The sequence below is a fragment of the Oncorhynchus masou genome, chromosome 27 (genome assembly GCF_036934945.1).
Source record: "Oncorhynchus masou masou isolate Uvic2021 chromosome 27, UVic_Omas_1.1, whole genome shotgun sequence".
In the NCBI taxonomy this organism is placed as follows: domain Eukaryota; kingdom Metazoa; phylum Chordata; class Actinopteri; order Salmoniformes; family Salmonidae; genus Oncorhynchus; species Oncorhynchus masou.
The window spans coordinates 37694430-37766518 of NC_088238.1; the positions used below are offsets into that span (position 1 = coordinate 37694430).

The 72089-nt window shown below is 42.3% G+C and overlaps 1 protein-coding gene across 1 annotated transcript; it reads left to right on the forward strand.

The window, feature by feature from the left end:
• Positions 1-483: 483 nt before the first annotated feature.
• zgc:109889 (uncharacterized protein LOC553542 homolog) lies at positions 484-60355 on the forward strand. The gene is given in 11 exon segments (XM_064940112.1): positions 484-675; positions 28592-28731; positions 29778-29912; positions 44457-44610; positions 45245-45362; positions 49060-49137; positions 49668-49846; positions 57223-57370; positions 57373-57527; positions 57791-58176; positions 59902-60355. Coding segments are annotated over 10 exon segments (1647 nt in total). The 5' UTR covers positions 484-675; positions 28592-28598; the 3' UTR covers positions 60063-60355.
• Positions 60356-72089: the final 11734 nt, after the last annotated feature.

A 72089-nucleotide genomic window follows, 5' to 3' on the forward strand; every position in this document is an offset into this window, starting at 1 on the left:
GTGCAGGGGTTGGCAACCCTGGTCGTGGAGTGCTGCAAGCACTTCGTGTTTTTTCATTTAATCGACCTGGAAGACCAGGTGTGTTAAATTTAGGCAATCGTTGAACTGGTCAATTAGCTCAGTTGGTCAGGTGTGGTGCCTAGTTTGAACAAAATCCTGAAGTACTCCAGGAACAGGGTTGCCTTCCCCTGCTATAGTTTGAGCATTCGGCTTGCTTTACATCCTCGTAAATAGGCCTAAAGAGGAAGGGAGTAGCACAAATATATTTATTGCACCTCGCGGTACAGTAAAACGTAACCGCGAGAGAAGCAGGGAGCGCTTGCTCATCTCTGTTAACTCGCTGGAGGCTATTAACAAGGGGTCGGTCGGTCAGTCAAGTCTCCGCTCATCTTGGTTTTCAGTGGCACGCATGCGCACTAACAGGTCTCTGGAATCTGATGCAGCTCGCAGTACAGGCTGAGTCGCTGCCTTGGTAACGCCACATGCGGAGCACGAACTGGGGACCCAGATTTCAGAGGCTTCTTCCTTCCTCCACTCTTCTCCTCCATCCATTCCTCCCATCAGCAGTCAACTGGGCGGCTGTGCCACCACTGATATGGACCCGCGGAAATGCAGACAAGGCTGAAAAAGACGGAGTGAAAAAGAAGACAATAACTTGAAGCGGCGCACAGGCAGGTAGGCTAAAACCTGGTGATTTAAAATCCGCTTTGCTTGTCGTAGCATCCGCTTTGCTTGTCGTAGCAGACGGTGTAGCAGTGGTCTAACGGTAAATTAGCAACAATAGGGAAATAGCACGTTTGTCTACATGCATTCGTAACATGGGTGTGTCATTCAGATTGCCTGCCTTGCAACAGTATTGCGCTGCAAGTATTTATCCGTGAGAAAATGTTAACATTTGTGGCTGATTCATCATGCAATGAATTCAAAAAAGCAGATCGGAATCCGAAACCGACTATCATTTGATTGGCAGACATGTTCTGTTTCCCTATTGAATTGATTGTTATTTTACCGTTATAGTTCATGACACGGAACTGTTCAGATTCTTTCTTTCTGAATTGATGTATTATTGTGAGTGGTAACAAATATTGACCTTATACAGGCCGATATCCTAAAATATAGACTTTAGTTTAGGCTACTACAGTAGTACAGTGGATTTGACAGCCTGCCGTCCTGCCCAAAACAACTGGCCATCGTTGACGTCTAGAACCGACTAGACTTGTATGCCCTGAATAAGTATTCATGCACAGGTACTGGTTCGGGGAGAAGGTGCCAGTAGGGGCATAGGCTACACTAGTAGTGTATCACCAGCTTGGTTCAAGGGTTTAGTGTAACAGATTATTCTCGGTAGAGCCTGACTCACTGTCAACAACCTTTACCAGACCAGCCACTGCTGTTGTTATCTCATGCTGTCCAAATAAAGTTTCACAATGTGTCAAACATTCTGTTGTAGAATGTTGTTTTTGTGGGTACCTTGTTGTTTTATTAATGTTTTTATTGTGTAGACTAACTAGTGCTTTGTAACATTTAACCACTGTTTTGCTTGCGGCTTCTCCTGTGAGCACACCTTGAATAACCTTTTCAAGAGATTAGGGAGTTAAAGCTTATTTAGTGTAAACGGACGCCTGATTTGTGTAATTATAGGTTCATGATAATGACATTGGTGTGAGTGAAAGGGCTTCAAAACGGCTTGATATTATCTCATTGAATTGGTAGAAATGTTGTAAACCTGCAGAGAGAATGCTTGAACTTGAACTGGAACTCAAATATCTGAATTGTTAGAGGATATCCTTCACTATGAGCACAAGGTGTTGAAAATACGCCTTTTTGTTTCAAAATATTTTGAAAAGGCTTATTTTCAATGTCTTGTGCTCACTAGGTTATATTTGGTTACAGTGTTAGCCTTGTAACAGTTGAAGACAGTTATTAAACAATTGACCCTTTGCTAAGCCCTACCCCAGAATTTTGGGAAACCAATCACAGCTCTCAAAGGGATAGCAACTATCGTCTAGTCCAACACCTCAGCAGAGGTGGAACAACGGGTTCAAAAATGGTGTGGCAAAGTTCATGTCTTTTAAGGAAAAACTCCAGGCCCCAGATCTCATGACCTGGTCAGGTAAAACTCTTGGTCCTATTCGTAGGCTAGATAGCTTCCCTATTCAGCTGTGCAATGACTAGGGTTTTTGTTGTTGGATTGTGAATTGGAAACACTCTACCTTTCACTCCCTCCTCTACTTTATCTTCCTCTGTATTCCCTGCTAAAGCCACTTTCTATCACTCTAAATTTCAAGCTTCTGCCTCTAACCCTAGGAATCTCTCTTCCACCTTCTTAATCCTCCAACCCCTCGTTGCCAGCGACTTTGTCAAACAAGTTGACGACATCCACTCCTCATTCACACAGCCTATTGAGTCCACTGGTCCTACTCACTCAGAACTACCCTACGCCTTGACATATATCTCCCCTCTCTCTCCAGATGAAATTCTGCAACTAGTGAGGTCCAGCAGCCCGACAACTTTCCCGGTTGACCCCATCCCCTCCTCCCTTCTCCAGACCATCTCTGGAGACCTCACTTCCCTCATCAACTCATCCCCTCTGACTTTAGAATTGCCAGAGTCGTTCCCCTCCTCAAGAAACCAACGCACCCCTCTGATATAAAAAATGACAGACCGGTATCTCTTCTTTGTTTTCCCAAAATGTGATGTCTCTGAACAACTCTCGCTATCTCCCTCAGAACAATCTTCTTGACCCTAACCAGTCAGGCTTCAAGACGGGTCACTCAACCGAGACTGCTCTCCTCTGTGTCACGGAGGCTCTCCACACTGCCTAAGCTGACTCTCTCTCCTCTGTTCTTATCCTCCTAGCTCTATCAACTGCCTTCGACACCATGAACCATCAGATCCTCCTCTGCACCTTCTCAGGGCTGGGATTCTCAGGTTCTGCACACTTTTTGATTGCATCCTACCTGGCAAACGAGTCCGACAAGGTGTTGTGGAGAGGATCTGTGTCTGTACCACAACTTTCACTACTGGTGTCCCCCAGATCTCGGTTCTAGTGAGGTCCTCTTCTCTGTATAAACCAAGTCACTCGACTCTGTCATATCCTCACATGGTCTCTCCTATCATTGCTATGCGGATGACACTCAACTACATTTCTCCTTCCCCCCCTTCTGACACCCAGGTGGCGACACACATCTCTGCGTGCCTGGCAGATATCTCAGCTTGGATGTCGGCCCACCACCTCAAGCTTGACCTCAACAAGACGGCGCTGTTCTTCCTCCCGAGGAAGGCCTGCCCTCTCCAAGACCTCTCCATCACGGTTGACAACTCCAGTGTCCCCTTCCCTGAGTGCAAGGAACCATAGCATGACACTGCAAAAATCAAAGCAGTGTCTCGTTCACATAGGAAGTGGCGCAGTTCCTAACCCAGGCACTTGCCATCTCCCGTCTGGACTACTGCAACTCACTGTTGGCTGGGCTCCCCGCTTGTGCCATCAAACCCCTGCAACTTATCCAGAACACTGTAGCCTGGTGTTCAACCTTCCCAAGTTCTGCAATGTCACTGTGCTCCTCTGCACATTCTACTGGTTTCCAGTCGAAGCTCACAACCACTACAAGACCATGTGGTACTCGCCTACGGAGCAGCAAGAGGATCTGCCCCTGTTTTTGCTGACTTTACTGTAGTATTCACTATGTTTTTGTGGACAACATATACTGTAGTATTTACAGTTTACTATAGTACAAATACTGTAGTAAAAAAGACTGGTGTATATATTATTTAAATTACTGTAGCGATTTTTCAGAATGTCGTATTCTGTTGTTTTTTTTGTGTGTGTTGTATTTGACAATAAAATTGGGGGGCTTTTACCTTGAGGAAACCTAATAGAGAGAGGTTATGGACTGTAGATGTTTTTTGCATGACTGGAGAGTTTAGAGCAATTGCTTTTTTCTATAACCTGTATAGAACACAATATATGGTCTATACTTGGCATGTAGGTTTCTTACTTATGAGTGCCACAAATTGGTATATGGGGGAGGGGAATGGGCAGGGCATATGCAAATTAGAATATGGTAGTATTTACTATAAGTAAAATTGTTTTTGTGAACTGTAGAGTTCTTTTTCTGACATTTCTGTAGTATTTCGTTCAGTGTTCTACAGGATACTATAACATTCTATACTAAGTACTACATACGATCGAGGGATACTACAGTGTATAGTATACTTTAATTTACTACAGAATTCTATAGTAAGTACTGTAGTATTCTATAGTAAAATGTAGTATTATGTGGATCAGCTCAGGTATTGTACTCTGAAGTTCATAGTCAATGCATTTACAATGGGGGGGGGAGTCGATGCATTTTCAGTAGGGGGTACATGTTAGCACAGGGTGCACATATGGTCAAGAGGCCCATTTTCTGGGGACTGTGTTGCCCAGCTACAGTAAGTTGAAAACAACTTAGTAGTGTTGGGTATAGGGTTTCACATTTTGGGGAATATTCAGAGGTGGAAACTTTCCATGGGAATACATTGTAATTAATGGAAACATATGCAAATTAATAATAATGCCATGTAGATGTTTTTTGCATTGAATATATTTACCATATCATATGGAGACAAACCTTCTACATTATAAGTAAACATTGAATCATTTGCAATCCTTCCAATAGACGTAAAAAATACATAATTTTGTAATGAATTGAACTTTAATTAAATGAGGTGACTCTTCACATGGGATGATTTCACTGAACAACAAAAGAAAGGGAACATGGAATGATCCCCAGTGATCTATTGAATCTCCCAAAAATGTGTTCAACATACATCTGTAAAATAATAGTCTAGAAACTAAAGCTTTGGTTGTCTTCCTCTCAGGCTTCCTCAGGGTCCACCTCTTGAACATCAGACTCTGAGGCCTCATCCCCACTCACTTTCTAACCTTGTTGAAAAAGCCTCAAATTTGTCCGGATGGTCACCAATTTTTCAACCCTTGTATTGGTCAGCCTGTTGCTTGCTTTGGTGTGCGTGTTCCCAAACAAGGACCAGTAGCGCACTGAGGCGGCTGATGTTGGTTGGATTTGGAGGATGATGGAGGCAACAGGGGAAAGAGCCTCAGATCCACAAAGTCTCTTTTACCAGGTGGCTGATGAGATATGTTGACTGCCATATTGCATCTCCATCCCAAAGCCCTTGCATGGAAGCATACTTCGCCAGACTGCCAAGAACCTTGCCTTCATCCAGGCCAAGGTGGTGAGACACTGTAGTGATGACACCATAGGCCTTGTTGATCTCTGCAGCAGACCGGATGCTCCTGCCAGCATATTTGGAGTCCAGCATGTACGCTGCGGTTTGTATGGGCTTCAGGCAGAGATCTTCATGCTTTTTGATGTATTTCAGAACTGCAGTTTCCTCTGCTTTGGAGCAACAGTGAAGTGAGCAGGGCAGTACAGATTTCTTCTCTTACAGCTGCAAGCAGAGTCTGAACATCAGACAGGATGGCATTGTCTCCCTCAATCCGTGCAATGGCCACTGCTATAGGTTTCAGGCGACTTACCACTTTCTCCCAAAATACATCATATAGGAGGATCCTCTTGATGGAGCTGTCCATATCGGCAGACTGTCATATGGCCATTTCTTGGAGAGACTCCTTCCCCTTCAGAGGACTGTCAAACATGATGACAACACCACCCCGACGGGTGCTGCTGGGCAGCTTCAATGTGGTGCTATTATTCTTCTCACTTTGCTTGGTGAGGTAGATTGCTGCTATAACTTGATGACCCTTCACATACCTAACCATTTCCTTGGCTCTCTTGTAGGGTGTATCCATTGTTTTCAGTGTCATGATGTATTTGATGAGCAGATTCAATGCATGAGCAGCGCAGCCAATGGGTGTGATGTGAGGGTAGGACTCCACTTTAGACCAAGCAGCCTTCATGTTCGCAGCATTCTCTGTCACCAGTGCAAATACCTTCTGTGGTCTAAGGTCATTGATGACTGCCTTCAGCTCAACTGCAATGTAGAGACCAATGTGTCTGTTGTCCCTTGTGTCTGTGCTCTTGTAGAACACTGTTTGAGGGGTGGAGATGATGTAGTTAATTATTCCTTGCCCACGGACATTCAACCACCCATCAGAGATGATTGTAACACAGTCTGCTTTCTCTATAATTTGCTTGACCTTCACTTGAACTATGTTGAACTCTGCATCCAGCAAATGAGTAGATAAAGCATGTCTGGTTGGAGGAGTGTATGCTGGGGGAAGAACATTCAGAAATGTCTTCCTATAAACTGCCTGTGAGCATCAGAGGTGAACCAGTTGCATACACAGCTCGAGCAATACATTCATCAGCATTTATCTGACTATGTTCCTCCATTGTGTCAAAAAACCATGAGCTGTTGCTACTGATAAGGTGTCTGATTCATACTTTTCACCTCGAATAGAAGTAGAGGGACTTTTGTCAGAGGCTCACAACAAGCAACCTGAGGGAAATATATGCACTTGGCCAGAGGATTCTACATCTTTGTTGCATTCTTCACATATGATTTGGCACACTATTTAGAAATGTACACAGCTTTTCCTTCTGCATTAGCTGCAGTGAAATGTCTCCACACAACAGATAGTGCCCGTGGCTTTTCCTGTAAAGATTAGGAAAACACTGAGTAAAAACAAATACAATTCCATGTACAGATAAATAGTTAAGCAGTAAGATTAAACAACTCCTTTGTAAGATACATGTTTTAAAATTAAACATATTTGGGAACAGGTGAATTAACACTCCTCAGTTAGCAGGCTCAAGCCAGCTAAAACCCACGTGTTAGTTTTTGCTAACTTGCAGAAATTGTTAACAAGTTAGAAATGATTTAAACACACTTTGCTGTAGGCTACTATTTATTACTTAACAAAAAATATGTACAGTGGGGCAAAAAAGTATTTAGTCAGCCACCAATTGTGCAAGTTCTCCCACTTAAAAAGATGAGGCCTGTAATTTTCATCATAAGTACACTTCAACTATGACAGACAAAATGAGAGAAAAAAAATCCAGAAAATCACATTGCAGGATTTTTTATGAATTTATTTGCAAATTATGGTGGAAAATAAGTATTTGGTCAATAACAAAAGTTTATCTCAATAGTTTGTTATATACCCTTTGTTGGCAATGACAGAGGTCAAATGTTTTCTGTAAGTCTTCACAAGGTTTTCACACACTGTTGCTGGTATTTTGGCCCATTCCTCCATGCAGATATCCTCTAGAGCAGTGATGTTTTGGGGCTGTTGCTGGGCAACACAGACTTTCAACTCCCTCCAAAGATTTTCTATGGGGTTGAGATCTGGAGACTGGCTAGGCCTCTCCAGGACCTTGAAATGCTTCTTACGAAGCCACTACTTTGTTGCCCGGGCGGTGTGTTTGGGATCATTGTCATGCTGAAAGACCCAGCCATGTTTCATCTTCAATGCCCTTGCTGATGGAAGGAGGTTTTCACTCAAAATCTCACGATACATGGCCCCATTCATTCTTTCCTTTACACGGATCAGTTGTCCTGGTCCCTTTGCAGAAAAACAGCCCCAAAGCATGATGTTTCCACCCCCATGCTTCACAGTAGGTATGGTGTTCTTTGGATGCAACTCAGCATTCTTTGTCCTCCAAACACGACGAGTTGAGTTTTTACCAAAAAGTTATATTTTGGTTTCATCTGACCATATGACGTTCTCCCAATCTTCTTCTGGATCATCCAAATGGTCTCTTGCAAACTACCGATGGGCCTGGACATGTACTGGCTTAAGCAGGGGGACACGTCTGGCACTGCAGGATTTGAGTCCCTGGCGGCGTAGTGTGTTACTGATTGTAGGCTTTGTTACTTTGGTCCCAGCTCTCTGCAGGTCATTCAATATGTCCCCCTGTGTGGTTCTGGGATTTTTGCTCACCGTTCTTGTGATCATTTTGACCGCACGGGGGGAGATCTTGCGTGGAGCCCCAGATTGAGGGAGATTATCAGTGGTTTGGTATGTTTTCCAAATCCTAATAATTGCTCCCACAGTTGATTTCTTCAAACCAAGCTGCTTACCTATTGCAGATTCAGTCTTCCCAGCCTGGTGCAGGTCACAATTTTGTTTCTGGTGTCCTTTAACAGCTCTTTGGCCTTGGCCATAGTGGAGTTTTGAGTGTGACTGTTTGAGGTTGTGGACAGGTGTCTTTTATACTGATAACTAGTTCAAACAGGTGCCATTAATACAGGTAACGAGTGGAGGACAGAGGAGCCTCTTAAAGAAGAAGTTACAGGTCTGTGAGAGCCAGAAATCTTGCTTGTTTGTAGGTGACCAAATACTTATTTTCCACTATAATTTGCAAATAAATTCATTAAAAATCCTACAATGTGATTTTCTGGATTTTTTCTTCTCATTTTGTCTGTCATAGTTGAAGTGTACCTATGATGAAAATTACAGGCCTCATCTTTTTAAGTGGGGGAACTTGCACAATTGGTGGCTGACTAAATACTTTTTTTGCCCCACTGTATGTCATATAAAATCACCCCCACCCAGTATTGTAATCAAAACTTACCAGAAAGCATGTAGTCCTTGGCTCAGACAGTGTAGTAGTGTGGGCTCAATAGAATCACATTAGTGTGCAACATCTTAAAAATCAGCTGTACATGTGATGGAAGAATGCACTGTGCATGCAGAGGTTTGCAATTCCATTGAATTTGGGATGGTTTAACCAAAATATGCCACAATACCTAGAATTGCCTTATGTGTATCCCACAAACAAGGTTCACTGTTATAAGCTAACTTTATTTGATGAGTTTTGAGCAAAAGTCCCAGGCTTAACCTCCCATGGAAAATTTCCAGAAATTTCCCAGAAACTTTCTAACCCTTTGCAACCCTAGTTGGGTGGCAGTCATTCTGTCTTTTTTGTGGTATTTTATGCAAGTTCATTTAGCAGCAGAATAAAATACCAAGCCAGTACTAATGCGAACTCAATGCAGCCTGTGACTTAGGAAATATGTCAGTTCAGATATAGACAGCTAGTGTGTTTTATAGTGTTGTTAGGGCCTACTACAGTTCTAAAGAGGCCAATCAAAACACTGATACGGACAGAAAAAGAGGGAATTAGAATGAGTGTTTGTGTGGTCTTGTTCTTCTATCCTTGTGGGGACATAAAATCCCCCAAAAGTCTCCACAAGGATAGTAAAACATGGAAAATTCTCCCTTGTGGGGACGTTTCCCACGCCCCCATGAGGACAACAGCTATTTTAAAGTTGGAGGTTAGGTTAAGGGTTAGGAGTTAGGTTTGGGCTAGGTTTACTTGTTAGGGTTAGAGGATAGGGAAAATTTGGATATTGAATGGAAATACATTTTAGGTCCCTACAAGGATAGGAAAAAAAACGTTTGTGTGTGTGTGTGATCCAATATTTCTGGGATGGAGATCAGGTGAGGTCAGAGTTGGACAGTCAGTTTTTTGTTCCTTTTCCCTCATCCGTCAGCAATGTTCCTATCAGACTGCCTACTAATGTTCTCTTGCTCTTTATATCTGTAACAATTCTGCATACTCTAGTAATCCTGTATTAGGACACCACATCTTAGCATTTCACACACCCCTAATTTTTCTCAACAGTGAGTCAGGTAAATACACTGCATAATATCATAGGCCACATCATCTACTTGTATCTAACCAAACTTTGTGCATTGTTGAGTATATTGGTTTGTGAACCGACCACTCTGTTGTACCCCTGCAGAACTTAGCAGCAGCAGAGAGAATGTTTAACCTGTGTGTTGTGGTCTTAGGCCCAGTCTGTTAGAATAAGAATGTCTGTGATGAGAATTCCAGAAGTGCTCTCTGTAGTATTGTGTTCCGTAACTGATCTGTTTCTTTAGTTGTACAAATTGTACCCTATTATTCCCTATTTAGTGCTCTACATTTTACCAGGGCTAATCCTGTGTAGTTTAGTACTTTTTGACTAGAACACCCTAGAACTCTCAACTCTGGTCCAGAAAGCTAACGTTTTTTCCAGACACACTGATAGGTGGGCTTCTGTATCCTCACAGGCAATGGGAGTACTTTACCTTTGTTTAACCAGGAAGTATGTTGAGATTTGAAACTATTTTTCAAGAGTCCTGGCAATTGAAAAGAAACATGGCCAGTTCTTTTGAGGAGTATTTTACTCTTCTCCTGTTGAATCCATTAGCTACTGTACAATATGATATGCTTTTGCTAGGCAGTAGTGTATTTGTGCATGTTAGGTAACATTGTGCAAATTGAAATAATAACCTGTTTTATCTCACGACAGACTAGAGGTCGATCGATAATGATTTTTCAACGCCGATGCCGATTATTGGAGGACCAAAAAAAGCCGATGCATCTGCCTATTTTTTATTTATTTTTTAAATGTACTTTTATTTATTTGTAATAATGACAATTACAACAATACTGAATGAGCACTTATTTTAACTTAATATAATACATCAATAAAAATCTATTTAGCCTCAACTAAATAATGAAACATGTTCAATTTGGTTTAAATAATGCAAAAACAAAGTGTTGGAGAAGTAAAAGTGCAATATTTGCCGTGTAAAAAAGCTAACGTTTGAATTCCTTGCTCAGAACATGAGAACATATGAAAGTTGGTGGTTCCTTTTAACATGCGACTTCAATATGCCAAGGTAAGAGGTTTTAGGTTGTAGTTAATATAGTATTTATAGGACTATTTCTCTCTATACCATTTCTATTTCATGTACCTTTGACTATTGGATGTTCTTATAGGCACTATAGTATTTCCAGTGTAACAGTATAGCTTCCGTCCCTCTCCTCACCCCTACCTGGGCTCGAACCAGGAACACATTGACAACAGCCACCCTCGAAGCAGCGTTACCCATCGCTCCACAAAAGCAGAGCAAGGGGAATAACTACTCCAAGTCTCAGAGCGAGTGACGTTTGCAACGCTATTAGCGCGCACCCTGCTAACTAGCTAGCTATTTCACATCGGTTACACCAGCCATTAGGCTGATAGGCTTGAAGTCATAAACAGAGCTGTGCTTGCGTAGAGCTGCTGGCAAAACGCACGAAAGTGCAGTTTTTATGAATGCTTACGAGCCTGCTGCTGCCTACCACCGCTCAGTCAGACTGCTCTATCAAATATCAAATCATAGACTTAATTATAACATAACACGGAGAAATACAAGCCTTTGGTCATTAATATGGTCAAATCCGGAAACTATCATTTCGAAACAAAACAGTTATTATTTCAGTGAAATACGGAACCGTTCGGTATTTTATCTAACGGGTGACGTCCCTAAGTCTAAATATTCTTGTTACATTGCACAACCTTCAATGTTATGTCATCATTACGTAAAATTCTGGCAAATTAGTTCACAATGAGCCAGGCTGCCCAAAATGTTGCATATACCCTGACTCTGCGTGCAATGAACGCAAGGGAAGTGACACAATTTCACCTGGTTAATATTGCCTGCTAACCTGGATTTCTTTTAGCTAAATATGCAGGTTTAAAAATATATACGGTGGGGCAAAAAAGTATTTAGTCAGCCACCAATTGTGCAAGCTCTCCCACTTAAAAAGATGAGAGAGGCCTGTAATTTTCATCATGGGTACATTTCAACTATGACAGACAAAATGAGAAAAAAAATCCAGAAAATCACATTGTAGGATTTTTAATGAATTTATTTGCAAATTATGGTGAAAAATAGGTATTTGGTCAATAACAAAAGTTTGTTATATACCGTTTGTTGGCAATGACAGAGGTCAAACGTTTTCTGTAAGTCTTCAAAAGGTTTTCACACACTGTTGCTGGTATTTTGGCCCATTCCTCCATGCAGATATCCTCTAGGGCAGTGATGTTTTGGGGCTGTTGCTGGGCAACACGGACTTTCAACTCCCTCCAAAGATTTTCTATGGGGTTGAGATCTGGAGACTGGCTAGGCCACTCCAGGACCTTGAAATGCTTCTTACGAAGCCACTCCTTCGTTGCCCGGGCGGTGTATTTGGGATCACTGTCATGCTGAAAGACCCAGCCACGTTTCATGACATTCTCCCAATCTTCTTCTGTATCATCCAAATGCTCTTTAGCAAACTTCAGACGGGCCTGGACATGTACTGGCTTAAGCAGGGGGTCATGTCTGGCACTGCAGGATTTGAGTCCCTGGCGGCGTAGCGTGTTACTGATGGTAGGCTTTGTTACTTTGGTCCCAGCTCTCTGCAGGTCATTCACTAGGTCCCCCCGTGTGGTTCTGGGATTTTTGCTCACCGTTCTTGTGATCATTTTGACCCCACGTGGTGAGATCTTGCGTGGAGCCCCAGATCGAGGGAGATTATCAGTGGTCTTGTATGTCTTCCATTTCCTAATAATTGCTCCCACAGTTGATTTCTTCAAACCAAGCTGCTTACCTATTGCAGATTCAGTCTTCCCAGCCTGGTGGAGGTCTACAATTTTGTTTCTGGTGTCCTTTGACAGCTCTTTGGTCTTGGCCATAGTGGAGTTTGGACTGTGACTGTTTGAGCTTGTGGACAGGTGTCTTTTATACTGATAACAAGTTCAAACAGGTGCCATTAATACAGAGAACAAGTGGAGGACAGAGGAGCCTCTTAAAGAAGAAGTTACAGGTCTGTGAGAGCCAGAAATCTTGCTTGTTTGTAGGTGACCAAATACTTATTTTCCACCATAATTTGCAAATAAATTCATTAAAAATCCTACAGTGTGAATTTCTGGATTTTTTTTCTCATTTTGTCTGTCATAGTTGAAGTGTACCTATGATGAAAATTACAGGCCTCTCTCATCCTTTTAAGTGGGGGAACTTGCACAATTATTGGTGGCTGACTAAATACTTTTTTGCCCCACTGTACTTCTGTGTATTTATTTTAAGAAAGACATTGGTGTTTATGGTTAGGTACACATTGGTATTTATGGTTAGCAACAATACGCACCGCATCGATTATATGCAACGCAGGACACGCTAGATAAACTAGTAATATCATCAACCATGTGTAGTTATAACTAGTGATTATGATTGATTGATTGTTTTTTATAAGATAAGTTTAATGCTAGCTAGCAACTTACCTTGGCTTCTACTGCATTCGTGTAACAGGCAGTCTCCTTGTGGAGCACAACGAGAGGCATGTGGTTATAGCGGTGGACTAGTTTACTGTTAGGTTGCAAGATTGGATCTCCCGAACTGACAATGTGAAAATCTGTCGTTCTGCCCCTGAACAAGGCAGTTCACCCGCCGTTCCTAGACACGCATTGAAGATAAGAATGTGTTCTTAACTGACTTGCCTAGTTAAATTAAAGGTTAAAAAAATAAAAATAATACATCTGCAAAATCGGTGCCCCAAAATACCGATTTCCGATTGTTATGAAAACTTGAAGTCGGCCCTAATTAATCAGCCATTCTGATTAATCGGGCGACCTCTACTACAGACTAGTGATCCATTAACTCATTCATCCCAGATGCCACTTTACTCAGCAACTATACAACGAGACGGGCCAACTTAGTGATTGTATTAGTACCTCACTATGGCTGGTATGTAGCCCGCTGATTGCTGTGTTATTGTATCATGTATCTGCCACTGTACTAAAGCCACTATTCAATAGAGTGGCCTGGCTTGCACTTTGCATCCCCCGACTGACAAAGAATGTCACAACAAAAGAGTCAGAGTTATACAGAGTTCAACACACAAGGTCAGAAAGCCTTATATGGAGGGGAGGGGAAAAGCATTGCTGGATCTGTAGTGAAATAAACAGGTTTTTGTTAACTTTATACACACATGCAGTCTGCTGTCATGCACACATGCACGCTCACACACACAGATGCTTGGGACAGTCACGCTAACTCAGCGATATTCACACTCGCGTCATCGATCAGGCTGTGCATTGCCCGGGTGATCATTGCTAAGGGCTGTGTTAGCATTCAAATGTGGAGTCAATGAAGTGATTATGGAATGAGCAATCAAGTTATTGATCTACTGCAGATCCATGTCATCTATCTCAATCCATATGTGCTTAACATCTGTTAAGCTGATCCACAGGCAATCTTAACTTGTACAGTTATGGGGAAAAACTGGCCTTAGACAATGAGGCGGCAGCTGACAAGGTACAAATCTGTCATTCTGCCCCTGAACAGGCAGTTAACCCACTGTTCATTGAAAATAAGAATTTGTAAGAATTTGTTCTTAACTGACTTACCTAGTTATATAAAGGTAAAAAATAACAATGACTTCATCAGTCAACATTACTAATATGGCTGATCTAGGATCAGTTGACCCTTTTCCCGCCTTAACTTTAATCATTACGGTGAGAAACTCCATGTCCTATGGGTCTATCAGGTGCCAACATGGCAACCATTACAACATCTTAAATTCAGTTTGCCTAACTCTCTCTGATATCGTTTAACTCTTTGCATCGCGTGCGTGTGTGTGTGTGTGGAGAGTTTCTGCCCTGGTCCCAGAGACTGTCTGTTTTTAGGTGGATTGGAAAGAGTGTCACATGGGTATGAATGACTTGTTGCGATTGTGTTGAGGGCAACACATTTAATAGTCTCTGACGGCCGGGGTCAGAAAGGGGGGGAACTACACACACACAACCATAGCACGTTACACACGCACACTCTGTTCATCTCTCTCTCACTAGGCCTATTGACTGTGGTCACTATTCCCTTGTATACTGGTATTGAGAGATTTTGTGTGTGTTCTAAAGTCCCCACAAGGAATGTGGGGACATTTTCCATACAGTTGAAGTCGGAAGTTTACACACTTAGGTTGGGGTCATTAAAACTTGTTTTTCAACCACTCCACAAACTTCTTGTTAACAAACTATAGTTTTGGAAAGTCGGTTAGGACATCTACTTTGTGCATGACACAAGTAATTTTTCCAACAATTGTTTAGAGACAGATTATTTAACTTATAATTCACTATATCACAATTCCAGGGGGTCAGAAGTTTACATACACTAAGTTGACTGTGCCTTTAAACATCTTGGAAAATTCCATGAAATGATGTCATGGCTTTATATGCTTCTGATAGGCTAATTGACATCATTTGAGTCCATTTGAGTTGTACCTGTGTATGTATTTCAAGGCCTATCTTCAAACTCAGTGCTTCTTTGCTTAACATCATGGTAAAATCAAAAGAAATCAGCCAAAACCTATGCCTCCACAAATCTAGTACATCCTTGGGATAAATTTACAAACGCCTGAATGTACCACGTTCATCTGTACCAACAATAGTACGCAAGTATAAACACCATCGAACCACGCAGCCATCATAACGCTTAGGAAGGAGACTCTGAAGATGCTGGGGGAAACAGGTACAGAAGTATCTATAATCCACAGTAAAACGTGTCCTATATAGACATAACATGAAAAGCTGCTCAGCAAGGATGAAGCCACTGCTCCAAAACCGCCATTAACAAAGCCAGACTACGGTTTGCAACTGCACATGGGGACAGAGGTTGTACTTTTTGGAGAAATGTCCTCTGGTCTGATGAAACAAAAATAGAAGTGTTTGGCAATAATGACCATTGTTATGTTTGGAGGAAAAAGGGGGAGGCTTGCAAGCTGAAGAACACCATCCCAACCGTGAAGCACGTGGGTGGCAGTATCATGTTGTGGGGGTGCTTTGCTGCACGAGGAACTGGTGCACTTCACAAAATAGATGGCATCATGAGGAAGGAAAATTAGGTGGATATATTGAAGCAATATCTCAAGTCAGGAAGTTAAAAGCTTGGTCGCAAATGGGTCTTCCAAATGGACAATGACCCTAAGCATACATCCAAAGTTGTTGCAAAATGGCTTAAGGACAGCAAAGTCAAGGTATTGGATTGGCCATCACAAAGCCCTGACCTCAATCCCATTGAAAATTTGCTGGCAGAACTGAAAAAGAGTGTGCGAGCAAGGAGACCTACAAACCTGAATCTGTTACACCAGCTCTGTCAGGAGGAATGGGCCAAAATTCACCCAACTTGTTGTGGGAAGCTTGTGGAAGGCTGCCTGGAATGTTTGACCCAAGTGAAACAATTTAAAGGCAATGCTACCAAATACTAATTGAGTGTATGTAAACTTCTGACCTACTGGGAATGTGATGAAAGAAATAAAAGCTGAAATAAATCATCCTCTGCTATTATTCTGACATTTCACATTCTTAAAATAAAGTGGTGATCCTAACTGACCTAAGACAGGGAATTTTTACTAGGATTAAATGTCAGGAATTATGGAAAAACTGAGTGGTTCTTAACCTGGGTTCGATCGAACACCAGGGGTTCGGTGAGTCAGTCTCAGGTGTTCGGCGGAGGTCAAGACACACATCTGACTCATATAATTCGTGATAACACGCCCCGCTTGGCCATCATTGGCTGCAGGTGATCACGCTACATCGCTTGGCCTATCTGTGCTGCAGGGAATTTGGTGCGCTCAGTAGTCGACTTGTGACTGTCGTGATGGTACGTCTTGTGCTTTCTTTATTAATATTTTAATCCCTTCATACTTACTATGTCGAGCAAAAAAAGAAAGTGGTCGGACGAATATGTACAATATGGATTCACATGTATAATGGAACGTGATGGGAGTCAGCGTCCAACGCTAGACAAGCATTTGTGTAAGTTTAGCATGGCTTAAAGCTATGCTAGGCTGTGCTGGCAGCAGGCAACATTTTCACAAAAATAAGAAAAGCAACCAAATTAAATCATTTACCTTTGAAGAACTTCAGATGCTTTCACTCAGGAGACTCCCAGTTAGATAGCAAATGTTCTTTTTTTCCAAAAAGAATATTTTTGGAGGCGAAAAACGTCACGTTTGTTCATCCTGCTTGGCTGAGAAATCGACCAAAAATACTTCAACTATAACGGCAAACTTTTTTCAAAATTTGATCCATAATATCGACAGAAACACGGCAAACATTGTTTAGGATCCATCCTCAAAGTGTTTTTAACATATGTATTCAATAATATATCCGCTGAGGGAGTTGGTTTCTTATAAGAAACTATTGGAAAAATGGCTACCTCAGTATTTTACGCAACGTTTTCTCTGGGAGACACCATGTGTCCACTCACCCTATATGGTCTCTTACAGCCATTCTCCAATGGAAATGCCTAAAAAGACGTCACAATGCTGCAGACACCTTGGGGAAAACGTGGAAAACGTAAGCTGACTCCTAGCTTCTTCACAGCCATATAAGGAGTCATTGGCATGAGGCTGTTTCAAAAAATGCGGCACTTCCTGATTGGTTCTTTATCTGGGTTTCGCCTGTAACATCAGTTCTGTGGCACTCACAGACAATATCTTTGCAGTTTTGGAAACGTCAGTGTTTTCTTTCCAAAGCTGTCAATTATATGCATAGTCGAGCATCTTTTCGTGGCAAAATATCTTGTTTAAAACGGGAACGTTTTTCATCCAAAAATTAAAATAGCGCCCCCTATATCCAAGAAGTTAAGCTGCATGGAGATGGAAAATACAAGAACACAATGCTCGCTGAATTGAAGGTGAAGAGAGCCCGATTCGATGAAAAGGCTACTCTGCCTGTTCTCGGCTTTGTACCCATCAACAAACCGATCCTCACAGCATCGTACAAAGTTGCTTGATCGCAGAGCAGGGCAAGCCACACACCATTGGTGAAACACTCATAAAACCAGGTGTGTTGAAGATCGCGAATATCATGCTGGGAAAAGAGGCTGAAGTTAAGTTTTCCCAAATTCCTCTTTCAAATGACAGAATAAAGGACATGAGTAAAGACATCTTGGCTCAAGTAGTTGCAGATCTGATTTCAAGCCCGACAAAATTCAGCCTTCAACTCGACGAGACCACAGACGTTTCCAATCCAAGCCAGCTTGCTGTATTCGTGCGCTATGTGAAAGACGACGTGATAAAGGAAGATTTTTTTATTTTGTAAGCCTCTTACAACAACAACTAAGGCAGCCGATGTGAAGAAACTTGTGGATGACTTCTTCAAAGACAACAATCTTTCGTGGGATATGGTTTCTGCAGTTTGTTCGGACGGAGCTCCAGTCATGCTGGGATGAAAGTCTGGTTTTGGTGCGCTAGTGAAAGCCGATGCACCACACATCATTGTTACGCATTGTATTCTGCACAGGCATGCGTTGGCAACAAAAACCTTGCCTCAAAACTGGCAGAAGTATTAAAAATTGTAGTGGAATGCGTGATCTATGTGCCAACTAGTGCTCTGAGGCACCGCATCTTCAGTAAGCTGTGTAAAGAAATGGGCTCTGAATTCGAGGTACTTCTGTACCATTCTAACGTTCGGTGGTTATCCCGGGGACAGGTGCTGAATCGTATTTTTGCCATGCGTGTGGAATTAGCCCTGTTTTTGCAAGAGCGCCAACATTGTCATGCAGATTGCTTCAAAAATTCTGAGTTCATTCTCATTTTAGCGTACATGGCTGATATCTTTGCAGCTCTCAATCATCTCAATCAAAAGATGCAGGGCGGTTGAGTCAACATCATCGAAAGCGGAGGAAAACCTGAATGCTTTTCAAAAAAAAGCTACCGTTATGGAAACGACGAACAGAGAACAATAACTTCACAATCTTTCCCCTGCTGGACGACTGTGTAAAGTAAGATCTAAGATGTATCTGGAATCGGAGACATTTCTGTACCCGCGGAACTGAAGCAAGCAATTGCCACGCACTTAGATGAGCTTGCAAAGTCTCTCAACGGATACTTCCCTACAAGAGAGTCATATCCAGCATGGGTGAGACAGCCGTTCACGTTTAGTGTTGAAACAACAGATGTCAATGATGAATACCTCGATGAAATCATTGAAATTCAGCAAAGCCAGGCTCTTCAGAACAACGACACTTTCAACGTTTTGGTGTCAACAAATGGTAACGTACCCTGTTATTGCTAAGAAAGCTCTGGAGATTTTGATACCGTTTGTTACAACATATCTTTGCGAGCAATCCTTTTCGAGAATGCTGGACATAAAAACAAAGAAAAGGAACAGACTTTGTTGCGAAAATGACATGAGAGTGGCACTTGCCAAGGTGAAGCCGCGCATTTCTGAACTGGTCTCTGAAAGGCAACAGTAGAAGTCACACTGATTTGCAGTAAATATTATTATGTTTTTGTTTTTGTGTGAAAATCATGTTTTGATGATTTTGTTCTTTGAACACAGTGATGTTGATGCACGGCTCATTTTGTGCACCAGTAAAATATATATACCTAGGTTTTGAATTTGAGAAAATCATATTTTATTTTTCCAATTAAGAAGGGTTCGGTGAGTGCGCATATGAAACTGGTGGGGTTCAGTACCTCCAACAAGGTTAAGAACCACTGGTTTAAAACTATTTGTCTAAGGTGTATGTAACCTTCCAACTTCAACTGTATATATGCCCATGAGGACAAAAGCTATTTTGTATGCGTGTGCTTTCCAGGGCAGCCCTCTGCATCTCTTCTCCATGTTATGAACCTACAGTATGACATCAGATGCTGTAGTATGTTCCTATGGCCATGTTTTATTCACAGTACTTTTACAGTGACTGTTTGGTAATTCCTCACCGGACCTGTGTCTCCCTCTGTGTCGTAACACAACGACAGGACACGGCCTTGTTCTCCTTGCCTTGTGCAAGCTCTCTCACGCTCTCTCTTTCTCTACCTACCTCTCTCTCTCGTTCTGTACTTTATCTCATTCTACCCCCTCTTTCTCCCACCCTCCTTTTTCCTTTCTCTTGCTCTCTGCTGCCCCTCACTTTTTATTTGAAGCCAAAGTTGGAGGACTTCAAAGGAAACCATGGCAACGCCTCCACCAAACCCATCTTCCAAAAAAGGGGGAGGGAGGGTGGTAGTGTGCATACGGTAATTTGGGTTTAGGATTAGCGGCTTGAAGTGCAGTCAAAATTTCATTTCTGTGTAATGACTCGTACCATGGAACTTGCACAAGTCAATGGGGGGAGGGATAGTATTTTGCATAATTTTGGTTTAGTATTAGTGGCTTGAAGTGCAGTCGTAATTCCATCTCAGGATAATGACCCATACAATGGAACTCTCCTGTGAGCGTCAACAAACACACGTATCAAAGAGTTTAGACGGGGGGGGAGGGGCAGTTTAAATTCAAAGGCAGTCAACTCTCTCTCTCCTTGTGGTAGCAATTGAAATGATATAAATACATTTTCGATATGAATGTATTGTAGTGACACGATCTTTGGATTTATTTCATTCAATGTTTTAACCCTGCCTATAAGTATTTCTGTTAAGCTGTCTGACTAATCAACCCCTGTGTTAGCCAGACCATGGCTCTCTCAGAAAGTGGGGGGTGGATAGCTAACAGACTCATGCCCTGACTCTCTCTCTCTGTGTGTTCATAGCTATATCTGCAGAGGCTAGCTAATTAACCTGTAATGTTTGCCTAGCAACTAGACTGTAGCAGACTGGTGTATTAGTGGGTGGTTAGCATATATTTAGCAGACTTTTGCCCTGTCTTTCTCTGTATTAGCATCAAGCTGGATACATATAGGGTAGCTAGCTATTTAGCATGAAGCTAAGCTTGTGTTAGCCCAGCAACCTGTAAGACTGTAGCAGACTGCTAGCCAATGTCTCTCACAATCAGAGGTCTGGGTATAACAGACTTACTTCCTATTTTATATAACTGTCTTTCCTAGTTAAAATAAATGTTAAGAACAAATTCTTATTTACGTTGACGGCCTACCCCGGCCAAACCCTATGGGACTCCCAATCACGGCCGGTTGTGATTCAGCCTGGAATTGAACCAGGGTCTGTAGTGATACCTCTAGCACTGAGCTGCAGAGCCTTAGACCACTGCACCACTCGGGAGCCCATGTATATCCATAAGACCTAGCTATAGCAGGCTGGTGTCACAGCTAACTAATTAGCCATAATGTTAGCCTAGCGACCTCTAGACTGTAGCAGACTGGTGTCACAGTGGGTGGTTAAAGGATGATTATGTTGATAGCATTAGCTCTGGGACTTTAACACGCATTCCTACAGGGAGGCCAGGCAGGGACAGAGATACCACTTAGTCAGCCTTCTGTTCATCCCTCCCCCTCCCTGCTTTCCCTCATGGCCTCACCCTTCTCCCTCTTCTTACTCGACTTCATCCCTGTTGACCCTGCTCTCGTCTCACCCTCCCCCTTCCACCTTTTTCCATCTGGAGAGTGGCGGTGTCTGTAGGTCAGGTGAGATAAGGATAATTGTGCTTAGTTAGGCCAGCGAGCCATCCAGGGCAGCCATGGAATTTAGTTAAGGACCGCCTTCCAGGGCAGTTACTGTATTATGACCAGATGACAATCCCACTCACCTGTCTGAAAGTAATCCAGGTTAGAATCATCACACGGCTGACTCCAGGAAGAGTGTTAAGTTTGTTAATTACGCACTGGGTCACACAAAACCTAGCCAAGGCACGGCCTAGGCATTATGTACTGTATTAGTGCGTTAGATGTAGATGTAGCTTAGACAATCTTTCGGTCTTTCCCTTTTCTCTCACTCCATCACTATTGCAATGTCGCAATGTCGCACTGCTGCACACGTCTAGAGCAGGTTTCTCAGCATGTTGCTATAGCAACAGCTCCCTTGGCACTGCTCTCCTCCTCTCCTCCCTTTTACTAGCCTCTACTGACCTGCTGCTCTATCCTACTATGTAGCTTTAAATAAAAACCACTACTGTAGCAACACAAGCTATGCATCCCACTGCTGGCTTGCCTCTGAAGCTAAGCAGGATTGGTCCTTATTGGTCCCTGGATGGGAGACCAGATGCTGCTGGAAGTGGTGTTGGAGGGCCAGTAAGAGGCATTATTTTTCTCTGGTCTAAAATATGCCAATACCCCAGGACAGTGGTTGGGGAAATTGCCCTGTGTAGGGTGCTGTCTTTCAGATGGAACATTAAATGGGTGACCTGACTCTCTGTGGTCACTAAAGGTCACTTATCGTAAGAGTAGGTGTATTAAGCCACAATCTGGCCTCATACCATCATGGCCACTTAATCATCCCCAGCTTCCAATTGGCTACTTCATCCCCTTTTCTCTCCCCTGTAACTATTCCCCAGGTTGTTGCTGTAAATGAGAATGGGTTCTCAGTCAACTTCGAGGCAGCGGCAGCGTAGCCTAGTGGTTAGAGCATTGGACTAGGTTGCAAGTTCAAATCACTGAGCTGACAAATCCCCGAGCTGTCGTTCTGCCCCTGAACAAGGCAGTTAACCTACTGTTCCTAGGCCGTCATTGAAAATAAGAACAAATTCTTATTTATAATGACGGCCTACCGGGACACAGTGATTTTAAAGTGGATTTAACAGGTGACATTGACAAGGGATCATAGCTTTCACCTGGTCAGTCTATATAATAGAAAGCGCAAGAGTCCTTAATGCTTTGTATACTTGGTGTATAATGCTGCATAGAATCGCTAATTTGTTCATATTTACAAAGGCCTACTTGTGATTTCGCTGGATCAGTGTGGAGGAATTAATATATATATAGTACATGTCATTGTGACAGTAAGGGGAAAACACTGGATGAAACCTTCTACTCTTCAGTTAACACACACCCTCTCTGTAAAAATGTGCTTAACATGTTACATAAGTTGCATGGACTCACTCTGTGTGCAATAAGTGTTTAGCCAGATTTCTGAATAACTTCCTCATCGCTGTACCCCAAACACAATTATCTGTGAGGTCCTTCAGCCGAGCAGTGCATTTCAAACACCAATTCAACCACAAAGACCTGGGAGGTTTTCCAATGCCTCACAAAGAAGGACACCTATTGGTATATTGAATATCCTTTTGAGCATGGTAAAGTTATTATTTACACTTTGGATGGTGTATCAATACACCCAGTCACTAGAAGGTGTCCTTCCTAACAGGTGTCCTTCCTAACTCAGTGGCTGGAGAGGAAGAAAACCACTCATGGATTTCACCATGAGGCCAATGGGGACTTTAAAATAGTTAGTATTCTATCACAGCCGTTAAACTGAGGATGGATCAACAACATTGTAGTTACTCCACAATACTAACCCTAATTGACAGAGTGAAAAGAAGGAAGTCTGTACAGAATACAAATGTTCCCAAACATGCATCCTGTTTGCAACAAAGCATCAAATGATTACTGCAAAAAATGTGGAAAAGCAATTTAACTTCTTGTCCTGAATACAAAGTGTTTGGGGCAAATCCAATACAACCCATTACTGAGTATAACTCCATATGTTCAAGCATAGTGGTGGCTGCATCATGTTATTTGTATGCCTGTACTTGTTAGGGATGGGAGTTTTTCAGGATAAAAAATAAATGTAATAGGAGCTAAGAGACGTTGAAAACCTGGTACAGTCTGCTTTCCACCAAACACCAGGAGATGAATTCACCTTGAGACATCTCAAGACAAAAGGGAAGAGACAGCCGTCACTTATGGGGTAAGGGAAGAGGGAGGAATACAGAGAAAGAGGCAGGGGAATAAAGGGAGAGAGAAAGAGAACGCTTATGATCCTTTTCTCAGAATAAGGAGAGAGTTTGTCAGATGGATACAGAGGGGTAGAGAGAGAGAAAGTGAGATAAAGGGTAATGCATGGACTGATGGGTGGATCCTAAAGTGGACGGACAGCCAGACAGGCCTCAAGGTTAAAGGGATGACTAGAGGGTGTGTGTGTGTGTGTGTGTGTGTGTGTGAGATCTACTCTTCTGAGTGACCTCGATACTAGCTCTCTACACATTACTCACACTCCAGGCACACACACCTGCAGCATTACTCATGTCGAGTAAAGATATCCCTCCATCTTATACACACACACAGGCTCCAACCCTCTAGGTGATGGGGATATACCCACTCAAGGGCAATATGGGGTGGGGGTGGTAGTGGGGTGTTAGGTTATTCAGTTGTAATGTTGTTTTTTTAGAGGGAATTTTGTTTACAGGGAAAGCCTAATGCTTACTAACATACGTACGTACATACATACATACATACATACATACATGCATACATGCATGCATGCATACATACATGCATGCATACATGCATACATGCATACATACATACATACATACATACATACATACATACACACATACATACACACACACACACACACACACACACACACACACACACACACACACACACACACACACACACACACACACACACACACACACACACACATACACATACACATACACACACACACACATACATACATACATACATACATACATACATACATACATACATACATACATACATACATACATACATACATACATACATACATGAGGCAGTGTAGCCTAGTGGTTAGAGCATTGGACTAGTAACCAAAAGGTTGCAAGTTCAAATCCCCAAGCTGACAAGGTACAAAATCTGTTGTTCTGCCCCTGAACAGGCAGTTAACCCACTGTTCCTAGGCCGTCATTGAAAATAAGAATTTGTTCTTAACTGACTTGCCTAGTAAAATAAAGGTAAAAAAATAAAAATGCAGTTGAAGTCGGAAGTTTACATACACTTAGGTTGGAGTCATTAAAACTAATTTTTCAACCACTCCACAAATTTCTTGTTAACAAACTATAGTTTTGGCAAGTCGGTTAGGACATCTACATCTACTAAGTAGTTTTCCATCAATTTTGGACAGAACTGAAAATTCTGGACAGAACTGAAAAAGTGTGTGCAAGCAAGGAGGCGGACAAACCTCAAACGGACTCTTACCCCCCCCCCCCCACATTATTCAATTTCTGTTAGTCACATGTCTGTGGAACTTGTTCAGTTTGTCTCTCATTTGTTGAACCTTGTTATGTACATACACATATTTACAGATGTTAAGTTTGCTGAAAATAAATGAAGTTGACAGTGAGAGGAGGTTTTTTTTTTGCTGAGTTTGTTTTTTTAGTTTTTACTTTGTTTGCAAACTGATGTTACACATATTATGTACTGAAATAAGTAGGACACGTGACATCGAGGGAAAAAAATACTTCATATCGGAGTTGTTTATTCATAGTATGAGGCTAGTATAGCGTCTCTCTCCACTGAAACATGCGGTTGACGTCAACAAACCTAATCGAATAGTCAAAAATAGATTACAATAATGAGATGTATCCACCAAGGCAATTTACCATTCTCTCCCAAAATACATCATCCAGGTGGAACCTCTTGATGGGGCTGCCCATATCGGCAGACTGTGATATGGCCATTACTTGGAGAGTCTCCTTCCCCTTCAGGAGACTGTCAAACATGATGACAACACCACCCCAACGGGTGCTGCTGGGCAGCTTCAATGTGGTGCTATTATTCTTCTCACTTTGCTTGGTGAGGTAGATTGCTGCTATAACTTGATGACCCTTCACATACCTAACCATTTCCTTGGCTCTCTTGTAGAGTGTATCCATTGTTTTTGGTGCCATGATGTCCTTGAGGAGCAGATTCAATGCATGAGCAGCGCAGCCAATGGGTGTGATGTGAGGGTAGGACGCCACTTTAGACAATGCTGCGAACATGGCGGCTGCTTGGTCTGTCACCAGTGAAAATACCTTCTGTGGTCCAAGGTCTTTTTGAATACTGTTTGAGGGGTGGAGATGATGTAGTTAATTATTCCTTGCCCACGAAGTCTGCTTTCTCTATGATTTGCTTGACCTTCACTTGAACTATGTTGAACTCTGCATCCAGCAAATTAGTAGATAAAGCATGTCTGGTTGGAGGAGTGTATGCTGGGGGAAGAACATTCAGAAATCTCTTCCTATACACTGCCTGTGACCATCAGAGGTGAACCAGTTGCATACACAGCTCGAGAAAGACATTCACCAGCATTTCTCTGACTACGTTCCTCCATTGAATAAAAAGTCTTCTGATTCAGGTAGGACCATGAGCTGTTGCTATCGATAAAGATGTCTGATTCATCATTTTCACCTTGAATAGAAGTAGAGGGACTTTTGTCAGCGGTTGCTTGTTGTGAACCTGAGGGAACTTTATGCACTTGGCCAGATGATTCTGCATCTTTGTTGCATTCTTCACATCTGATTTGGTACAGTATTTGCAAATGTACACATATTTTCCTTCTACATTAGCTGCAGTGAAATGTCTCCACACAGCAGATAGTGCCATGGAATTTTTCTGTAAATATTAGGGAAACAGAGTTAATAAAGAAAAAATACAATTCCATGTACAGATAAATAGTTAAGCAGTTAAATTAAACAACTCCTTTTTGTAAGATAAATGTTTTAAAATGAAACATGTATGGAAACAGGTGAATTAACACTCCTCGGTTAGCAGGCTCAAGCAAGCTAAAACCTACATGGTAGCAAAAACTAACTAGCAGAAATTGTTAACAAGTTAGAAATTATTTAAACACACTTTGCTGTAGGCTACTATTTACTAGTTAACAAAAAAATCTGTATGTTGTCTAAAATATGTTCACCCTACCCTGTATTGTAATCAAAACTTACCAGAAAGCATGTAGTCCTTGGCTCAGACAGTGTAGTAGTATTGGCTCAATAGTGTGCAAGATCTTGAGAATCAGCTGTACATATGATGGAAGAAGAGGGTTGCAATTCCATTGAATTGGGGACAGTTTAACCAAAATGTGCATGAGACCTAGAATTGCCTAATGTGTATCCCACAAAAAAAGTTTACTGTTTATAGGCTAACTTTTTTTGATAAATGTAAGCAAAATTCCCTGGCTTAACTTCCCATGGAACAATTCCGGAAATTTACCGGAAAGTTTCCGATCCTTTGCAACCCTATCTGTTAGGATGACAGGCAGAGCTGAATTGGGACAAACCAAACATCCAACACACACACACATAAATAGCGCTCATCATCACTTTTCATTTGTGCCCTGGTTCCCTTTTTCCATCTCCGTTGGAAGGCGGTGTGTGTGTCTGTGTGTTTTCCCCGGTCAGTGCTGTGGAAGTCAGCCATTCCACACACACTCCCACACTTCCAAGATAATCACCGTCACAATTACTATCACATAGAGAACTGACATAAATACTTCACACGCATACATGCTCTCTCTCTGTGTGTGTGTGTGTGTGTGTGTGTGTGTGTGTGGGTGTGGGGGGGTGTGTGGGTGTTGGTGGGGGTGCTATGGGTGTGTGTGTGCATGCGTGCGTGCATGGGCACAGGCTTGGGCATATTATTTGGCACTCTAGGCCTAATCAGTTGGGCTATTGAATAGTAACCCTGCTTTTTGTTCATTATCATGTAATCCCAATTATTCTTACCACCCCTGTTGTGTGTGTGACTCCCAGTTCTGCATAAAACATAAATTATGTTGACAATATGATCCTCTGATTTTAAATATATTGGTTTAACATGCTGTAGTTTTTAATTCTGCCCAGACTAATTAGCATATTATGATGTATTTAATTAGCATAAAATAGTGTACAACAATGTTTTCTAAATTCCTTAACTGTTTCACATTTTTACAAACTCTCAGTTTTACATAAAACTTGAAGATGTGTTAATAACATCACATTACCATAAATTCTGGGTTTAAGTTACTATGTATTCATGCCTCATTTGCATATTACACACACTCCCACACTTCCAAGATAATCATCGTCACAATTACTATCACATAGAGAACTGACATAAATACTTCACACATGCATACATGCTCTCTCTCTCTCGTGTGTGTGTGTGTGTGTGTGTGTGTGTGTGTGTGTGTGTGTGTGTGTGTGTGTGTGTGTGTGTGTGTGTGTGTGTGTGTGTGTGTGTGTGTGTGTGGTCTGACACACATCACACAGTTAAAATCCAAGGGCAGAAGAGGCCATGGACCAAATTCAGAAGAGAAAGAGAGAGGAGCTACAGTTCCATCTCACGTGTAGCTTTTTTGGAGAGGGAGAAGAGAGCGTTCTTCTCAGCAGAGTTTTTCCGTCTTTTTCTACAAAGACATTGTGCTCCCCTATCATCATCATAGGGGTGCATCCCATATGGCATATTCTTCCCTTTTATAGGGCACTACCTTTGACCAGGGTCCATATGGATTTGGTCAAAAGTAGTGCACTATATAGGGAACAGGATGCCATTTGTTACGCGTTCAGGGGCTCTCCTTATTCTGTCCTCTCACCAGTGATAAGACAGCCCAGCAGTAGCAGCACAAGCTGTGGCAGTTAACAGTTAACACTGAACCAACCATTCCGCCTCATTGGACCCTGTACAGATCCCAGTCGCACTGACACAAAGCAGCTTGGCAGGCAACTGGTCCCCGGGGGCCTGACACCAGCCCAATATTAACAGAGCCAGTCACCCAGATCAGGTCACTGTCTCTAAGTCAGTGGAGATGGTTATCTCTGTGGCCTACAGGCTGATCAGAAGGCAGTTTGTATTTAGTTAATCGCTGTGGATATCTGACCTGACTGTCTGAGTTGATTAGTGTAATATCATGTCTTCTGTGATGTTCACTTTTGATTTATCCTTTTCCTGTGCTTCTTTTCTCCCTCCCTACTTCTTTCTTCCCTTTGTCTAACTCTCCTTCTACTCTTCCTCTTTTGTCACCCTGTCTTTCCTACTGCCTCTCTCTCTACCAATACTTACAGCTCTCTCTCCATCTCTTCCCCCAGATGAATCACCATGCCATTGGTAAAGTGCAGTATAGAGCCCAGACACCTCTCTCTCTCCCTCCCTCACTTTTTTGTCCATTTCTCACTCTTTCTTCCATCTCTCTCCCCATAGGTAAACCATGCCATTGGTAAAACGCAGTATAGAGCCGAGACACCTGTGTCGAGGTGCAGTACCTGATGGAGTCACCAGTGAACTGGAGTGTGTTACCAATAGCACCCTCGCTGCCATCATCAAACAGCTTGGTAGCCTCAGTAAGTGTGTGTGTGCACGGTGTGTGTGCACCGGGGGCGGGGTTGTTATTTGTGTGAAACAAACACATCAGTGAAGGGCAGGAGAGAGAGATAGGAGCATGGTTTAAACATGTGAGGCCATGATCCGTGCTCCTATTGGAAATCCATCCATCTCCTCACTGGTCTGTGCCTCCTAGGGTTATCCTGATCTCCTATAGAATTATCCTGTATGCTGATCAGGTCTGCTGTAGAGGTTGAGATGGGAATAGATTAGCTTGACTTTCTGACCCAGACACCTGCAGATAATAATAATGGACACTTACCAGTAGGCGGACTGTTGAAGCTAATACAAATTGCCAGTATTTGTGGCTCTACATTCACCCAGCTTTGCCCTATGACTTCTATGGGATAGCATAAATATCTAAGGACTTTGTGTCTAAGGGGGTTTTATTTATTTAATAAATTTGAATAATAGTCTGTTAGTCATGCCAGTAGCCTCTACACCAGTGGTTGCTAATGTGTTCACTTTGGGGTACAATCCCTTGCGTAGTAAAGTAAGTACACCTTGTTATTGTGGTCTAATGGTATTCCTTTGACAGGGAAGCTTCATTAGACTAAAAGGCAACTCCGACTTCCACCTCTCCACCCTAGAGACAATGACTGAAGTGCACTTGAGTGTGCTTTGAAACCACCTTCACTCAGTGTTAGACTACATTATTGATGTGTGGTACAATATGTATCAGTGCTATAACAATGATAAGTCCTTATATCTAGTCAATAACCTGACATAGCACCCAGCGATGTTACAGTAGGTGCTGTTTTAATTTATATTGTTATATATCTATATTGAGATATATATATATATATATATATATGCAGAGTCCCTTGATAAGGTGTGTGTACACACTGTGGAGCAGGCGGACTATAATGCATTGTTCTCTGCTGGATGTCAGACAGCAGCTCTGCAGGGGGGCACAGCACCCTGCAGTGAGACTATAGAGAATTCCTGCCCATTGATTAAGGTGTGTGTGTTATCCTGTGTACTAATGTGTCTCTTCCTCCTGCAGGTCGTCATGCGGAGGACATCTTTGGAGAGCTGTTCAATGAAGCCAACAGCTTCTACATGAGAATGAACAACCTACAGGAGAGAGTAGACATACTGGCTGTCAAAGTCACACAGCTAGACTCCACCGTGGAAGAAGGTGTGTTTTCATCTTAGTTTGTCACCTGACAAAGTGTGTTGGTACATGGGATAAAGCATAGCAGCAGCAACATTTCACCGACAGCCGCTTCACTGAGTGAATGCAGCTCTCTATCTGTTTTGCAGCAGTGAGGTTTTCCCCAGTGCTAGTGTGATTGAATGCAGCCACTCTGTCTTTGGTGGAATTTGGAATGTGCATATCATTGGTAAATGCAAAGTGGGATGCTTGTGACGACTCAACTCTGACGTCACCCGATTGAAGTTAAAATGTTAAAGTAAGGGTTATGGTTAAGGTTAGGGTTTAGGGCAGGGTTGTCCCAAGGATCCCACAGGATCCCACTGAGCATATGATCTATCCACTCTTGATTGAGTGTGTATTGTGCAGTCCCACATAGAAAAGACTACAGTTTAATATAAAATACTAAATTACTTAGTATAAAATTCTCTGTTATTGTGGAGTATACTGTGGAATATTATACTACACACTGTAGTATTCCTCAATCGTGTTGTGCTTACTACATCATTTTGTAGTATACTGTAGAATATTATACTCCACACTGTAGTATCCCTTGATCGTGTAGTGCTTACTATAGTATTCTTTTAGTGTACTGTAGAATACTATACTACACAATGCTCTCTCCCACCTGGATAAGAGGATCACCATAGTGCCCTCCAAGCTCATCACTAAGCTTTCCTCAAAACACTATAGTGAATACTATAGTATATAAATATAGTAATACTACAGGATACTATAGTATTTTATTTCATGTGGCCTGCTACAGTGCTGCAGTGGAGTAGTGAAGTGACCCAGCTTTTCTTAGAGATTCAGGAGGGATGAACACAGACACACACACACTGGATTCAGGAGGGATGAGCTGACCACCTGAGAGAGAAGCACTGTATTACATGACTAATAATAACCTTGCCTCTATCATATCCTCCACTCCTCTTTTCTCCTACACGTGTTCTCCACCTTTCTATTCCCCGTTTTCTCCCCCTTCTCTCTGGCCCCTCCTCTTTTGTCCTTCTTCCCTCTCATATCGTATTTCTTCTCCGCTTCTCTCTTCTAGTTTTTTAATCTGCTTTTCTCTTCTCTCCTGTCTCCTACTCAGCCATTCCATCCATACCTTACACACTGTGTGCTGTTAGAGTAGTATCTCTCTCTTTCAGTCCACATAGGAATGCATTGTCTCTTCAGCCACATAGAGAAGCACTGTATTGGCAACGCACAGGGAGTTGCATTGTCAGTGTGATGGCTAAGCACTCTTTTTGTGTGTGTGTGTGTGTTGTGTGCGTGCGTGCATTATAAACTCTCGACTGTCTGACCTTCAAACGAACCAGCCACGTGCGTTTGTGTGTCTGCTGACCTTTTTCTAGCCTGTAGAGGTGTCAGACTAAACGGATAGGGGTGAGTGCTTTTTAAAGTGTGTGAGTGTGCGCACGTGTGTACGTTCGTTTATGCGTACATGGGTGCATGATTTGGGTTGTGGTTGTTGTTCCTGTGGATATTTGGTTTTTGACTCTGGCTTTGTGGTTTGTCTGCTTGAATATTTTGGTGTGTGTGTCAGTGGCTTTCCTCCTCCAGAATAGCCAGAGTATATCTTTAATAGATGATTACTAATCGATGAGCCTCGTGTGTGTGTGTGTGTGTGTGTGTGTGTGTGTGTGTGTGTGTGTGTGTGTGTGTGTGTGTGTGTGTGTGTGTGTGTGTGTGTGTGTGTGTGTGTGTGTGTGTGTGTGTGTGTGTGTGTGTGTGTGTGTGTGTGTGTGTGTGTGTGTGTGTGTGTGTGTGTGTGTGTGTGTGTGTGTGTGTGTGTGTGTGTGTGTGTGTGTGTGTGTGTGTGTGTGTGTGTGTGGTTTCTTTGTGTATCGTGTGTGTGTCTAAGTCCCGCTGACAGAAGTGAAGGGTAAGATGTCTGCAGTGATACATGGGAGGGAGGTATTTGTATTTATTAGGGATCCACATTAGCTGCTACCAAGGCAGGGGTCCAAACGCATTAAGGCACTTACATTAAACATAAAAAAAAAGATAAAACAGTACATCCATATAGCATTATTACACCGCTACATACACTATACAAAAGTATGTAGACACCACTTAAAATGAGTGGATTCTGCCATTTCAGCCACACCTGTTGCTGACAGGTGTATAGAATCGAGCACACGGCTCTGCAATCTCCATAGACAAACATTGGCAGTAGAATGGCCTTACTGAAGAGCTCAGTGGCTTCCAACGTGGCACCGTCATAGGACGCCACCTTTCCAACAAGTCAGCTCGTCAAATTTCTGCCCTGCTAGAGCTGCCCCGGTCAGCTGTAAGTGCTTTTATTGTGATGTGGAAACATCTAGGAGCAACATCTGCTGAGCCTCAAAGTGGTAGGCCACACAAGCTCACAGAACAGGACTACCAAGTGCTGAAGCACATACCGTGTAAAAATCGTCTGTCCTCGGCTCATTACCGAGTTCCAAACTGCTTCTGGAAGCAACATCCGCACAAGAACTGTTTGTCGGGAGCTTCATGAAATGGATTTCCATGGATAAGCAGTCGCACAAAAGCCTTAAATCACTATGTGCAATGGAGTGGTGTAAAGCTTGCTGCCTTTGGACTCTGGAGCAATGGAAATGCGTTCTCTGGAGTGATGAATCACGCTTCACCATCTGGCAGTCCAAAGGTCGAACCTGGGTTTGGCGGATGGCAAGAGAGCGCTACCTGCCCGAATGCATAGTTCCAACTGTAAAGTTTGGTGGAAGAGGAATAATGTCTTTGGCTGTTTCATGGTTCAGGCTAGTTCCCTTAGTTCCACTGAAGGGAATTCTTACCGCTACTGAAATCAATGACATTATAGACAATTCTGTGCTTCCAACTTTGTGGCAACAGTTTGGGGAAGGCCCTTTCCAGTTTCAGCATGACAATGCCCCCATGCACAAAGCAAGGTCCATGCAGAAATGGGTTGTCAAGATCGGTGTGTACTGACAGTTGTAAATCATGCAGCGCCTTGTGTCACCATCGCAGATTTTAGAGAAACAACAAATGCCGGTATATATAAGTGTCTTATATCGGCTGAAAACTTAACATGAATTGAATATAACTGCATTGTCCAATTTACAGTTATTACTGTGAAATAATGCCATGTTATTGTTTGAGGAGAGCTCCTAACATCAAAACACTTTTTTTCACTGCGATAGGTTTGATAAATTCACCTCTGAAGGTGAAATGTGTACTTAAATCAGAGAAAGATTTCAGAATATATCATAGAAAGGGTACAAGAGATAACATGAAGTGTCGTTTTGTTCGATAAAATAATTTTTCATATCCTAAAAAGGTCCATATAACATGCACGATCGATTTTGGATTTCCACATGTTAAATTTGCAAAGAAAGGAATCTGTGAAAATCTAACCCTAAACGTTGTTTCAACCAAGCAAATCACATTTGTATGTATTCTTCAGAGATCCTAGAACATAACCAGACTTCACTATATCATTAGGGGTGTGGTATAACCTATAGGACACCAAATTTGGTCAGAGAGTGACGCCTTCATGGCTCACCGATGACGCGGCCGGTCTTCATTTGATCAACTGTATCTTTGTCAAATAAGCACCAATCGGGGTCAAATAAAGCTAGCTAGATAGCCAATGAGCTGGGCTGAACGGGAGTATCCGGAAACTCTGTATCTGTCGCTAAATGTAGGTGCTAACATTTTGTGACAGCATGCCTTTTCCTTTTGGACAAAAATTATAAGAATATTCAGAGTTATGAAAACTGGTTGTTTTGTAAATGTTGAACTTATAATATGGCTACTAATACTGGAAAAGCTAAATCAAAGTCCAAGTATACAGATTTGACAATATTCTTGCAGAAAAATGTAATATGAATGCAAATGTCTCCTTCACAATTTGCCCAAATGTACCTGGCTGACTTCACACTAATGTGTCATGTAGTTCACTCATACTTCAAGTTATCCGTCTGAAACGTTGCACATACACTGCTTCCATCTTGTGGACATCTGAATTACAACCAGAGTGATGGCTGGAACTGGGACCTTTCTCTTGCATTTCAAAGATGGTGGTAGAATTTTTTTTTTCTTAGCATTTTCTTCTACCAGATCTATTGTGTTATTCTCCTACATTCACATTTCCACGAACTTCAATGTGTTTCTTTTCAAATGGTACCAAGAATATGCATATCCTTGCATTGGTATAGATTTGGTATGTCATTTTAGGCAAAATTGGGGAAAAAAGGGGGCTATCGTGCACAGCTTGCGCGCTACCCCAGAATTCTACGGCAAGTTATTAAGTGTCAGCCATTGTTGCCATTAATGCTGGAGGAGGTGAGGGCCCTCGGAGTGTGGTGTCAGGAAAATAACCTCACACTCAACGTCAACAAAACTAAGGAGATGATTGTGGACTTCGGGAAACAGCAGAAGGAACACCCCCCTATCCACATCGATGGTACAGTAGTGGAGAGAGTAGCAAGTTTTAAGTTCCTCGGCATACACATCACAGACAAACTGAATTGGTCCACTCACACAGACAGCATCGTGAAGAAGGCGCAGCAGCACCTCTTCAACCTCAGGAGGCTGAAGAAATTCAGCTTGTCACCAAAAGCACTCACAAACTTCTACAGATGCACAATCGAGAGCATCCTGGCGGGCTGTATCACCGCCTGGTACGGCAACTGCTCCGCCCTCAACCGTAAGGCTCTCCAGAGGGTAGTGAGGTCTGCACAACGCATCACCGGGGGCAAACTACCTGCCCTCCAGGACACCTATACCACCCGATGTTACAGGAAGGCCATAAAGATCATCAAGGACATCAACCACCCGAGCCACTGCCTGTTTACCCCGCTATCATCCAGAAGGCGAGGTCAGTACAGGTGCATCAAAGCTGGGACCGAGAGACTGAAAAACAGCTTCTATCTCAAGGCCATCAGACTGTTAAACAGCCACCACTAACATTGAGTGGCTGGTGCCAACACACTGACACTGACTCAACTTCAGCCACTTTAATAATGGGAATTGATGGGAAATGATGTAAATATATCAGTAGCCACTTTAAACAATGCTACCTTATATAATGTTACTTACCCTACATTATTCATCTCATATGCATACGTATATACTGTACTCTATATCATCGACTGCATCCTTATGTAATACATGTATCACTAGCCACTTTAACTAAGCCACTTTGTTTACATACTCATCTCATATGTATATACTGTACTTGATACCATCTACTGTATCTTGCCTATGCTGCTCTGTACCATCACTCATTCATATATCCTTATGTACATATTCTTTATCCCCTTACACTGTGTATAAGACAGTAGTTTAGGAATTGTTAGTTAGATTACTTGTTGGTTATTACTGCATTGTCGGAACTAGAAGCACAAGCATTTCGCTACACTCGCATTAACATCTGCTAACCATGTGTATGTGACAAATAAAATTTCATTTGATTTGATTTGCTAGTTAGTGCTAGTTTGACCACCAGAGGGCATCTTTGAGAAGCATTTGACTGTTTTTAATATTGGCCGTACTATACTGGCTTTATCAATAAGTGCATCGAGGATGTCGTCCCCACTGAAGCAATGGATTACAGGCAACATTCACACTGAGCTAAAGGGTAGAGCTGCCGATTTCAAGGTGCGGGATTCTAACCTGGAAGCTTATAAGAAATCCTGCTATGCCCTGTGACGAACCATCAAACCGGCAAAGCGTCAATACAGGGCTTCGATTGAATCATAGTACACCGGCTCCGACGTTCGTCTTATGTGACGGGGCTTGCAAACTATTACAGACTAGAAAGGGAAGCACAGCCGCGAGCTGCCCAGTGACACGAGCATACCAGATGATCTAAATCACTTCTATGCTTGCTTCGAGGCAAGCAACACTGAGGCATGCGTGAGAGCATCAGCTGTTCCGGACGACTGTGTGATCACACTCTCCAAAGCCGACATGAGTAAGACCTTTTAAACAGGTCAACATTCACAAGGCTGCAGGGCCAGACGGATTACCAGGATGTGCGCTCCGGACATGTGCCGACCAACTGGCAGGTGTCTTCACTGACATTTTCAACATGTCCCTGACTGTTTGTAATACCAACAAGTTTCAAGCAGACCACCATAGTCCCTGTGCCCAAGAAAACAAAGGTAACCTGACAAAATGACTATGGACCCGTAGCTCTAATGTCCATAGCCATGAAGTGCTTTGAAAGGCTGGTAATGGCTCACATCAACACCATTATCCCATAAACCCTAGACCCACTCCAATTTGCATACCCCTCAAACAGATCCACAGTTGATGCAATCTCTATTGCACTCCACACTGTCCTTTCCCACCTGGACAAAAGGAACACCTATGTGAGAATGCTATTCATCACTAAGCTAAGGATCCTGAGACTAAACACCTCCCTCTGCAACTGGATCCTTGACTTCCTGACGGGCTGCCCCCAGGTGGTGAGGGTAGGTAGCAACACATCTGCCATGCTGACCCTCAACACTGGAGCGCCCAGGTGTGTGCTCAGTCCCCTCCTGTACTCCCTGTTCACCCACGACTGCATGGCCAGGCACGACTTCAACACCATTAAGTTTGAAGACGACACAACAGTGGTAGGCCTGATCAACAACGAGACAGCATATAAGGAGGAGGTCAGAGACATGGCCGGGTGGTGCCAGAATAACAACCTATCCCTCAACGTAACCAAGACTAAGGAGATGATTGTGGAATACAGGAAACGGAGGACCGAGCACGCCCCCATTCTCATCGACGGGGCTGTAGTGGAGCAGATTGAGAGCTTCAAGTTCCTTTGTGTCCACATCACCAACAAACTAGAATGGTCCAACCACACCAAGACAGTTGTGAAGAGGGCACTACAGAGGATAGTGCGTACGGCCCAGTACTTCACTGGGGCTAAGCTGCCTGCCATCCAGGACTTCTACACCAGGCAGTGTCAGAGGAAGGCCCTAAAAATTGTCAAAGAACCCACCAACCCAGTCACAGACTGTTCTGTCTACTACTACATGGCAAGCGGTACCGGAGTGCCAAGTCTAGGACAAAAAAGCTTCGCAACAGTTTTTACCCCCAAGCCATAAGACTCCTGAACAGGTAATCAAATGGCTACCCAGACTCTTTGCATTGTGTGCCTCCCCCAACACCCCTTTTACGCTGCTGCTACTCTCTGTTTATCATATATGCATAGTCACTTTAACTATACATACTACCTTAATTGGGCCGACCAACCAGTGCTCCCGCACATTGGCTAACCGGGCTATCCGCATTGTGTCCCGCCGCAAACCCCTCTTTTACGCTACTGCTACTCTCTGCTCATCATATATGCATAGTCACTTTAACCATATCTACATGTATATACTACCTCAATCAGTCCGACTAACCGGTGTCTGTATGTAGCCTTGCTACTGTATATAGCCTCGCTACTGTTATTTTTCACTGTCTTTTTGCTGTTTTTATTTCTTTACTTACCTATTGTTCACCTAATACCTTTTTTTGCACTATTGGCTAGAGCCTGTAAATAAGCATTTCACTGTAAGGTCTACACCTGTTGTATTTGACGCACGTGACAAACTTTGATTGATTATTGAACACATTGTGTAACCATTCACAGTGCAGGGTGGAAAATATTTTACCCTCCTTTGGCCGCAATAACCTCCAAACTTTTATGTAGTTGCGGATCAGACCTGCACAACGGTCAGGAGGAATTCTGGACCATTCCTCTTTACAATACTGTTTTAGTTCAGCAATATTCTTGGGATGTCTGGTGTGAACCGCTCTCGAGGTCATGCCGCAGCATTTTAAATCGGGTTGAGGCCAGGAATCTGACTGGGCCACTCCAGAAGTGTATTTTCTTCTGTTGAAGCCATTCTTTGTTGATTTACTTCTGTGTTTTGGGTTGTTGTCCTATTGCGTCAACCAACTTCTGTTGATCTTCAATTGGCCTAACATTCTCCTGCAAAATGTCTTGATAAACTTGGGAATTAATTTATCCATCGATGATAGAAAGCTGTCCAGCCCTGGTGTCAGCAAACGTCAGACGTGCAGCAATGTTTTTTTTGGACAGCAGTGGCTTCTTCCGTGGTGTCCTCCCATGAACACCAATCTTGTTTAGTGTTTTACGTATTGTTGACTCGTCAACAGAGATGTTAGCATATTCCAGAGATTTCTGTAAGTCTTTAGCTGACACTCTAGGATTCTTCTTAACCTCATTGAGCATTCTGCGCTGTGCTCTTGCAGTCATCTTTGCAGGACGGCCACTCCCAGGGAGAGTAGCAACAGTGCTGAACTTTCTCCATAGAAAGTAGACATTTCTTACCTTGGACTGATGAATATCAAGGCTTTTAGAGATACTTTTGTAATCCTTTCCAGCTTTATGCAAGTCAACAATTCTTAGGTCTTCTGAGATCTCCTTTGTTCGAGGCATGGTTCACATCAGGCAATGCTTCTTGTGAATAGCAAACTCAGATTGTGTGAGTATTTTTTTATAGGGCAAGGCAGCTCTCACCAACTTCACCAATCTCGTCTCATTGATTGGACTCCAGGTAAGCTGACTCCAATTAGCCTTTGGAGAAGGCATTAGCCTAGGGGTTCACATACTTTTCCCAACCTACACTGAATGTTTAAATTATGTATTCAATATAGACAAAAATACAATTTGTGTTATTAGTTTAAGCACACTGTTTGTCTTTTTTTGTGACTTCGATGATCAGATCACCAATTTTTGCAGAAATCCAGGTCATTCCAAAGGGTTCACATACTTTTTCGCATTTGTGTGTGTGCGTGCGTGCGCACGCAGATAAGTCGGAAGTTTACATACACCTTAGCCAAAAACATTGAACTCAGTTTTTCACAATTCCTGACATTTAATCTTAGTAAAAAAAATCCCTGTTTTAGGTCAATTAGGATCACCACTTTATTTTAAGATTGTGAAATGTCAGAATAATAGTAGAGTGATTTATTTCAGCTTTTATTCCTTTCATCACAGAAGTTTACATGCACTCAATTAGTATTTGGTAGCATCGCCTTTAAATAGTTTAACTTGGGTCAAACAAGCCTTCCACAAGCTTCCCACAATAAGTTGGGTGAATTCTGGCCCAATCAGAAGAAACATAATTTTCTGCAATTTTCCATACTGTTTAAAGGCACAGTCAACTTAGTTTATTTAAACTTCTGACCCACTGGAATTGTGATACAGTGAATTATAAGTGAAATAATGTGTCTGTAAACAATTGTTGGAAACATTACTTGTGTCATGCACAAAGTAGATAGTTTGTTAACAAGAAATTTGTGGAGTGGTTGAAACACTTATGTTGGAGTCATTAAAACTTGTTTATATAAACTTACGACTTCAACTGTATGTGTACATATACAGTGGGGAGAACAAGTATTTGAAACAATGACACAAGTAATTTTTCCATCGATTGTTTACAGATTATTTAATTTATAATTCAATGTATCACAATTCCATTGGGTCAAAAGTTTACATACACTAAGTTGACTGTGCCTTTCAACAGCTTGGAGAAATCCAGAAAATGTCATGGCTTTAGAAGCTTCTGATAGGCTAATGGACATCATTTTAGTCAATTGGAGGTGTACCTGTGGATGTATTTCAAGGCCTACCTTCAAACTCAGTGCCTCGTTGCTTGACATCATGGGAAAATCTAAAGAAATCAGCCAAGACTTCAGAAAAATATTGTAGACCTCCACAAGTCTGGTTCATCCTTTGGGAGCAATTTCCAAACACCTGACCCAAGTATAAACTCCATGGTACCACGCAGCCTTCATACCGCTCAGGAAGGAGATGCGTTCTGTCTCCTAGAGATGAACATACTTTGGTGCGAAAAGTGCAAATCAATCCCAGAACAACAGCAAAGGTGATGCTGGAGGAAACAGGTACAGAAGTGTTGATATCCATAGTAAAACGAGTCCTATATGGACATAACCTAAAAGGTCACTCAGCAAGGAAGAAGCCACTGCTCCAGAACCTCCATAAAAAAGCCAGACTATGGTTTGCAACTGCACAGTACAGATCGTACTTTTTGGAGAAATGTCCTCTGGTCTGATGAAACAAAAATAGAACTGTTTGGCCATAAGGACCATCGTTATGTTTGGAGGAAAAAGGGGGAGGCTTGCAAGCTGAAGAACACCATCCCAACTGTGAAGCACGGGGGTGGCAGCATCATGTTGTGTGGGTGCTTTGCTGCAGGAGGGACTGATGCACGTCACAAAATAGATGGCCCCATGAGAAGGAAAAGTATGTGGATATATTGAAGCAACATCTCAAGACATCAGTCAGGAAGTTAAAGCTTGGTCGCAAATGGGTCTTCCAAATGGACAATGACCCCAAGCATACTTCCGAAGTTATGGCAAAATGGCTTAAGGACAGCAAAGTGAAGGTATTGGAGTGGCTATCACATAGCCCTGACCTCAATCCTATAGAAAATGTGTGGGCAGAAGTGAAAAAGTGTGTGCGAGCAAGGAGGCCTACAAACCTGACTCAGGAGGAATGGGCCAAAATTCACCCAATTTAATTATGGGAAGCTTGTGGAAGGCTACCCAAAACATTTTACCCAAGTTAAACCATTTAAAGGCAATGCTACCAAATACTAATTGAGTGCATGTAAACTTCTGACCCACTAGGAATGTGATGAAAGAAATAAAAGCTGGAATAAATCACTCTACTATTATTCTGACATGTTCACATTCTTAAAATGAAGTGGTGATCCTAACTTACCTAAAACAGGACATTTTTACTTGGATTAAATGTCAGGAATTGTGAAAAACTGAGTATACAAGTATTTGGCTAAGGTGTATTTCAAACTTCTGACTTCAACTGTGTGTGTGTTTTGTTAATCCCTTAAACCCTGTGGGGATTTCACACCACTGTGCAGGGATCCAGGATCTCTCAGATGGTGCTGTAACACACACGCACACACCCTGGCAGACTATTGTACCATTTCTACAGCAGTGTAGCCTAGTGGTTAGAGCATTGGACTAGTAACCGAAAGGTTGCAAGTTCAAATCCCCGAGCTGACAAGGTACAAAATCTGTCGTTCTGCCCCTGAACAGGCAGTTAACCCACTGTTCCTAGGCCGTCATTGAAAATAAGAATTTGTTCTTAACTGACTTGCCTAGTAAAATAAAGGTTAAAAAAATAAATAAAGCCGTGTCAATATAATATCTGCTACTAACACATCTTTACCTTTTGTAGATATGAGGAACATATGGATTATGTTAGGACATGCTATATGTAACCCTTAATGTGCTCTGATCTTAATGCTGATCCTTCTATTGTTCCCCATTATCCGTTCTGGCATGGCATGGGGTGTCACTGGCCACACTGTAGTCTAGGGAGAGCACTGCTCCATGGGCATGATTAGATGGATGGATTTGGGGGTGGTTCCATGGCTTGGGTCTTTTGTTATTGTCATAATCCCTTCTTTCAGAGCTGGGAGGCCACCACACACTGTAGCCCATTTAGAGCATTCCTCCCTGAGCATGACTTTGTTGGTTTAAAGGTGTAGGGTCATGCAAGGGGTGATTTAAGCCACACTAAGCTGACAATAAAGGTTCCTGTGGCTTGTTCCTGTGGCTTGTTACTGTATATGTTGTAATGTATTGTTCGCTGTCCTGAACTTGACGACTGGAGAAATGTTACTGTATATGTATTGTATCCCTCTTTTCGGTTATGTTAGATACCAGTATGTTTTTTTTGCTGATACGATCAGGACAAAGATTAAGCCTGGTGCTGGATTTAAGAGCATGCTCCATTGATGTAGCTTTTTAGTCCAGGACTAGGCTTAACCTGTGTCCAGGACACCGCTCCTCAATATATGCAGTACCAGTTAAAAGTTTGGACACACCTACTCATTCAAGGGTGTTTCTTTATTTGTACTATTTTCTACATTGTACAATAATAGTGAAGACATCAGAACTATGAAATAACACATATGGAATCATGTGGTAACCAAAAAAGTGTTAAACAAATCAAAATATTTTATATTGAGATTCTTCAAATAGCCACCCTTTGCCTTGATGACAGAATACTCTTGGCATTCTCTCAACCAGCTCCATTAGGTTGTCATCTGGAATGCGTTTCAATTAACAGGTGTGCCTTGTTAATTTGTGGAATTTCTTTCCTTAATGCGTTTGAGCCAATCAGTCATGTTGTGAAAAGGTAGGGGTGGTATACAGAAGACAGGTCAAATAAGCATAGAGAAACGACAGTCCATCATTATTTTAAGACATGAATGTCAGTCAATGCAGAAAATGTCAAGAACTTCTAAAAGTTTCTTCAAGTGCGGTCTCCAAAACCATCAAGTGCTATGATGAAACTGGCTCTCATGAGGACCCACAGTTAAGGAAGACCCAGAGTTACCTCTTCTGCAGAGGATAAGTTCATTAGAGTTCAGGGATGCAAACTAGTCACCTTTTGGTGAAATTCGCCGTTTTGAATCCAAAATAGGTGACCTACGTGAGACGGGGGTAAGAAGGTGATGAAGCGTACTTCATGAGCTGTAACCGAAAAACAACAGGCATTTGGAAAGTTTGAGGTGAGGCCTAAGGGAGAAAGTATGGTGGAACAAGTATTAGCATTGTTAGTTGTCTTTCTATCTGGATCAAATTCTCCATTAGCTAGCCAGAGATATGTTGAGAAACATTAGCCAATTCATCTGATCAAATAATTGAGTTTATGTTGTCAAAATTTGCTTGCTAAAAATGTCAGACAGCAAACTTTAGCTACCTAACGTTACAACATCAGATGAGTTAACACTTTAGTAACCTAACCAATTCTCTATAGTATTGACGTTAACTGGTATACGACTCCTTGCCGTTCAAGTTATAACGCGTTGGTTGCTTAATGGACTCTGGCAATCAGTGTGAAATATTAACTAGCTAACGAACTAACCACTATCTGTTAACTAATGTTTTCCCTCTACAGTATATGGTTAATTTTCAGAATGAGAGAATTGAGTGAAAATGAGGCTTTTACTGGTTAACTGGTTAAGATGGGGGGGGGACAAGTGCAATATTTATGTGTGTGGTCACAAGCATTCTATTACAAAGGCTGTCTTGGCTAACTGAAATATTAGTGTATTGTTTTTTTCTCAAGACCTGAGTCATTTGCAGTAAAGTCTAGGCAACAAATAACATTGAATTGCTTTCTATATATTTGTTAGCTGCGAGTTAGGTTCACATCAACCACTTTTTATTTTACACACCGAGACTGATCATGTAGATCATATTCTTTGTTTAATTAGTAAAAAACCTGCATTTCTCACTAGCAGGGATTAGAAAATAAGTGTCACCTTTTTGGGCCCTCACCAGTTTGCATCCCTGAGAGTTTACCAGCCTCAGAAATTGCAGCCCAAATAAATGCTTCACAGAGTTCAAGTAACAGACATCTCAACATCAACTGTTCAGAGGAGACTGCGTGAATCAGGCCTTCATGGTCGAATTGCTGCAAATAAACCACTACTAAAGGACACCAATAATAAGAAGAGACTTGCTTGGGCCAAGAAACACACGCAATGGACATTAGACCAGTGGAAATTTGTCCTGTGGTCTGATTAGTCCAAATTTGAGTTTTTTGTTCCAACCGCCGTGTCTTTGAGACTCCCAGTAGGTGTACGGATGATCTCCGCATGTGTGGTTCACACCGTGAAGCATGAAGGAGGTTATGGTGTGGGTGTGCTTTGCTGGTGACACTGTCTGTGATTTTTTTAATAATTCAAGACATACTTATTCAGCATGGCTGCCACATCATTCTGCAGAGATATGGCATCCCATCTGGTTTGTGCTTAGTGGGACTATCATTTGCTTTTCAACAGGACAATGACCCAACACACCTCCAGGCTGTCTAAGGGCTATTTGACCAAGAAGGAGAGTGATGGAGTGCTGCATCAGATGGCTTGGTCTCAACAATCACCCGAACTCAACCCAATTGAGATGGTTTGGGTTGAGTTGGACCGCAGTGTGAAGGAAAAGCATCCAACAAGTGCTAAGCATAAGTGGGAACTCATTCAAGACTGTTGGAGTAGCATTCCAGGTGAAGCTGGTTAAGAGAATGCCAAGAGTTGTGCAAAGCTGCCATCAAGGCAAAGGGTGGCTTTCACTTTTTTTTTGCTTACTACATGATTCCATATGTGTTATTTTATAGGTTTGATGGCTTCACTATTATGCTACAATGTAGAAAACAGTAAAAATAAAATAAAAACCTTGAATGAGTAGGCGTGTCCAAACTTTTGACTGGTACTGTATGTATGTTATTTTACTGCTCTAGGGATGTAATTTAATATTGTGTATTGATTTTTAACCCTTCCTTTTTTTCACTCTTTATGCGGTGCACAATGTAGAGAACACCAGAGAGGACAATTATCATTTAATTACCCGAGTGAATTATTCTGTTTGTTTGTGTCAATTAATCCCATATGGGATGGGATGCCAATTGACACGAAAATAAAATGTAATTCATTCATATACACCATAAACATGCTGATGGTTTTGTGTGTGTCTGTCTGTCTTCTCCAGTCTCTCTGCAGGACATCAACATGCGTAAAGCGTTTAAGAGCAGCACCATCCAAGACCAACAGGTGGTTTCACGGACCTCAGTCCCCAACCCTGTGGTAGAGATGTACCATCGCTGTGACAAACCTCCACCGCTCAACATACTCAGTACCTATAGGTCGGTACCTTTTTAGTATACTCATCTTCTAGCCTGACTACCCATCCACACCGATCTTGCCAAACACCACACCCACCAGCATTTCTTCTCCACAATGAGTCTGGATTTGCTTTCCTCCCTGACGTCTTGTAGAATGCAAACACATTCCGACTGTTTGAATTGGTCCCAGAAACCGATGGGTTGGGCCAGAGCCGGCCGAGCCTACCATTATTGGCTTTGATACTCTGATTGGTTAGAGATTATCCAATGGCTGATTCATTTGTTTTGTACACCGCCCCTCATTTTGACTTTAGGCAACTTATCTCCTATTGGTTAGTTAGACCTCTGTCCCCAACCCTGTGGTGATGTACCATCGCTGTGACAAACCTCCACCTATCAACATACTCAGTCTCTATAGGTCAGTACCTCAGTATACTCAGCCCCAATAGTCAGCCTGTAGGTCAGTTAAACCACCACCTCGCTGAAAGCATACAGGTAAGATCATCCTCACCATTGCTGTGAATCCCAGTCTGATGCTGAGAAAGGCACGTCACTGACCCAACACTGTGAATGACTAATGCAAAAGGTGCAATGCACCTGACCCATTTCGATCTCTCTCTTCCTCCCTTCTCTCTCTCTCCATCCCTCTCTCCAGGGATGATAAGAAGGATGCGTTGAAGTTCTATACAGACCCCTCCTACTTCTTCATGCTGTGGAAAGAAAAGATGCTGCAGGCCACGGAGGACAAGAGGAAGGAGAAGAGACGACAGAAGGTGTGTGTGTGTATATGTGTGTGTGCAAGTGTGCAGGTGCGTGTGTGCTCGGTCTCTTCATTCTCTCTGTCACTGCCTCTCTCTCTCTCTTTCGCTCTGTGCCTCTGGTAGTTGTCTCCTTGCTGACAGTGATTGTGTTCAAACATGTCAAGTCAACTTCTGTCACTAGAGTCACTCCAGTGTGTGTGAGGGTGTGCTGAACTTTACGATACTGTATGCTTGGATGGGGAAAGAGAGAATGTCATCCATTACTACTTCACTGCTATGTTCTTTGCATCTCCACATGCTTCTGTTTATCATTCTGTCTTTATCTCACATTCAATTTGCTTTGCTGCGTTATAATCCGGACTGTGTGTGTTGAACTCAACCACACCCTCAGGCCCATTCTACTTCCCATTCCCTGAGAAACACAACCCCTCTTGCTGTCTAAAGACAACTTCAGTTATAACCCCTCTTTCGGACATCTAAAGTGCATTCGGAAAGTATTCAGACCGCTTGACCATTTCCACATTTTGTTATGTTACAGCCTTATTGTAAAATGCATTACAAAAAAAATAATTTCTCATCAATCAGTTTTGAAAAAGTTGGCCATTAATAAGCTGGTCCTAAACATCTCTAAAACTAAGAGCATTGTATTTGGCACAAATCATTCCCTAAGTTCTTGACCTCAGCTGAATCTGGTGATGAATGGTGTTGCTGTTGAACAAGTTTAGGAGACTAAATTACTTGGTGTGACCTTAGATTGTAAACTGTCATGATATATATATATGAGTTCGATTGTTTTTCAATGCCGATACCGGTTATTGGATGACAAAAAAGCCGATATTGATTAATCGGACGATTTTTATATTTATATATTTTTATATTTATTTATATATATTTGTCCATATATATATTTGTAATAATGACAATTACAACAATACTCAATGAACAATAAAATATCAATAAAATCAATTTAGTCTCAAATAAATAATGAGACGTGTTCAATTTGGTTTAAATAATGCAATAACAAAGTGTTGGAGTCTTCAATATTCCCAGGTAAGAAGTTTTAGGTAGTAGTTATTATAGGACTATTTCTCTCTATACCATTTGTATTTCACATACCTTTGACTATTGGATGTTCTAATAGGTACTTTAGTATTGCCAGCTTAATCTCGGGAGTTGATAGGCTTGAAGTCATTGCGAAGAGCTGCTGGCAAACGCAGGAAAGTGCTTTTAGAATGAATGCTTACGAGCCTGCTGCTGCCTACCACCGCTCAGTCAGACTGCTCTATCAAATCATAGACTTAATTATAATATAATAACACACAGAAATACAAGCCTTAGAGGTCATTTAATATGGTCAAATCCGTAAACTTATAATTTTGAAAACAAAATGTTTATTCTTTCAGTGAAATATGTAATCGCTCCGTATTTTATCTAACGGGTGGCATCCATAAGTCTAAATATTGCTGTTACATAGCACAACCTTCAATGTTACATCATAATTATGTAAAATTCTGGCAAATTGGTACGCAACGAGCCAGGCGGCCCAAACTGTTGCATATACCCTGACTCTGCGTGCAATGAACGCAAGAGAAGTGACACAAGGTGTCCAAAAATGCCGATTATCGATTGTTATGAAAACTTGAATCCGGCACTAATTAATCGGCCATTCCGATTAATCGGTCGACCTCTAATAAATGTATGTACAGTATATCACAAAAGTGAGTACACCCTTCACATTTTTGTAAATATTTGAGTATATTTTTTCATGTGACAACACTCAAGTAGTAGTAGTGAGTGTACAGCTTGTATAACAGTGTAAATTTGCTGTCCCCTCAAAATAACTCAACACACAGCCATTAATGTCTAAACCGCTGGCAACAAAAGTGAGGACACCCCTAAGTGAAAATGTCCAAATTGGGCCCAAAGTGTCAATTTTGTGTGCCACCATCATTTTCCAGCACTGCCTTAACCCTCTTGGGCATGGAGTTCACCAGAGCTTCACAGGTTGCCACTGGAGTCCTCTTCCACTACTCCATGACGACATCACGGAGCTGGTGGATGTTAGAGACCTTGCACTCCTCCACCTTCCATTTGAGGATGCCCCACAGATGCTCAATAGGGTTTAGGTCTGGAGACATGCTTGGCCAGTCCATCACCTTTACCCTCAGCTTCGTCTTGGACGACCACTATGCTATGAGACTCGAAATTGAGCTCAAGTGCATCCTTTTTCCACTGATCATCCTTGAGAAGTTTCTACAACGTGATTTGAGTCCACCTGTGGTAAATTCAATTGATTGGACATGATTTTGAAAGGCAAGCGCCTGTCTATATAAGGTTCCACAGTTGACAGTACATGTCAGAGCTTAAACCAAGTTGTGAGGTTGAATGAATTGTTCGTAGAGCTCTGAGACAGGGGAAGGTACCCCAAAAATTATCCAGCATTTAAGGTCCTCAAGAACACATTGGCCTCCATTATTCTTAAATGGAAGAAGTTTGGATCCACCAAGACTATTCCTAAGAGCTGGCTGGAGGTGCCCAAGAACCCGATGGTCAATCTGACACAGCTCCAGAGTTCCTCTGTAGAGATGGGAAAAGCTTCCAGAAGGACAACCATCTCTGCAGCACTCCACAATCAGGCCGTTATGGTAGAATGGCCAGACAGAAGCCACTCCTCAGTAAAAGGCACATGACAGCACGCTTGGAGTTTTACCAAAAGGCAACATGAGAAACAAGTTTCTTTGGTCTAATGAAACCAAGATTGAACTTGTTGGCCTGAATGCCATGCGGCACATCTGGAGGAAACCAGGCACCATCCCTACAGTGAAGCATGGTGGTGGCAGCATCATGCTGTGGGGATGTTTTTCAGCGGTAGGGACTGGGAGACTAGTCAGGATTGAGGGAAAGATGAATGGAGCAGAGTAATGCAAGATCCTTGATGAAAATCTGCCCCAGAGTGCTCAGGACCCCTTACTGGGGGTGAAGGTTCACCTTCCAAAGGGACAACAACCCTAAGCACACAGCCAAGACAACGTAGGAGTTGCTTCGGGATAAGTCTCTGAATGTCTTTAAGTGGCCCAGCCAGAGCCCTGACTTGAACCCGATCAAACATCTCTGGGGAGACCTGAAAATAACTGTGCAAAGACGCTCCCCATCCAACCTGACAGAGCTTAAGAAGATCTGCAGAGAAGAGTGGGAGAAGCTCCCCAAATACAGGTGTGCCAAGCTTGTAGCGTCATACCCAAGAGACTCTAGGCTGTAGTCGCTGCCAAAGTACTGGGTGAAGGGTCTGAATACTTATGTAAATGTGATATTTCAGTTTTGTATTTTTAATAAATGTGCTAAAATGTCAACCTATTTTTGTGATGTCTTTATGAGGTATTGAATGTCGATTGATGAGGGGAAAAATCAATTTAATACATTTTAGAATAAGACTGTAACATAACAAAATGTGGGAAAAGTCAAGTGGTCTGAACAATTTCCAAATGCACTGTATATCCCGCCTTTCTGTCCCCCTCCTGTCTTCTGTCACATCTTCTCCCTCACTCTGCTTCAACTCCCCCGTGCCACTATCGCCCCTGTAAACCTCCAGACTTTCACCAGTAGACTCTCCTCTTCTCCCCTTTTTTCCCCTACTCTGTCTCTCCCATTTTGTATAACCATAGTATATCTAATGTGTTAGAGCTCTCTATCTCCACGTCTCCCCATCCAGACCAGCTGTCCGACCCACTCTGACCAGGGTAGACCCCACAGCAGACAGGCTCCACCTCGCAGCCCACTACCCAGCTCTGTAAGACCGCCACATCCACAACTATGTTCCCTTGTCCCCAATCCTTGTTTCCCCCAGGGTCCTCTGGGTTTCCCCCTGTCCACTGCTATGTCTCACTGTCCCTTGTCCCTTGTGTGTTCAATGTCTTCTACATCCCTGTTCCCTATGTACCCTGTCCATGTCTCCACCCTGCTCTGTAAGACGCCACCTCTACGTTCCGGTCTCCTCCCAGCTCCCAGACCCCTCCGTCTGCGTGTCCCCCCTCCCGTCTCTGTCCCTCCACCAAGCTGGTCCCTTATACCCATCCGTCTATGTTTGGGAATGTTCTATGTTGTGTTGATTATGTTTTATATTGCTTAACATTGCTTAAAAGTTTGGCTTATAGTGGGACTGGGTGAATTCTGCTGGTCGACGGTGTGTGAAAATGGTGGAATGGATCTTGCTCTCTCTGTTTGTCCCTGTGTGAAAAGAATACTATCCATAATAAATGCAGCACTTTGTATTTGTTTGTTTGTCTCTCCTTCCTCCACTCCCCTCCGTCACTCTATCAGGAGCAGCACAAACAGGTAGAGGACCCGGGAAGGGAGGTGAAGAAGGTTCGTAAAGCCCGTAATCGCAGACAGGAGTGGAATATGATGGCTTATGACAAGGAGTTCCGCCCCGATACCAGACTAACCCCCTCACCCTATCACGGAATGTCCTCCGAGGGGTCGATATCACCCGATAACAGGTGAGCCCAGAATCAAATAATTGGTGTTTTTCCACATTTTGTTACGTTATAGCCTTATTGTAAAATGGATAGCATAATGTGTTTTTCTTGTCCATCTACAGACAATACCCCATTATGAAAAATCAAGCCCAGGTTTTTGGAAATGTTTGCACATTTATATATAACAAAACATTTAATTTATATATATATATATATATATATATATATAAAATTCGCTGTATCACAATTCCAGTGGGTTAGAAGTTTACATACACTAAGTTGACTGTGCCTTTAAACAGCTTGGAAAATTCCAGAAAATGCTGTCATGGCTTAAGAAGCTTATGAAAGGCTACTTGACATCATTTGAGTCAATTGGAGGTGTACCTGTGGATGTATTTCAAGGCCTACCTTCAAACTCAGTGCCTATTTGTTTGACATCATGGGGAAATCAAAAGAAATCCATCAATACCTCAGAAAAAAATGTAGACTTCCACAACTCTGGTTCATCCTTGGGAGCAATTTTCAAATGCCTGAAGGTGCCATGTTAATTTGTACAAACAATAGTACAGGAAGGAGACGCGTTCTGTCTCGTAGAGATGAACGTACTTTGGTGAGAGAAGTGCAAATCAATTCCAGAACAACAGCTTGTGAAGATGCTGGAGGAAACGGGTACAAAAATATTTCTGTCCACAGTAAAAACGAGTCCTATATCGACGTAACCTGAAAGGCCGCTCAGCAAGGAAGAAGCCACGCCCCAAAACTGCCATAGAAAAGCCAGACTACGGTTTGCAACTGCACATGGGGACAAAGATCGTACCTTTTTGAGAAATGTCCTCTGGTCTGATGAAACAAAAATAGAACTGTTTGGCCATAATGACCATCATTATGTTTGGAGGGAAAAGGGGGAGTCTTGCAAGCTGAAGAACACCATCTCAACCCTGAAGCACATGGCAGCATCATGTTGTGGGGGTGCTTTGCTGCAGGAGGGACAGGTGCACTTCACAAAATATACGGCATCATGAGGATGGAAAATTGTGTGGATATATTGAAGCAACATCTCAAGACATCAGTCAGAAAGTTAACCTCTTGATACTCCCCACCCCGGATCCGGGATCGTGAATAAAGCCTCAGGCTCATTAGCATAATGCAACGTTAACGATTTCTGAAAATCGCAAATAAAATGAAAATAATGCGCCTGCTCTAAAGCTTAGCCTTTTCTTAACAACACTGTCATCTCAGATTTTCAAAATATGCTTTTGAACCATAGCAAATCACTAATTTGTGTAAGAGTATGCTAATAAGCTAGCTTAGCATTTTGAGTACGCAACATTTTCACAAAAACCAGATAACCAAATAAATAAAATCTTTGAAGAGCTTCGGATGTTTTCAATGAGGAGACTCTCAGTTACATAGCAAATGTTCAGTTCAGTTCAGAAATCGCTCCGTTTTGTACATCACATTTGGCTACCGAAACGAAACGAAAATTCAGTCACCAAAACTTCAAACTTTTTCCGTATTAACTCCATAATATCGACCGAAACATGGCAAACGTTGTTTAGAATCAATCCTCAAGGTGTTTTTTCACATATCTCTTCATTGATATGCAGTTCGTGGAAGCCTGCTTTCCCCTCAGAATCGCATGGAAAAATACCAGCAGCTGAAAAAGACGCACCAATTTCGACGGAGGACACCGGGCGGACACCTGGAAAATGTCGTCTCTTATGGTCAATCTTCCAATGATATGCCTACAAATACGTCACAATGCTGCATACACCTTGGGGAAACGACAGAAAGGGCAAGCTCATTCCTCTCGCATTCACAGCCATATAAGGAGACAATGGAAAACGGAGCCTCAAAAATCCTGCTGGTTTCCTGGCTGCCGTTTCATCTTGGTTTTGCCTGTAGCTCCCGTTCTAGGGCACCCACAGAGAATATCTTTGCAGTTCTGGAAAATTCAGAGTGTTTTCTTTCCAAAGCTATCAATTATATGCATGGTCGAGCATCTTTTTGTGACAAAATATCTTGTTTAAAATGGGAACGTTTTTCATCCAAAAATGAAATTGCGCCCCTAGAGTTTCAAGAGGTTAAAGCTTGGTCGCAAATGGGTCTTCCAAATGGACAATGGCCCCAACCATACTTCCAAAGTCATGGCAAAATGGCTTCAGGACAACAAAGTCAAGGTATTGGAGTGGCCATCACAAAGCCCTGACCTCAATCCCATAGAAAATTTGTGGGCAGAACTGAAATGGCGTGTGCGAGCAAGGAGGCCGACAAACCTGACTCGGTTACACCAGCTCTGTCAGGAGGAATGGGCCAAAATTCACCCAACTTATTGTGGGAAGCTTGTGGAAGGCTACCCAAAAAGTTTGACCCAAGCTAAACATTTTAAAGGCAATGCTACCAAACTTCTGACCCACTGGGAATATGATGAAAGAAATAAAAGCTTAAATAAATAATTCTCTATTATTATTCTGACATTTCACATTCTTAAAATTAAGTGGTGATTCTAACTGACCTAAAACAGGGAATTCTTACTAGGATTAAATGTCGGGAATTGTGATATACTGAGTTTAACTTCTTGACGCTACCCATCCCTTTAGCGGGATAATTGTCATCAACAACCGCTGAATTGCATAGCGCCACATTCAAATATTATTACAAAAAAATATTTATATTCATGAAATCACAAGTGCAATAAAGCAAAACACAGCTTAGCCTTTTGTTAATAAATGACCTGTCGTGTCAGATTTTGAAAATATGCTTTACAGCGAAAGCAATCCAAGCGTTTGTGTAAGTTTATCAATCGCGCGACAAAACATTATGTGCACCTAGCATCAAGTAGCTTGGTCACGAAACTCAGAAAAGCAATCAAATTAATTGTCAATTATATACATATTCTAGCATCTGGTCCTGAGAAATAGGCCGTTTACTTTGGGAACGGTATTTTTCCAAACATAAAAATAGTGCCCCCTAGCTTCAAGAGGTTTTAAATGTATTTGGCTGAGGTGTATGTAAACTTTTGATTTCAACTGTATAGTACCATTCAAAAGTTTGGACACACCTTCTCATTCAACGGTTTTCTTTATTTTTACTATTTTCTACATTGTAGAATAGTGGTGAAAACATCAACTATTATATAACACACATGGAATCATGTAACCAAAAAAGTGAGATTCTTCAAATAGCCACCCTTTGCCTTGATGACAGCTTTGCATACTCTTGGCATTCTCTCAACCAGCCTCATAAGGAATGCTTGTCCAACAGTCTTTAAGGAGTTCCTAATTATGCTGAGCACTTGTTGGCTGCTTTTCCTTCACTCTACGGTCCAACTCATCCCAAACCAGCTCAATTGGTTTGAAGGTGGGTGATTGTGGAGGCCAGGTCATCTTATGCAGCACTCCATCACTCTACTTCTTAGCCAAATTGCCCTTACACAGCCTGGAGGTGTGTTGGGTCATTGTCCTGTTGAAAAACAAATGATAGTCCCGCCAAGCGCAAACCAGATGGGATGGCATATTGCTGCAGAATAATGTGGTAACCATGCTGGTTCAGTGTGCCTTGAATTCTAAATAAATGACTGACAATGTCACCATCAAAGCACCCCCACACCATTACACCTCCTCCTCCATGCTTCACGGTAGTAACCGCACATGCGGAGATCATCCAGTCACTCACAAAGACATGGCAATTGGAACCAAAACTCTCAAATTTGGTCTCATCAGACCGAAAGACAGATTGCCGTTGGTCTAATGTCCATTGCTTGTGCTTCTTGGCCCAAGAAAGTCTCTTCTTCTTATTGGTTTCCTTTAGTCGTGGTTTCTTTGCAGCAATTCTACCATGAAGGCCTGATTTATGCAGTCTTTTCTGAACAGGTGATGTTGAGATGTGTCCGTTACTTGAACTCTGCAGCCCAAACAAATGCTTCAATTTCTGAGGCTAGTAACTCTAATGAACTTATCCTCTGCAGCAGAGGTAACTCTGGGTCTTCCTTTCCTGTGGCGGTCCTCATGAGAGCAAGTTTCATCATAGTGCTTGATGGTTTTTGCGACTGCACTTGAAAAACGTTCAAAATTACTTGAGTTTTTCCAAGTTTCTCTTTTGCTTTTTTGAGCTGTTCTTGCCATAATATGGACTTGGTCTTTTAGCAAATAGGGCTATCTTCTTTATACCAACCCTAATCGTCCAAACTTTTGACTGGTGCTGTATATACTGTGGGCTTCAAAATAACTGGTACCCCTGACTGGCAATGCACAAACAATACTTTAAATAATATAAACAATATAATTATAGAGAGAAACTCAAAATACCAACGTGAGAAATAATGTATTTTATTAATGTTTCAGTGGAACTAACCAAAATCATACAATTATATAATACAAATGCATGTTTTCATAATTATTGGCACTCATTATTTAGTACTTAGTGCAACCACCTCTGGCAAGGATAACAGCAAGCTTTTCCTGTCATGTTTGACAAGGTTAAGGAACACATTTGGAGGGATTTTTGACCATTCCTCTATGCAGATCCTTTCAAGATTTTTCATATTCTCCGGTTTGCGCTTATCAACTGCCCTCTTCAACTCAGCCTACAGGTTTTCTATTTGATTGAGTTCCGATGACTGAGATGGCCATGGCAGAACATTGATTTTGTTGTCACTGAACCCGTGTATGGATTTTGAGTTATGTTTTGGGTCATTGTCTTGTTGGAAAGTCCACCTACTGTCAAGTCCCCGCCTTCTGGGAGAGGCAACCAGATTGTCAGCCAAAATGGCCTGATAGTTGTTGTCTGATAATTCTTATGCCATTAATCTTAACCAGTGACCCTGGAACTCTGCAATTAAAACAGCCCCAAATCATCACTGACCCACCACCATATTTCACCGTGAGTATGCGGTGCCTCTCCTTGTATGCATCTCTGTTTCGATGCCAAACATGACAATGCTGTATCTGACCAAAACGTTCAATTTTGGTCTCATCTGACCAGAGCGCCTTCTTCCAGTCATAATTTAAATGACATTTGGCAAACTCCAAGCGCTTGTTTCTGTGTCTGGAGGTCAGAAAGGGCTTTCTTCTGGCAACCATTCCAAAGAGCCTGTGGTGGCGTCTGATGGTGTTTTTTGAAACCCGGTGAACCCAAGACGCCACCAAGGCCTGCAATTCTTTCAGTGATTCTTGAGGATTTTGTTGCTTTTAACAGTGAAGAGGTGACTCCGTGATGCTGGCCTTTTAGGCAGAGTTCCTCTGTCCAGTGTCTGTGTCCTTCTTAATATTTTATTTTTATTGGACAGTCAACATGGCTTTTTCTTTGCAACTCTGTCTAGAAGGCACACATCCCGGAGTCGCCTCTTCACTGTTGACGTTGAGACTGGTGTTTTGCAGGTCCTATTTAATGAAGCCGCCAGTTGAGGACTGTTTCTCAAAGTAGACACACTAATGTACTTGTCGTCTTGCTCAGTTGTGCACCGGGGCTTCCCACTCCTCTTTCTATTCTGGTTAGAGACAGTTTGGGCTGTTCTGTGCAGGGAGGAGTACACAGTGTTGTACCAGATCTATGCCGATGCTCCAGATACTCAACTAGTCTAAAGAAGGCCAGTTTTATTGCTTCTTTAATCAGAACAACAGTTTTCAGGTGTGCTAACATAAATACAAAAGGGTTTCCTAATGATCAATGAGCCTTTTAAAATGATAAACTTGGATTAGCTGACACAACGTGCCACTGGAACACAGGAGTGATGGTTGCTGATAATGGGACTCTGTACACCTATGTAGCTAGTCCATAAAAAACTGCCGGTTCCAGCTACAATAGTCATTTACAACATTAACAATGTCTACACTGTATTTCTGATCAATTTGATGTTATTTATAAGTACAATTAGCTTTTCTTTCAAAAACAAGGACATTTCTAAGAGGCCCCAAACTGCCTGTATGTCCCTTATTTAGATAAGTATTCAGACCTGACGTTGAGTTCAGGTGCATCCTGTTTCCATTGATCATCCTTGAGACGTTTCTACAACTTGGAGTCCACCAGTGGTAAATTAATTTGATTGGACATTATTTGGAAAGGCACAAACCTGCCTATATTAGGTCCCACAGTTGCAGTGCATGTCAGAGCAAAAACCAAGCCATGAGGTCGAAGGAATTGTCCGAAGAGCTTGGAGACAGGGTTGTGTCGAGACACAGATCTGGGGAGGGATATCAAAAATGTCTGCAGCATTCAAGGTCCTCAAGAACACAGTAGCCTCCATAGGTGGAAACCACCAAGACTCTTGCTAGAGCTCGCTGCCCGGCCAAATTGAGCAATTGGGTGAGAAGGGCCTTGGTCAGGGAGGTGACCAAGAACCCGATGGTCACTGGCAGAGCTCCGGAATTCCTCTGTAGAGATGGGAGAACCTTCCAGAAGGACAGCCATCTCTTCAGCACATCACCAAATCAGGCCTTTATGGTAGAGTGGCCAGACGGAAGCCACTCCTCAGTAAAAGGCATGACAGCCCGCTTAGAGTTTAACAAAAGGCACCTAAACGATTATCAGACCATGAGAAACTAGATTTTCTGGTCTGATGAAACCAACATTGAACTCTTTGGCCTGAATGCCAAGCATCACGTCTGGAGGAAACCTGGCACCATCCCTACAGTGAAGCAAGGTGGAGGCAGCATCATGATGTGGGGATGTTTTTCAGCAGCAGGGACTGGGAGGCTAGTCAGGATTGAGGCAAAGCTGAACGGAGAAAAGTACAGAGAGATTCTTGATGAAAACCTGTTCCACAGCACTCAGGACCTCTGACTGGGGGCGAAGGCTCATCTTCGAACAGGACAACGACCCTAAGCACACAGCCAATACACTGCAGGAGTGGCCAGGGCCCAGAACTGAACCCGGATGAACATCTCTGGAGAGACCTGAAAATAGCTGTGCAGTTACACTCCCCATCCAACCTGATTGAGCTGGAGAGGATCTGCAGAGAAGAATGGGAGAAGCTCCCAAAATACAGTTGTGCCATGCTTGTATCGTCATCCCCAAGAAGACTGAAGTCTGTAATCGCTGCCAAAGGTGCTACAACAAATTACTTAGTAAAGGGTCTGAGTACTTGTGTAAATGTGATATTTCACTTAATTATTTTTCATAAATTAGAAAAAATGTCCGAACCTGTTTTTACTTTGTCATTATGGTGTATTATGGTAGATTTGATGGGGGGGGACAATTTAATACATTTTTGAATAAGACTAGCGTAACAAGATGTGGAAAATGTCATGGGTCTGAATATTTCCGAATGCAATGTACATGTGTCATGAATTGTTCAGTGACTGGCCAGTCTTCAGTGTGCTTAAGCACAGCCTAGCTCTCTTCTGCCCTCTGCTGGGTAAAATTAATGACCCCTCCTCACCCTCCCTCTCCTCTCCTAGGTCTGTGGCATCAGACATGGGCGAGCTCTCCTACCCGTCCAGCCCTAACCACCCCTCCCAGCCCCCCTCCGCCCCCCACCCCATCGACGGTGTCCCCCACCTCACCCAGACACCACAGACCCAGTCCTTAGACAGGGGTGGGTACCCCGACCTAATCTCCCATCTGGTGTAGTCACTGGGGGAAGACATATCGCCTCTCTGGGGCGCCTCTCTGGGGCGCTCCCCCACGCACCCCCTGCCTCCTCTGAGGGGGGAGCACTCAATGGGCCACGGCAGCAGTCTGTCAAGGACTACAGGGCATATGGGTAAGAACACCACATTGAAATGAAATTACCAAACACTAAACTGACTGTGAATGTCGATTCTAGGAATTCTAATTCTCGAAGCCTTTGTAATTCTAGAATAATATATTTGACATTGACATTTGACATAACATTTAATTTGATTTTAGTTTTAAGAGGTTTGTTCGAGCCAACAGATTTGCCCACTGTTGCCAATTCGTGTCTGATTGATTGTGTTATTTTTATCTCTCTCTCTCTTTCTGTCTTTCTCTTCCTCCTTACCTTAGCGGCCAGCCATCAGCCATCCCCGAGTACTTCACCCCCCCTGCCCCTCCCCCTCCCCCACCCCTCATCCCGTCCGCCCAGACTGTCTTCGACTCCACCTCCTCCTCCCCCATTCTCCCCCCCGGGGCCGTGGCGGTCATGTCCCGCCCTTACAGTCCCTCCCCTACTCCCCCCGCCCCCCCTGCCAACTATGTTCCCTCCCCCTCTCACACCCCCTCCGGTGCCCCTCCCGCTGCCCCCCCTCCTCCCCCACCTGGTCTACCCCCCTCCCATATCCTGCCTCTGGCTCACGCCATTGGTGGAGAAGCTCCTGCCACCAGGAAGGGCCAGATGCCGATGATTCCGATAAGCGACGCTCGCAGCGACCTGTTGGCTGCCATACGTAGAGGTGAGAGAGTTTTGGGGGGTGTGGGGGGGTGTGTGTGGGGGTGTGTTTATGAATGTGTTTTTTGTTTGTTTTTTGTTTAAGTTTGTTTTCGTGTGTGTGTGTGTGTGTGTGTGGGTGTGTGTGCTTAGGTGTGCTTCCGATCAGCAATGCTCGCAGTGAACTGCTGGCAGCCATACGCAGAGGTGAGACCGATAGAGGGTATGTGTGTGCGTGTGTGCATGGATACATGTGTATCCACCTGTGAATGAGTGCATTTAGCGTATTTGAAATGGCTAGCTAGTTTTCGGTAGTGTTGCACGATATACTGAAACTTCGGTACTTTGTTGATACTAGAACATGAAAACCGGTTCAGTATTAGATTTTCTGGTACTTTCGGTACTTATGTCAAATGTGTCACATTGTATACTTATTTAGAGGATCAAGTCTGTCTATCAGTGCAGCCGATGTCCTTTATAGTGCCAGAGCAAGGTGCCTGCTCCACTTACTCATTGCTAGCTCTAGCCTGTCCTGAGGAACCACTGCACTCACTGGGAGTCTGGACTGCATCATGTTGGCTCACCACTAATGCTGCACAGAATGTTATCACACTTGAATAATGCATCACGGCATGTAGAAATGTTGAAAATGTTTATTACTGTTCGCAAAACAATGTCTATAAAGGAAATAACACTTTATAATGCAAGAAGATACCGGTAGCTTCCAGCGTTGTAGGCTAACTTTCCTTGCTCGCTCTGTTTGTCATAATATGCTAACCATAATGTAAATTATACTGATTTCAAAGCCGATTGTCACCAAAAACTTGATTCATTCACATCGCCTCCCTCGCATAATTTCTCTCCCTCCAACTGACTTGAGTGCATGTGCCTCTTAAATAACCTCAACACTGGGTCTTAAAGAGACACCGCACACTTATGAAATAAGAAATTGCTTCCTCGATGAAAACGTTGTTGATCAATAAAATAAGTCCCAAAATCAATGGGAAACAGATTTTGTTATCTGCAGCCCCTTGATTTACCCAGTTTATAAATAGAGATTTACCATTCAAATAAATAAATTACCGTTATGTAGTAAGATAGATTGCAGAATTGTAAAATTGGTGCATTAATGTGTACATGCCTGTCTGAAATATTGACATTAAAAAATGTATAATGTAATGATATTGAACTCAAAAGATGACCAACGATTGAACAGAGCAGTAGCTGAGTTTCTGTTTATCTGTATCGAGTATCATGATGGTATTGAGTATCGTGATACTAAACCTGGTATCGGTATCGAAGTCAAAATTCTGGTATCGTGACAACACTAGTTAGCTGTGTGTTTGTATCTTCCCTCCCTTTTGTGATGAGACCTAGAATGAGATCATTCCCCTTAGAAGCATTGCTTTGGTGGACTGTAGGGTTGCAAAATTCCCAGGTTTTACAAAAATTCTGGTTGAAAGATTCACAGAATTGTGAGGGGGGGGGAAACCTGTCAACTTTCAGAAAGTTACAGGAATTTTGCAACAGGTAAGGCTGCTTCTGTGGGCGACACGCTGTCGATGTGTTCAGAGGATCTCTGGTTCAAGCCCAGTGAGGGACAGGGACAGGAGCAATGTTGTTACACACACACACACACACACACACACACACACACACAGATAGATAGATAGATACATATGAAGCTCTCTATCTAACCCCTCACTCCCTCCATCCCTCCCTCAAACCTTCCCTCCTTCCATCTTTCCAGGTATCCAGTTGAGGAAGGTCCAGGAACAGAGAGAGCAGGAAGCGAAGAGAGAGCCAGTTGGAAACGACGTGGCCACCATCCTATCACGTCGCATCGCCGTCGAGTACAGTGAATCAGATTCCGACTCCGGCGGGGAGGACAACGGGGAGTGGTCCGACTGAAATGGCTCAGGGGTCAATAGATTAAAGGGGACAAGTGTTAGGGGTCAAGTGGAGGTGCTTGTGAGGAAAGGGTGTTCAAAACTTTATTCAAAATTATTGAATTAAATTTCTGTTGCCCACCACACACATATAGACTTTAAAGGGATAGACCAACCACCAACCTACCTAACCTACCTAACCTACCTAACTCCCCCACACATTGTTGTGTGCTTAAGTAGTACTGATAAACACACTACATGACTTCTACTCACTATAGCACTACAACACAATCGATGAAGCAATGCTATAGTAGAGGACTAGAATGACACAAATATTAATTTTCACAAAGTCTGCTGCCTCAGTTTGTATGATGGCAATTTGCATATACTCCAGAATGTTATGAAGTGTGATCAGATGATTTGCAATTGATTGCAAAGTCCCTCTTTGCCATGCAAATGAACTGAAACCCCCAAAAACATTTCCACTGCATTTCAGCCCTGCCACAAAAGGACCAGCTGACATCATGTCAGTGACTCTCTCGTTAACACAGGTGTGAGTGTTGATGAGGACAAGGCTGGAGATCACGCTGTCATGCTGATTGAGTTTGAATAACAGACTGGAAGCTTCAAAAGGAGGGTGGTGCTTGGAATCATTGTTCTTCCTCTGTCAACCATGGTTACCTGCAAGGAAACACGTGCCGTCATCATTGCTTTGCACAAAAAGGGCTTCACAGGCAAGAATGTTGCTGCCAGTAAAATTGCACCTAAATAAACCATTTATCGGAACTTCAAGAATGCAGGTCAATTGTTGTGAAGAAGGCTTCAGAGCGCCAAAGAAAGTCCAGCAAGCGCCAGGACCGTCGCCTAAAGTTGATTCAGCTGTGGGATCGGGGCACCACCAGTACAGAGCTTGCTCAGGAATGGCAGCAGGCAGGTGTGAGTCCATCTGCACGCACAGTGAGGCAAGGACTTTTGGAGGATGGCTTGGTGTCAAGAAGGGCAGCAAAGAAGCCACTTCTCTCCTAGAAAAACATCAGGGACAGACTGATATTCTGCAAAGGGTACAGGGATTGGACTGCTGAGGACTGGGGTAAAGTCATTTTCTCTGATGAATCCCCTTTCCGATTGGCATCCGGGTAAAAAAAGCTTGTCCGGAGAAGACAAGATGAGCGCTATCATCAGTCCTGTGTCATGCCAACAGTAAAGCATCCTGAGACCATTCATGTGTGAGATTGCTTCTCAGCCAAGGGAGTGGGCTCACTCTCAATTTTGCCTAAGAACACAGCCATGAATAAAGAATGGTATCAACACATCCTCCGAGAGCAACTTCTCCCAACCATCCAGGAACAGTTTGGTGACGAACAATGCCTTTTCCAGCATGATGGAGCACCTTGCCATAAGGCAAAAGTGAAAACTAAGTGGCTCGGGGAACAAAACATTGATATTTTGGGTCCATGGCCAGGAAAATCCCCAGACCTTAATCCCCTTGAGAACTTGTGGTCAATCCTCAAGAGGCGGGTGGACAAACAAAAACCCACAAATTCTGACAAACTCCAAGCATTGATTATGCATGAATCGGCTGCCATCATTCAGGATGTGGCCGGGAAGTTAATTGACAGCATGCCAGGATGGATTGCAGAGGTCTTGAGAAAGGAGGGTCAACACTGCAAATATTGACTCTTTGCATCAACTTCATGTAATTGTCAATAAAAAGCCTTTGACACTTGTTACTATTGAATACTGAAGTATAATTACATCTGACAAAAATGTAAAGACACTGAAGCAGTAAACTTTGTGATAATTAATATTTGTGTAATTCTCAAAACTTTTGGCCATAACTGTACAGTACAACACTACAAAAAGCTAGAACTCAACTTCCCTTTGCTTAAGTCAACTAAATGAAATGGTCCGAAATGGAGGGAAGGGATTAATTGTAAATACATAGAGGAGCACAAGTGAGATAAAAGGTGGGTGACACATTCATGTTTTATTTAGTTATTCATTCAGTTATTTATTTTATATGGCACATAAATATGCAAATATGTTCCCACAGCAACTAACACTAAGCATCAGAAAGTTCAGATAGTTGCCCTTGATAACGCTAATTCTAGAAGACAGTACGCTAATTCTAGAAGACAATACCATAGTGTGTGAAACTGCATAGGATCCCTCTTAAAAACTCAACACCACCCCCCTCTTCTCCACTTGTAAACAACAACAAACTCATAAAATAAAACCCAGCTCATAAAATAAAATACCAGTGTGCAGTGCTTTTAAATATGGCTTTACACTTTAACACAAGTTTTAAAATGAATGGTCTAAGATAATAATAACACTATATAGGTTTGTATCAGCAACAATTACTCTGTATTGGAGTGAACGGACATACTAGTTCAGTATGATGCAGTGAGTTGACGTATTTTCAAGAGCACATTTTTTCAGGGCATGTGGAATTGTGGGTAATGAATTGTGTGTAATAATCAGTCTCAATATTAGACAAGGTTCATTATATCTATACTCAAGTCTCCGCTTTGTGTTTGCTGTATGAAGTAGCATTGTACAGCTGCCTAGCTAACTCATCTAACGTTACTCACGTCGGCTCAACAACGTTTAAGCAACCATTCAAACCACTAGACTTTGCAGACTTTATTTGTCTGTTAATTCTGTATTTGCTCAGTGGTTCTAGTGCAGGGGTATCAAACTCCTGGCCCACGAGACAAATGTGCCCCCCGAAATGATTTAATGTGGCCCCTAGGGCAAAATGAGTTTGTAACCAAAGGGATGATCCCTGATCATAAGGCTTTTAATAAGTACAGGTTTTAAAATGAAGAAAGAAAGACATTGAGAAAAGACACGCATTGAAAATACTTTATTTTGTGTTGTTTCAACGTGACACAGGATAAGAAGCTAATTAAAAGGGACATTGCACCTTTAAAATATATCCCAACTGAACATAAATACAGTATGAGTAAGTTGAATCATAAACACTGATCTATTGTCAGTTTTGTGGTTTACCCCTAATGGTAAGGGTTGGGGAGGCTATGCTGATCCTAGATCTTTAACTATCGACAACTTCTATCCTCAATATACAGTACATAAGAACAGCTGGAATGTGATAACAAAACAAATAGCAGCAAACATTGTAGTTTCATGACAACAAAGTTATAATTTGCATTCTAAACTAGAATGTCTTGGAACTATTAGTACCAACATGGTAAATATACAACTTCTAAGGCTCAGCCTCAAATTATACCATATTCTCCATGGAGTGCACTACTTTTGATGAAATACTACTTTGTACTAAAAGTATTGCACTAGCATATATGGAGAATAGGGTGTCATTAGTAGCCGAAGTCAATTTAACTCAGTGTCTCTCAAGCTGTATATAACTAACATTCTGTGTTTTAAACAAAATTGTATAGAATTTTGGTAAGAAACTGCTTGTAAAGAATTTGGGTATCTAGATGGAGAGAATTTCTGTATTACACAAAACAAACTGTAGGCAAAGTATGCATGTATTAATAGCTAATAATAAATGTGAAGAAAATTCTGACTGTGTAGCCTACTTATTGAGAAATTTGAGGAGGGATTTGGTGGGGGAAGAAGTCTTCCTGTATTCTGACAAAGAAGAAATTAATAAATATATATATGAATGTATGTATACATACACAGTGTAAGTCAGTAGTTTACATACACTTATGTTGGAGTCATTAAAATTAGTTTAAAATTTGTTTAACAAACTAGTTTTGGCAAGTCGGTTAGGATATCTACTTTGTGCATGACACAAGGAATTTTTTCCAACAATTGTTTACAGACATATTATTTCACTTAAAATTCACTGTATCACAATTCCAATGAGTCAGAAGTTTACATACACTAAGTTGAATGTGCCTTTAAATGGCTTTAGAAGCTTCTGATAGGCGAATTGACATCATTTGAGTCAATTGGAGGTGAACCTGTGGATTGATTTCAAGGCCTACCTTCAAACTCGGTGCCTCTTTGACATCATGGGAAAATCAGAAGAAATCAGCCAAGACCTCAGAATTGTAGACCTCCACAAGTCTGGTTCATCCTTGGGAACAATTTTGAAATGCCTGAAGGTACCACGTTGATCTGTACAAACAATAGTACGCAAGTATGAACACCATGGGACCACGCAGCCGTCATATCGCTCAGGAAGGAGACGTTTTCCGTCTCCTAGAGATGAACGTCCATTGGTGTGAAAAGTGCAAATCAATCCCAGAACAACAGCAAATACCAACTGTAGTCGGAAGTTTACATACACCTTAGCCAAGCCAAATACATTTAAACTCAGTTTTTCCACAATTCCTGACATTTAATCCTTGTAAAAATTCCCTGTTTTAGGTCAGTTAGGATCACCACTTTATTTTAAGAATGTGAAATGTCAGAATTATAGTAGAGAGTGATTTATTTAAGCTTTTATTTATTTCATCACATTCCCAGTGGGTCAGAAGTTTACATACACTCAATTAGTATTTGGTAGCATTGCCTTTAAATTGTTTAACTTGGGTCAAATGTTTTGGGTAGCCTTCCACAAGCTCCCCACAATAAGTTGGGTGAATTTTTGCCCATTCCTCCTGACAGAGCTGGTGTAAAGGAGTCCGGTTTGTAAGGCCTCCTTGCTCGCATACGCTTTTTCAATTCTGCCCACAAATGTTCTATGGGATTGAGGTCAGTGCTTTGTGATGGCCACTCCAATACGTTGACTTTGTTGTCCTTAAGCCATTTTGCCACAACTTTGGAAGTATGCTTGGGGTGGGGTCATTGTCCATTTGGAAGACCCATTTGCGACCAAGCTTTAACTTCTTGACTGATATCTTGAGATGATGCTTCAATATATCCACATACTTTTCCTACCTCATGATGCCATCTATTTTGTGAAGTGCACCAGACCGTCCTGCAGCAAAGTACCCCCACAACATGATGCTACCACCCCCATGCTTAACGGTTGGGATGGTGTTCTTCAGCTTGCAAGCCTCACCCTTTTTCCTCCCAACACAACAATGGTCATTATGGCCAAACAGTTCTATTTTTGTTTCACCAGACCAGAGGACATTTCTCAAAAAGGTACGATCACAGTTGCAAACCGTGGTGTGGCTTTCTTATGGCAGTTTTGGAGCAGTGGCTTCTTCCTTGCTACCACTGTATGCCCTCCCACCTGTTTCATGTCTCAGGTAGCCCGCAAAAGCCAGCATGGATAGAATGCAAGAACAGACTGATGGGCCTATTTGCCATACTTTAATAATTATCATGTGCCAAAGTAGGCTATCCACACGGTCCTGGTCGTCACTAGCTACCACAGCCACAAAGTCATAAACCCGCCTATTTCTACCATTTCTCTAATTAAAATTGGATTTTAAACCTAACCTTAACCACACTGCTAACTTTTATGCCTAACCTTAAATTAAGACCAAAAAAGCAAATTTTTTGTTTTGGTGAATTTCTATGATATAGCCAATTTTCGATGCCATAGTGATACTTTTTGCAGTCATGTAGAACTGAAATAATTGGATGGGGAAAGTTGCATCCAGAAAAGCAAGGCAAAGCAATGCAGGCATTCTGGACTTGGTCAGGACCATTCTTGATGACTTAGTCAGCAGCGGTAGGCGTTTAGAATGAAATGTGGAGTGGAGATTTATAGTTACGTGATGACATCACATGCTCCGCTTACCTTCAAAATTGTGAAATCGTCTTTAAAAAAAAAATCTTAAAACACTGTTTCCATAATTTGTCGCGATAATAAATTCACCTCTGTCCAAACAGATGCCATTTTTGTTGATTTTGTTTAGAGTATTTCTCTTATAGCTGACGTTTCCTTTTCATATGTAGCAATGTTGGTTTTTTTGCGACGTTGCTTTTGTCTTGTTCAATGGAAACCTGCCTATTTATAGATGTTTTTTGGCAGGCATGTCTTTCCAACATTACGACAGGATTCAGTGGCTTCATCATCAAACACGGCCACATCTTCATCATCACAAAGAGCGGTAAATATGACACTGTCGTGAAAACAATAACCCATCTTTTTTGTGCTTTCGAGCAACAGACAGCAAGATTTTCATTGCGCCAGGTTTCTGTCTCTAGGTCATTTACTGCTTGTTTATTCAAGGTTATCTTTTCAATTCCGCACTCCTTAACACACAGATACTAATGCAACATGGGACACTGGGTCCTCATCACAATTTCTGAAGTCCAGTGTTCATCTGCATGTGGGAGAGAAACTGGAGGGAGGGTTCACCTGGCCCTGGCAGACAGGCCAGCATTTCACAGACACAAATCATTCAATGGAATGCAGGATGTTGGTTTTATCACCAAGCCATCACAAATCAATTGCCAGCGCCAAGCCCCAGAGGCCCAGAGGCCCAACAGACACAGACGAGAGAGTATATATAAATGTTTTATTTGATGCATATTACAGTGTTAAAACATCATCTTGCCGTTTTCCACCATACCTTCCCTCTTTCAAACAGGGTTCAGTGGCTTCCTCATCCAAAATGTCCACATCGTCTTTAACAGCGAGTCACTATATTTTATAGTCCTTATGTTTGTCATGAAAAGGGAGAAATATGTCACTGTATGTGTCCGAAATGGCACCCTATTCCCTACATAGTGCACTACTTTTGACCAGACTCAGGCGTCATGTCATAATAGTCTCTTGTATCATTGTATTAACCCCGCCTGTGTCGCGGTGGTTCTTTCCGGTTAAATTCCTGGAGGTACCCAGGTCCATTCTAAGATTAGGGGTTAGGAGGGGGGGTCACTTATTATTCATTTCCAGGGTTATTGAGTTGATCGCAGAAGGGTCATATAGTGTGTGTGTGTGTGTGTGTGTGTGTATGTGTGTTTGGCCCGTGACTATGCTATCTAGCATATAGAGGCGCTTCACACACATGCACACATACTCAAACACACACAGCACCCTGCTACAGATGGAGGAGTTAGTTCTCTGACTCACTCGAGAAAGTGGAGTGAGAGAAAGGGGAACAGGGAGAGAGGAGGGAAAGAGAACAGGGTATCTGCTGTGAAAGTGTGAGAAGAAAGAAAGAGTGTTGGTCGTGTGGGCGACGACTGCAAGAGAGAAAAAGAGAGTTTACTGAGTTGCTCTGAAATTAATACCAATGTGTTGTGGGTTTGTCAGAGAGCAAGAGAGAGAGAGAGAGAGAAAGAAAAAGAGGGAGGGACATAGAAAGATTGACAAAGGTAGAGCTAGTGTGTGGAGGTGAATGGATTTGCGGATTCTGTGGGCAGTGGATGTGCGTATTTCCCAGCCAGTATTTCCCAGCTCTGGCGTCTCCCTGCCTGTACCTGCACTTCCCTTATATGACCACAGGGGGGGGGGGTCGTGAGAGAGATCGGGAGGGAGAGGTAGATGCATGTAAATAGAAGAGGGAGAAAGAGAGGTAGGCGGAGAATAATCTTGGTTAACCCAGAACTAAAGTCTTGCGTAAATATTGATTTAGAACCACAGAGAGTTACTGAAAACAGAAACTGCCTTAGCTATTCCAACACCATTCCAACGTCAACATTACGTCATCATCAAATCACCTCTGCTTCGTCTAATACAGTGACAACTAAAAGATACCAAAAACAATTTAGTCCAATCAACATCAGCTAAATAGGATGTGGCTGTCCATGGTTCTGATTTCTGTGTGTGTGTGTGTGTGTGTGTGTGTGTGTGTGTGTGTGTGTGTGTGTGTGTGTGTGTGTGTGTGTGTGTGTGTGTGTGTGTGTGTGTGTGTGTGTGTGTGTGTGTGTGTGTGTGCATTTGTGCAAGTAAAAAAAACATGTTGTCTCAACCTACTTGTAGAGGAACGCCAATGCCATCCTCTGCTCTTTCATGTTGATGAAACGGTCTATCACTCTGTCATACAGTACACGCTTTTATTTTTTGTTGTCCTAGGCTTCCTGGCTAAAATGGTTGCTCACTAGCCTAACTTTCATTCATGTGCAACGTTAGCTAGTTAACATTGGCCTTCTACATATAGCTACATATTGTACGTCCATCCTCTCAAGCCAGCAGCCCAACAATGTATGAATTAATGGTTGGATCAGAATCGCTGTCATAAACATTGGAAAGTACGGAGAATTAAGTAAAACCACAAGTCCAAGTCCAAATCCATATAACATTTTTCCCAGCCACCGTCCTTCTACACCTGCATTGCTTGCCATTTGGGGTTTTAGGCTGGGTTTCTGTACAGCACTTTGAGATATCAGCTGATGTAAGAAGGGCTTTATAAATACATTTGACTTGATTTGATATCTCTATCCATGGCTAATTTAGGAAAGGGACCATTTTTGCTAGCTAGCACCTGAGGACAACACAACGAGATGCAACAATTCTAGTTTTTCTATCAATGATGTGTGCTCTCAATTGGATTTGATAGGAGTGACGGCAAATCCAAGCTGGCTTCCCTTGACACTTTTTTTGGGGGGGTGCGCCAGGACCATTCACAGTTGAGCTCACTCAGTTAGCTCAACGCTGATTGGTTAACATTTTATACTTTTTTTTTCAAGAGAGGCCAGATGCTCGCTGTTTTCCCTTGCCTTGAGTGCTACGGGCGGCAACAATGTCAAACTCGTTTGGACCAGACAGCTTCAGATGGCCTACACCTAGAGAGACAAGGAGGCACTGTTTCGCTTGCTCAGATGCTTTCTCCTCTGAGATACATTCAGCCTCTATGAAACATAGAGAGACGAAAGATAAATTATTTGGTTTTTTTTTGTTTTTTTTTACTACAAATTTGGGGGAAGCCTGGCTTCCTTTGGCATCCATGAATACACGCCACTGGAAATTCTAGGTTTGGCACAACTTCTAAATGTTATGTTTGGAGAACATGAATTAATCGTCTTATTCTGCAGTGAGACAGTGAGAGCTTGTTGCTAATTAGCCCCTACACCCTCGATCATTTTCACTCCTTCAGTTTTGGGCCACTTGTGAATATGGCGGAGGCGCAAGTAAAAGTGCAAATGGAGGGCTGAGGGGGGAGGGGATGATTTGGGATTTAGCCTATGCCTGTGGGTGGATGGACCTGCCTGCTTGAGTATTTCCCAGCTCTGCCGTGTCTTCCTGCCTGAGCCTGCATTTCCTTCATCTGGCCACAGGGGGGTACTGTTTCTCTAAATAGGAGACCTCTGCAAATGTGAGTGAAGGAGTCTGGCTAGTGTAGGAATTCTCTCCCAATGTCCTCCTCTCTCTCCGCCCCGCTCCTAGCCTAGGTAGAGGTGTGTGTGTGTGTGTATGTTTGTTGGTTTAGGTGTTCTCGCAGACAGTGCCTTCTCGGTCCTCTCGGTCCTCCAACCTTCTGTGTCATAATTTGTGGTGAGACAGAGCTGCACCACTCTGTAGTTAGCTATCACACATTAGTGTATGTGTGTGTGTTTTTATTTGGTTTTACTATCTTTGTGGGGACCACAAGTTATTTCGCCAGTCCCCACAAGGAAAAAGGTTTTGTGTTTAGCATTAGGGTTAGTGTTACGGGTTATGGTTAGGGTTAAGGGTTAGGTAAAACAGGATTTTGAATGTTAATAGTGTTAGGGTTGGTGTTAACTGTATGGTCCCCAAAAGGATAGTAAAACCAAACGTGTGTGTGCTTATTTTACTTTTCCTGTGGAGTGGGTAACGGAAATCCCCAAATTCCCCACAAGGATAGTAAAACAAGGAACATTTTCCCTCGTGGGGACATTTCCCAGGTCCCCTATATACTAGGGAATAGTATGCCATTTGAGATGTAACCAGTGAGAGTTTTTGCTATATTTTATCACCAGACCTTTTAATACTCAGTACACACACACACACACGCACAAACACACAACACACAGGATTTTGTTGTCCTTAGCTCTATTCTGTTTCTTTTCATCCAAAAAAACCTCCCTAGTCCTTGCCGATGACAAGGATACCCATAAGATGATGCACCATGCTTGAAAATATGAAGAACGGTCCTCAGTGATGTGTAGTGTTGGATTTGCCCCAAACATAACTCTTTGTATTCAGGGCTAGGGCTGTTATGGTGACCATATTACCGCCACACCGGTGGTCACGAGTGGCAGTCAAATTCCATGTGACCATTTAGTCATAGTAATTAGGCTTCTCCAAGCTCTGATGCTGCTTATGGTCATTAGTAGTCTGCCAAACGTGCTGACTTCCTGGTACTCCGCACTATTGTCCATCTAATCACTCTGACTTTCCCTCAAATCATTTGGAGAAAATATCCTTTCTATTTTATTCATCTATGTTCAATTGCATTCTTCACACTATAAAATATATATTTTTTAAAGTGCCACTGAATTCTAAGCAAATCTTGTCTGCCAAGTGAGCAAGTGTAGCCCACAGCCATATGGCATAGCCAGGTCAGGGCCTAACATAAGGACAACCCCGAGTATTCTGTTCTTCCTAAATAGACACGTTTTTCTTAATTTCATGTTTATAAATGATGGGTTCATTGTGATGGTGCAGGCTATATTAGATGGATTTATTCGACTTCTTAATATGTAGATGTTCCAAAGGTCTGTATCAGTGGCTCTGTAGGCAATGCGTGCAAGCCAGGAAATGCTAAATGTGTTTATGTTAATAAACGCTCAATTACCGTGAGTCCAGGAAGTTATTTGCTTGACAATCACCAGCTGACAAAATGGCATGACCGCCACAGCCCTACTAAGGACAGAGAGTTCCTTTCTTTGACACAAGTTTTACTTTAGTGCCTTATTGCAAACAGGATGCACGTCTTGGGATATTTTGTGCAGGCTTCCTTTTCACTCTGTAATTTAGGTTATTATTGTGGAGTAACTACAATGTTGTTGATCCGTCCTCAGTTCTCCTGTCACAGCCATTAACTTCTTGCGTCGAGCAATCCCGGATCCGGGATCCTATTTATAGCCTCAAGCTCATTAGCATAACGCAACGTTAACTATTCATGAAAATCGCAAATGAAATGAAATAAATATATTTGCTCTCAAGCTTAGACTTTTGTTAACAACACTGTCATCTCAGATTTTCAAAATATGCTTTTTAACCATAGCTAAACAAGCATTTGTGTAAGAGTATTGATAGCTAGCATAGCTATAAGCCTAGAATTCAGCCAGCAACATTTTCACAAAAACAAGAAAACCATTCAAATAAAATAATTTACCTTTGAAGAACTTCAGATGTTTTCAATGAGGAGACTCTCAGTTAGATAGCAAATGTTCAGTTTTTCAAAAAATATTATTTGTGTTGGACAAATCGCTCCGTTTTGTTCACGTTTGGCTATGAAAAAAACCTGCATCCAGTTATAGCCTCTAGCTCATTAGCATAACGTAACGTTAACTATTTAAGAAAAGCTAGCTATCAATACTCTTACACAAATGCTTGATTTGCTATGGTTCAAAAGCATATTTTGAAAATCTGAGATGACAGTGTTGTTAAGAAAAGGCTAAGCTTGAGAGCAGGCATATTTATTTCATTTCATTTGCGATTTTCAGGAATCGTTAACGTTGCGTTATGGTAATGAGCCTGAGGCTGTATTCACGATCCCGGATCCGGGATGGGTAGTATCAACAGGTTAAAGTCACCTGTCAGGATTTGGCCAGGGTTGTTCCGGGTTTTGGTCAGTAGATGTCCCCATTGTGCTTTTTGTCCCTATGTTTTTCCCTTGATCCCCATTTATTATTTGCACCTGTGTCTCGTTTCCCCTGATTGTATTTAAACCCTTTGTTTCCCTCAGTTCTGTGCTCTGTGTTTGTATGTTAGCACCCTGCCCTAGTGTTCTGTGTGCTCTTGTCGATTCCGGGTGAAGTTCTTGTGGTATTCTGTTTTTTTGTTTTTGTTTATTTTTTGGTGAGTTTCTTTTGAGGTCTTTTTGTGTTTTTCCTACCACCTTTTGGATTTGCCATTTTTTGCATTTTAGGATTTTTTCTTTATTAAATACACCGTCTTAAGTACTGCTGTGTCTGCCTCATCTTCTGGGTTCTGCTGTCTATTCGTGGCTCAGTTGGTTAAGTGACTGTTTCTCACTCCGGAGACCCAGGTTGAAACCGGGTCCTGACAGAAACACAG